General features: G+C 42.2%; 3 protein-coding genes across 3 annotated transcripts in view; 1 reads left to right on the forward strand and 2 right to left on the reverse strand.

The window, feature by feature from the left end:
- Window positions 1-4,033, forward strand: part of serinc4 (serine incorporator 4) — a gene marked incomplete at both ends in the record, with an annotated part of 31,952 nt that extends 27,919 nt beyond the window's left edge. Inside the window, 4 exons of the mRNA XM_079245484.1 lie at window positions 887-1,013; window positions 1,138-1,250; window positions 3,560-3,713; window positions 3,826-4,033. Of these exons, the coding sequence (XP_079101610.1) occupies window positions 887-1,013; window positions 1,138-1,250; window positions 3,560-3,713; window positions 3,826-4,033 (602 nt within the window). The remainder of the gene's footprint in view (window positions 1-886; window positions 1,014-1,137; window positions 1,251-3,559; window positions 3,714-3,825) is intronic.
- Window positions 4,034-11,773: 7,740 nt separating this feature from the next.
- Window positions 11,774-41,824, reverse strand: adamtsl5 (ADAMTS like 5; the record flags this gene model as incomplete). Its single annotated transcript, XM_079264808.1, has 13 exons — window positions 11,774-12,114; window positions 12,194-12,265; window positions 12,561-12,689; window positions 16,252-16,444; window positions 18,699-18,862; window positions 19,289-19,375; window positions 21,502-21,625; window positions 24,714-24,841; window positions 25,378-25,483; window positions 25,841-25,901; window positions 32,320-32,492; window positions 41,533-41,608; window positions 41,706-41,824. The coding sequence occupies 13 exons, from the start codon at window positions 41,822-41,824 to the stop codon at window positions 11,774-11,776; spliced, it is 1,773 nt and encodes a 590-aa protein (XP_079120934.1).
- A 29,629-nt stretch (window positions 41,825-71,453) lies between these two features.
- The window catches only part of crtc3 (CREB regulated transcription coactivator 3), a 52,563-nt gene continuing 51,927 nt past the window's right edge, over window positions 71,454-72,089 (reverse strand). The window contains 1 exon segment of the mRNA XM_079241081.1: window positions 71,454-72,089. This exon segment is cut by the window's right edge and continues 1,898 nt beyond it. The gene's annotated coding sequence lies outside the window, so the exon portion shown is untranslated.

Raw genomic sequence — 72,089 nt, forward strand, 5'->3', positions numbered from 1 at the left:
TATAAAGCCAAACTTTTACATATGAAAGGAACATTTGGGAGATATGTACACTTTCTCTCTTTTTTATTGTCATTTTGTTTTATTGTTTTTTATTGACACCAATGATTCAAATCAGGCTCCTTATTGAGTCTGAACCTCTACCTTGTCTTACATTTACTCTGCAGATCTTTCATTTTATTAGTGCATAATAGAAGATTGATATACTTATTTAGAAAAAGGTTATTTCCTCCGAAACAGTCAATAAAAGGACTCATCTAAACAAAGCAAGGCAAGTTTATTTGTACAGCACCTTTCATCTACAAGACAATTCAAAGTGCTTTACATGAAACATTAAAAGCTTTACAGAAATACAAATAGCAAAATCACAATAAAATCATGAATTATATTCAAATAATTAAAAGCAGAATTAATTAAAAGTTACTGTGCATGAAAAAAGACATGTTTTTAACCTGGATTTAAAAGTTTCTACATTTGGTGAAAGTTTAATCTCCCAACAAGCTTTACTGTTAAAATTCTGCAGGTTTTATTTGATCAGAACAGTTCAGAAAGAAACTGACACCAAAAACAACAGTTTCCTTGTTTTACACGGCAAAAACTCAGCCTTAAAAAACAAGAAAAAATATACAAAAATTAGGTAAATGTTGCTTAAAATAAGATAAATTATCTGCCAACAGGAAGAATATTTAGCTATTCAAGACTTCCCAAAACAAGGAAAATACTCTTAAAACAAGAGTATTTCTCTGGCTTTAAAACTAAGAATTATCTTACCTTTAGAAAAAATAAGCATATGTGTACTCAATTTAAGATTTTTAATCTTATTTAGATTTCAGTTTCCTTGTTTTATTCTGCAGTGTAACTCATCAGGTTGTGTTATTTTGTGTGTCAGTGGTGTACCAGGGCATGAACATGACTGTCTGTTACCCCAACGTGGGACAAGATGGCATCCAGAACGAAGGCAACGCTGTGGCTATAATTGGAGCTGCCATCATGTACTGCTGCGTCCTCTTCGCATGGTGAGCGCACGCTTCAACTCAGAGCAGGAATGACTTCTGCAACACTGCAAAGCAAATTACCTTCAAAGTATTGATGGCGTAACTTCCCTGGACATTAAACTGTTCAAACCTATTTTGTCTGCAGTAACGAAGCTTCCTACCTGGCTGAGGTCTTCGGCCCGTTCTGGATGATCAAAGTTTATCGCTACGAGTTCCAGAAAGCAACCTGCTGCTTCTGCTGCCCCGAGGAGGAAGCAGGTTTGTCCCAACTCACTCAAAATGCTGTGTTTGGCTCAGTATCAGTGCTATCAGTATCACAGTAATCATAAACAGATTATCTTTTAGATAAAAATGGACAGAAAGACGTCAAGGCTTTTGTTCACATCAGAGCTGTCTCTCTTTTACTTTAGTTTGCCAAACTTAACTCTGTTTTATATGAATTGTTTTAACCCTTATGGATCTTTTTGGTTTGCCATGCCTTCCCCTGAGATGTCGACACATGTGTTGCAGCTTGAGACAGTTTAGTAGATCAGATCAAGTCAATCCCTGGTCCAGAAAGTAAAAGTCCTGCCATGTTTGTGGATCTACCTGTACATTTAGAACAGGCGTTTTCACTAACAGGCTTGTTTATCTGGCAAATAAACTCTGCTCATTAAATTCAGCTGGTTTGGTGGTCGGAACAGCTGCTGGACTGGACTTTTACTTTCTGGACCAGAAATCTTTACCTCTGTTGCCAGCTAGTAAACAACAACAAATTTCTCTGTTCTTGCAGAGTATGCAACAGCCTTCAGTGTTATAAAGACATGGACGCTGCCCCACAACAACCTCTGTCAGACTGTGTTGATGAGGTTCTAATAAAATACAAAAAACATCCCAGCTCCAGTAAAATTAGCTTTTGTTTTTGCCGCCTCTAGAAATTTCACAAATTTCTCTGTTTTTGCAGAGTACTGTATTTTCGCGATAAGACGCACTTAAGTCTTTAATTTTCTCCAAAATACAGAGCGTTTTATAATGCGGTGCCCCTTATGTGCTTACCAAGTTCCAAAATCTGTAAATGTTGTTGTGTGACTTTGATGAGTGCTCCGCTTGACTGACTGAGAGCGTTTCCGTATAAACAGGGCGTTCAAAGTGAAGTTGTAAACGCCGTGGGAGCGATAGATGACAGATGGCGAACACAGTTTTACTAAGAATAGGAGGCAGCGCCAGGCGAGTTACGCCACAATTTGTGAATGGATTGCGAATGCTTGGACTAACGTGTCTGCTTGCACTGTTGTTCGAGCTTTTGCAAAAGCCGGCATCATTTATGAGGAGCCACACGGCGACTAGACTGACTCTGACAATGAGGAGTGGGAACCCGGCGTGTTCGATGGAGAACTAGCCCGGCTGTTCATTTCGGATACGGAAGATGAGGACTTTGATGGATTTTTAAATGAAGATTGATTGAATAACAACATGAAAAAAATTGCTAAATTCCTCAATAAAGTACTTAGTTTTTTTAAACTGCCTTTTTTAAAACAAACACAAGCATGTTTTAAGCTAGAGTACCAGTATGGTTTACCATGCCAGCGCCATAAAATCTGGTGCGTCTTATGTGTTGAATACAGAAATAGCACCCGTAACTGAGACTGCGCCTTGTAATACGGTGCGCCTTATAGTCGTGAACATATGTTATGTACAGACCTCAAGAGGCAACCTCTGGCGGTTAAAAGTGAAGCCTAAGTGCATAAAACTACAGTTCCCCCTTCATCCACTAGGGGCTCCAAAACAGAGTAAATCTCCATAGACTCCCATGTTAAAAAGACCAACTTCACAGCAGAAATAAACATGTTTACAGCAGAAATAAACATGTTACAGCCTGGTACAAAAATCCATTTTAGGTTTAATAGGTCGGGTTTACCTTCATGACAACTGTGGGGGGAGTGGATTTTTTTCTAACTCGCCCGTTTAAAAGTAATTTAATCTCGAGGTTCGGCATATTTAGGGGCGTGTCCTTTTGATTGACAGGTACCCGATCTCCCGCTTCAAGTAAGAAGAAGGTAGAAAAACCGCGGTTTTTAGCCAGTTAAAAATGTGACTTAGCTTTTGCCTGATTACCTCCGTTAGCTGGTTAGCTCCTGTTAGCTCCTGTTAGCTCAGAGTTTGCTCGGTTAGCTCTTAGCTACAGAAAGTTCGGACTTCGCTCAATGTCAATCATCCACCATGACGCTCACAGCCCCCCTCTCAGCTCCACCTCTTTGCCCATATTTGTATTTTCCGGGCGAGACAACACGCATGACCCTGCCAAGATGGCGATGGTAGGAACCTCCCACCGAGCTTCAATTCAGCCCTTCAGAAACCTACGGGTGACGTCACGGAGGCTCCGCCCATCGACATACTGCTGTGAAATAACGTTGGTCAAAGTGAGATTTTTAGGCCTTTTTGTCTGTGATGGACTGGCGAGCTGTCCTGCCTCTCGTCCAGTGACTGGGATAGGCTGCAGCTTCCCTGCGTCACGTCATCGGACTAAGCGGTTAAGAAAATGAATGAATTGTGAGCCTTCATTATGAGGCATTTTTACTCTTTTCCAGCTGAAGAGGAGTTTGTCGTCGATGATGATGACAAAGGCTGTCAGAGGGTTATTCACAACGAGACCCAGAGAGTGGCATACAGTTACTTCTTCTTCCATTTTGTCTTCTTTTTGGCCTCGCTCTATGTTATGATGACCCTCACCAACTGGTTCAGGTTAGTCAAAGACATTTTCCCACTTTTATATTTTTAAAAACTATTTTCTTATTTTTATATTCAAATGATCTCTCATCAGAGTCTTTGGTAAAGTTTGCTCTTTACTTTGTAGCTATGAGTCGGCGGTGTTGGAGACCACCTTCACTCACGGCAGCTGGTCTACGTTCTGGGTGAAGATATCCTCCTGTTGGGCCTGTGTGATCCTCTACCTTTGGCTGCTGCTGGGTCCTCTGTGCAGCTGTCAGAACGAGTCCAGACCTCGACGCTCACGCATCAAACGTCGGACAGCATCGTGCCGCCACGTCAGCGTCAGCGTCTGACCGAACCTAAAGCATCCACATGAGGTGATGTGGATAAGGGGTCAGATGGGTCAGAGCCTCTCATTGTGCCCTGCTGGAGGACCTTTTTACGGGTGGAAGTTATTGGAGTCAGGGATCACAGACTCACAGTGGTGTGTGAGAAGAAACGATGAGAGGGCTCGGCACTTGGTGCCCTGTTGATATGTGAAAAACTGGCTTTGATGTCGCACGCTTGACGGCCTGAAATGCAACCACTAACAGGGATGTGACTGTGGTTTGGAAACAGTCACAGAATGAATTGCCAAAGGGATCAGAAGGAGTGGTCTCTCACTCTTTATCATGTCCGACACAAAGGAAGAAGGTACTACAAAGGCTCATTTTAAGATTTTTTTTTACAGTTTCATTTTTATTTTTTGCCGTATTTAGACATCTGTTATAAAAAGGGGAGAAACTTTTAGGCATTTGCTGATGCTACAGAGAACCACATCCCAAGCATTTCTCTTTTTTTCCTGAAAAGTGAAAAATCCTCTTGAAACATAAAATCTTGCCAGTCCTCTGATCTTAGACAAACGTTTGACGGTTCTGAGCATGAACAGATCTTTCAAAAGTGACAAAAGCAACAACATTTAAGTTGTTTGTTTAGAAAGAGCTCGTTCTTACTGATCCACGTTCATTCAAAGAAACCTTCATTAAAAAAGTGTGGATGGCAGTCAGAAATAATGTTAATATTGAGGTAAATCCTCAGCAATTTGTGTGAATTTCAAATTTTTCTGAGCAAGTGCAATATAATTGACTACCTTTTGTTTTACCCAGATATTTTTTACAGTATAATTACATACTCTATGGTCTAAGTCAGGGATCCCCAACCTGGTCCTCAAGGACCAGAGTCCTGCAGGTTTTCCAAGTGTCTCTGCTGCAACACACCTGATTGTATTTAGCAGACATGTGCAGAGCTTTTCTGAGTCTGAGTCAGGTGTGTTCCAGCAGGGACACTTGGAAATCCTGCAGGACATCAGTCCTCCAGGACCTCGGTTGGGGATCCCTGGTCTAATTAACTGGATGCCGACATTTGGTTTGTTGACACCTGTTTCAAGTCTGAAGTTCAGCATTGTAGCAGACTGTCCAGTAAATCAGTCACAGTCTTTTGGTCTACAACTGTTGCTCTATTTAATCTAAATATCAAATTTTATTTTGATTAAATCTGACACAGACTACTTTCCCGTGTGGCACTAAATCGGATAATATCCAATCTTTTCAATGCCACGTCAAGGCTCATTTCATTCTTTCATTCTCCTAACCGCTTGGTCCAATGAAGGGTCGTGAAAGGCAGGGTACACCCTGGACAGCTCACCAGTCCATCGCAGGGCGTCAATGCTCATTTATGTTCCCTTATGTACAAAAATGGAAACATCTGTTTCAAACGTCATACGTTGAAACGTCATACATAAGGTCGACCCGACCATAGCTTAGAAATGCACTTAGAGAGAAACCTTTACCACAGAGAATAAACTAATGCATATGGAATAACATTTCCATAATGAGTAACATATATGTGAATACATATAACATAAAATACCACATTTACTAAGACACTATATGAAATTTCCACCTTACATATTTCATCCACTAGAGGGCAGTGCGGAGTTCAGAGTTCACTTTTTGACACCGGTTGATAGCGGTAATGTACGGCCATAAAATTATTTACAACTTTTCAAAAACACCAGAAGTAGAAGAATAAAACCATTTTTTTTATGTTCTCAAATTCTTCTCTGTCTTTTTTTGGGCTGCTTTTTATTTGGTGGTTTCTCCATAGTTCTCTTCCTGTTTCTCTTCTTCTTTTCTGTTTTTTTCCTTTTGCTGGTTGTATGTCAGCGACACAACTCAACACTGGCCCAGTGGACCTGTAATTATAGGTGGCATTGCTCCGTTTTTCGTGTCAAGTGAAGAGTGATGAAGTCACTCGAAACCAAATTCTGTACGTAACTGTAGGAGATGAGCGAAACTGTCGTCTATGTACCCGCCTTAGCATAAATGGGCCTTTCATCTGAATAGTCAAATCTGACTTTTACGTTGCTTAACATCACTAATCTACACTGGGCAAAGCAGAGCTTGATAAAATGAAATATAAACAATAGATGAAACAATGTTTTGTTTTGTTTTTTGGCAGCATTGAAACTGACACAGACGTGCTAACGAGTGGCATCCATGTTTAACGCCATAAATACAACACACCATGTGTGACGTCACGTCTACGCCACTTCAGAGCCACATAGTGAGAATTTCCATTTAAATTCAGCAAAAATCAGATATGAGCATTAAGACCTGCAGTGTGAATGTAGTCGATGCTGTGTTGAAGTACTCAAACACAACTCATTTAGTTTGTAAAGCAGCTGCAAAATAGTTTTTATAAATGGTTTGAGATTTCAAAATAGGATACACTTTGTCAAGTGAAAATGGTTAGTTAATCCATTTTAATTATTTTTTAATTATTTACATATTAAAAGCATGAGATATAACAAAGCATGGTTTATTAGTGAGTTTTGCATTTGGGACAGTTAGCTTTAGCTGACTTCAAATTACAGTGCAATAGTTAGCGAACAGACAAGATGGCTTTTATTTTCTTAACCAGGTTTCATCAACAAGCAAAACATCAAATTTCAACCCAGAGTAAGAACAACTTTCTGCTTTAAATTAATGTAGAAATTAAAATCTGTATTTGTTACAAAAAATAATCGTATGAAATTGATTATAAAACAGAAAATGCAGTCAGAACAAATCTCATCAAATATTTTAATCAATTTAAACATTTACTATTAATGGAGCAGCTTCTGTTTCTTATCAACAATCCAAAACCAAAGAAAGATGTGTTCATGTGTTCAAAAATAACCTGAAGTGTCCAAGATCACAGGAACAAACATAATTTCTGCATCGCTTCACAGGAGTGTTGTAGATCAACTGAGAGGCAGCTAAACTCAAATACGCAGAAAATGTGGTTAAAACTAATGTTTGCATTACGCTGCTTTACAGTTCATCATTTATTTCTATTCATTATGTCCAGATGGGATTAAATCTTGTTTACAATTGATTTGCTTTGTTACAATTGCAACTCCAAAAACAAGTAAGAATTGAAGTGCTGAAAAAGTATTAACTATTAATGCAATTTCACAGGGGATAGACATTTTCTGTCTCATGCCTTCAGATGACGTAGTCATGTCTATAGGATGCTGAGCTGCAAAATGTGGATCTAAAATAGTACCCTCCGTCCTTCATGTAGATAAATGTGAACCAGATTAGTCCAGCTGGAAAACTGAGCCGAGAGTCTGTGATGACTGTTTAAAAGACATTTTTATGTTAATGAGCAGAAATCTGCCTCAGTTCAAAATATATATGTACATTTCTCTTATGTGCATTTACATGTAGTGTTTTCTTTGTTGTAGATGTAAAGCTTTTTCCTTTTTGTGTGTGTAAATACAATGTTTTCTTACAAGTGTTGCTGCCATCAGGTCTGCTTTGTTAATCATATGGATGTGTTGCCATTGGTTGTGTGAGTAATAACCATTCATACATGATACAAAACAAACAAAAAAAACTTACATTGGCACAGTTTCATGAGGTTTCAGAGTAAATAAGATATTATAAATGTATAAAACAAGGCACACACTTTGTTAAAAAGGTTGCTTCTAAAAATATTGCAGTCAAATTGTACTCGCCAAACAGTAGAGTAAAGCATCAGTCAGCCTTATTATTGAAAAAATAATGCCACAATTAAGAAAAATACAACATGGACGTCATTACACAAGTAACACACAAGTTATTTGTTGTGATTTAAGCTTCATACATAAATAAATTGTGAATTAGTACATTGATAAATAAGAGAACAAACAAAAACCTTGGATCCGGTTGGACGTCGGTTTGTTATGTCAGTTTTGGAAATATTTTCTCCAATTAAAAGTTGTTTTTTTTTTCTTTTTTTTAAAGTCACTAAACAGAATTTTTATGCTCTTATTTTTAATGTGTCTCATACCTTCTTGTCCCTGTAAAATATTATGAGTTATGTCCAACAACATCCTACTGAAATATATGGTCCCAACCTGGAAGCCAGTTCAACATGCCTGAAAAACATTCTTGATCATGATCAGATGTCACGTGCAACATCCCAGCCAGCATGTCCATGTGGGGCCCACATGGGTTTAATTTGGCCTGCAGATAATGGTCCATAGTAGTTTCCAGGTTTGCCTCTCCTGTGGTTGTTCACACTGGTTTGAAGCTTATTCTGACTGGGTTTCCGGTATGAGATCAGTGTTTCTCGGGAACCGATGCCTTGCAAGCTTTAGAGGCAACTCTGACTCCAATCAATAGCTCATTAGCAGACTTGATGAGCAGTTAAACGAATCCAAATCAGGTGTGCTGGAGTTGGAAGGAACTAAACATGCAGGGTAGTTTTGACAGGATTGAGAAACATTGTTTCCCTGTTTCAACAAACCTGATACAAATGAATGGATCAGAGCGCAACCTGACAAAAAGCTGTTGGATCCATCTAATTTGACTCAGATGTGTGCTTGAGCAGCAAAACTTGTAAAAGTTGCAGGACCGTTGCCCTCCAGGACCAGGTTTGCCCTTTGCTAAACTAGACCACAATGGAGTGATACAGCTGGTTCCACACATCTACAAACAGCATGATCTTAATCTGAAACAAACTACTCACAGGTTTCCAAACCTCCATTATTTTTTATCTGCTTGGTTGTGTAGACATAAACTATATCTCTCCAATTAAAAGCTTAAATCAGGAATGTACAAGTCTGGTCCTTGAGAATGGTTATTTAGGCCTGTAAATTTAGGCTACGTTCACACTACAGGCTGAAGTGACTTAAATCCGGTGTTTGAGCCTTTTTGCGACATGTAACCGATCTTTTCTTAACAATCTGAAGGACACAGATCTGATAATTTCGAATGCAACCCAGGCCGCTTGGATATGTGGTCATAAACCCGATATGTATCTGATGTTTTGCCATGCGACTTCAGTGTGAACGGTCAGGTCGCATTAATCCGACCGACGCGTCATTGACACGCGACAAACGTCATTAATCTGCGTTTGTTGTTTATGAACTCTTTATCGGTAAATGTGCTCACATCACTCTCCCACCAATCCTGACTGCGACTCCGTACCCAAACATTTCTCTCTACAGTTGTTGCTGCTGCAGCTCCACAAAAGGCCAAAACTTTTACTTTGCTCTTCCGTAAACGTCTCCTTAAAACGAACCCATTCACAACGTTGTGGCTACGGCTGGACAAAACTTTTAACTTTTTTTTTTTTTTTTAACTTTTACAGTTGGACAAAAACTTTTAAAATGGCAAATGCTCTGTTGCCATCCATATTTACACGTCACACGCATGCTCACTGCCCGGCGCCGTGTCTTCTACGCATGCGGGACGCTTCTGGTGCGCATGAGGTTCATACAGGAAATCACATACAAGTCACATTTGATCGGAAATGTGAACGGACTTTGAAAAAATTCGGATTTCACAAAAACATGCGATATGAGCAGCGAGCCCTGCAGTCTGAACGTAGCCATAGATGCATCTTTTCAACACCAGGCCCTGAAGATGCCAGGTAACGAGCCATTTGTTTGATTCAGGTATGTTGGAGGAAAGTTGCAGGATAGTAAATCTCGAGGACCAGATTTTGGCACCCCTGGCTTCAGGCCTTGTCCACATGTAGCCGGTACCTCACAAAAAGAAGATTTTTGTCCGATTTGGCCTGTCGTCCACACAAAAACGCAGATTTCTGCAATCAAATACAACTCTTTTAAAAATACTCCGACCAAAGTGAAGAAGTGTGAATACTCCGTTTGCACGTCTGCGTGTGGACATACATAACAGCAGTTTCAGGTGTTGAAACATCCCCGTCTGCAACAGAAAATACCACCACGTCACATGAGCGACCTTTGTTTCCAACAACATGAACGTCCTCAGAAGTGTGTTGGTGTTATCCGTTGTCCAGACGCTTAGTGTGTGTTTTTACACTCCGCCAGTCCCGTTCCACGTAGACGACGAGGTGAAGGATGAGACCAAGGACAGTTATTTTCCGCCATTTAACCATCATGTTAGAGGCATGTTTTGTGTTTGGTCGAAGTGACGTTGTGAGACAGAAGATTATTCTGATTGGACAGGATTAGAGGAGCTACCGCCACCTAAAGGTTTGATATGCTCATGAATGTGCTTCACAACGCGGTGATGTGGATATGTGTGGATGGACTTGTTTTTGAAAAACAAGGTCCTGTGGTCTCATTTGCCAGAGGGGGAAGGAAGATATTCGACTTTACAAAAACACGGCTATATGTGGACATGGTCTTAGTCTTCCTAGGAGATCAGAGAAGGACCTTTATCATTACATAACTCCACTTTTTTAAGGTCTGTAGTCTCCAACCTCACATCTAAACTATGAAAAAGCTACCACATGTGTAACCACATACAAGCAATAAGCAGCAGTCTCCCAGTTTACCTCTTGGTATGGAACTTCCAGTGACAATCAGTCGACCAGTTAGACCAGTAGGGGGTTAAAATGATGCATTTCAAAGAGTTGCAGCAGCAATGTACAGCATGAATATATTCTGAGATCACATATGCATTGTAACCATTATGCGTTTGGTGCTGCAGGTCAGTCCTGTTTCTTAAAAATTATGTTTTTACCAAGAGAGATTCCAATGCTGTGATAACAACTAGGCTGTTGCTTAGCAACAACACGACTTTGCACATGTAGTTCATATTTATCCTCCATAACACCTCAAATAAATCAATACAGTTTGTCAGTCTTGTTTACAGTTTTCAGAAGTTTTGATTTTTCCTTTTTTTGCACAATTCAAATGCTTTTCAGGTTTGTTAAAAGCCACCGTGCATACAAATCTTATTGTCCAAAACGACATGTGACAGTCTGATTAGCTTAGTCTCTTAGCAGCAAACTAACAATGTGAGCAAGACTGCATAACTGGAAACAACTGGTGGATGCAGTGTGGATCCATTATTTCCATCAGAGCTTCAAACTGGATCATTGAGATCCTGAAAACAACTGGAATATTTCTGTAGCTCTTCGTCTGTCCATGCTCTGGACGTTTAATCAGGTCAATGACTGAGACGACCAAACTTACATGGTGACTATCATTCTCAGATGGACCAATCAGACTCGCTGTGCAAACTCTCTGTGCAGAATTATCTACATCACAACAGACAAAAAATGTACAGATTTATGCAAAGGCCTCTAAGTTAAAGCCATGTCTCCAAACCGATGCTAATCTCATCAATATTTACCACTTGCATTTGTCGATCACACAAAATATTTCCATCTGGACGAACAGTTCTCGATATATAAAGCAGATTTAAGATTAAATAAATCTGGGTTATGCGTTTAGTGGAATTCAATGTAGCTAATTTTTTAAAGTGGATTTTTCTTTTAAGTTCTCACACAATCAAAACAAGACAAGAACAAAATAAAAATACCTGCAATAACAAAACAAAAACAAGCTCAGTCAAAGTTCTTCTCTTTGGTATTGTTTAAGGTGGGCACAAGCATCCACCTAAAGTGCTCTATCTGGTACAAAAAGTCGGTCAGGCTTTTAAATAAACGTGGATTTCTTTTGGTTTCTTTATGTGACGAGTTTCAAATATTGCCAAACTGAAAATCTTCCTCCAGCGATGCAACAGGGTACGTCAGCCAGGCTGTTGGAAGATCCACAAAGTGCCTCCTTCTCCTAAAAATCAGTCAAACTAGACTCTCCCTCTCTGCTCTGCTGGTGCTTTGGGTCCTCTGTTGCTGCAGAGCCTTTCAAGCGGCCGCAGCAGTTCGTCCTCTCTGGGTCTAAACGGCACCACATAGCTGTCCTCCTCCAGCAGGATGCGGTTCAGGGTGTGCTCGTAGTTGATGTGGCGACGCACCATCAGGATGTACTGTTGCCCCACCTCCAGGTGAGGACAGTCACACACATTCGGGACCCAGAGGAACTCCCGGTGCTCCAGGCGGAAACGGTTCCGGTAGGTGTGGATGATCTGAACGTCATACCGAGTCTCCTGACCTCTGTAAAGCTTCCCGATCACTCTGGCCCGAAACACTAGCAGAAAATATCGGGAAAAATGTTAGCATGGCGTCAAAGTTACCAACAAACAACAAAGCTTTGAAATAAATATTACCAAAGTCCTTTTGGCAATACTGTCTCTGGCGTTCCTTTCGACCTTTAATCCTCAGACATTTCCCACAATGCCCTGAGGGACAGACCAGGCAGAGCTGAGCTCACATGTACAGACATGATATATACAGAAAGCACATTTAATGGGAATTAACCGACTGACATCAACTAGCCTTGCTGCAAAAACTTTAACCTGTCTGATGTCGTCCTGAACAACACACCTCTAAGGGGTATTAACAGGGAAGTTATGTTACTATGGCAACAAAATAGCAGCAAACTTGACACACATTGGTGAGATTCGCTCCTTTATCACTCTGAGCGACTCAGGTTATGCTGAGCTGTTTGTCAGGGAGTAAAAGTAGAGAACATACTTCCAGGTGAAGGCTGAGGAAGGCGGTTCCTGTGGCTCTCCTCGCGCTCCTGGCGAGCTATGGGCTGGTGAGGGCGCTGGTGGCGGCTGTGCTGAAAAGGCTGGCGTGCTGGTTTCAAATGCTTTAAAACTACAGGACAAAAAAAAAAAGTGTTTCAATTATCAGCTGGCGTCTCCCTGCAGCCCAATTTCACAAAACAATTCTCATCACAAAACTGGATTTCATATTATGTACATACATAAAAATACAGAAAATACAGCGACATCTTTGCTGATGTGGGATCCCTGATGCCCTTACAGTCAAATAACATGCAAATAAGAAGAAAATAGAGACGATTTGCCTTCTATGTTCAGAAATAAAACTTTAACTCAGACTAAATAACCAAAAAAAAGAACATTTCTTACAATATAATTATTAAGACTTTACCACTATTTTTTGGGGGGGTTTATTGCTGATGTATATGGTGCCAAATCGAGAGTTAACACATGGGAACATTTTGGAAAAGTGTCAATTATCAGTAATTGTTTATGATGACTATGGAACCTAAATGAGGCAGGTTTTTCACACGTGTGTAAATGTTGGAGTGTTTCCAAATAAAGACGTGGCGCCTCACCAGCATCAGCAGCGTTCTGATAGAAAACAGGCAGCAGAGTTCTCTGCTTTTAGATTAAGGTGATCATAACCTCGTTATCTCCTGTTCCAACCAGATAAATCATGACCTTGACGTTCTCTTTGTTGCCCAACACTCAACATGGGATCAGTTCTGTTTGGCAGAAATCCACCAGCTGGAAAATATTATCATAGAGGCTGCTTAGATTTACTGCAATATTGGATGGAGTCTGACTGAAAGCACGAGTCCCTGGGCAGTGCGCAGATTTCCATGTGCCAGTGGGTATGTAAGGAGCTACGGAGAGATTCAGCATGTGCATTACAGGCTTATCGGGAGAGACAAACCAGCTCCTCGGCAGCAATAAGGAGGTCAGCATGCAGATAAACAACTTCAAATCAAATGTGACCTAAAAGTGGAGCGTCTCTCACCCGCCTCTCAAACAGCAGATGTTTTCACTCACTGGCTGATTTCATCTGCCTTCATTTGGGCTAGCTGCTTGGAGGCACCTAATTTGACAACTCCATGAATTTATTAGCTTATTAAGAGGACAGAAATCCAAACCCAGCAGTTGAAACTCTTCTGGAAGGTCAAACAACATATTAAGAGATCTGTATCCCACATTAAAGGACATACTCTCAGTGGCTGCTTTTATTCAGTTCGCCTGTTTAAAGCTGGGGTAGGTAATAGCGGTGTGACGATATGCTTTTGTCCAATTCCAAATTTTCTTGGGTGCCGATTCGATTTAAATTGTGATTCTCACAATACTCCGATATTGCTGATTTTTGTAGATTAAAAACAAACAAAAAATTTTTTTCTAAAACTTTGTTTTGTTCGTCATTTTCCTTCATTTGAATGAGGAAAAAACAACCCAGTAGCCAGATCATCATTCTGCTGCTGTAACGCCCAAGAAGAAGTTAAAAAGAGCAACAAAAAAAAACAATAAAAATGACCAAATTTTATAGTGCATTCATTTTATTTATTTGCAAAAAAAAAATAAAATCCCGATTTCCGATTTTTTGATTGGATTTTCAACCCCCAGTTAGGGAGGGAAATGTTGGGGAGCTAGCAAGATGTGAAAGTGGCGCCCTGTCTTTGCTCCTCCCCTTCTGGTTTTGCTCTTGGCGTGATCCAAGGCTTTTTTCTTACCTCCGCCAAGGAGGTGATGTTTTTACCGGCATTTAAAAAGGAAGTTGTGAAAAGGAAGAACAGATTTAATTTTGTTGATGATCCGGATCACCGTTTGGATCCAGGAACTTTTTAAAGGCCTTGGCTGAGGTTAGCGTTCTCCGAGTGCTTTTCTAGTTCGCAGCTTTTTCCACCAACGATTTTCTCTTTCTCGGCTGTTTAGCGGGAGGAGACAAATAAACAGAGTCGGGTCGGGAAATCCTTCCTGCATTTTCTCAGTTGTGAAGAAGCTTACGAAATATAAGAACTGAACAACTCCATTTTGATCCGAACGTTTGGATTGGTCAGTTTTTACAGATTTATAGTAAACTGAGGGGTCTAACTATAGTTCTTATTGTTCATGATTACAGAATGTATAGACTACTATCAGGATGAGGAACCACTTCACCCAGAGTAAAAAAAAAAAAAAAAAAAGTCTCTGAGCAACATTACCTACCCCAGCTTTTATTGCTGATTAATCATCTAATCAGCCAATCACACGGCAGCAACTCAATACCACACTATATCTCTATGATCACATCCAGTCTGGAAGCAGATGGTCTCCAGCAGCAGAAGACCACAGCGGGTTCCTCCTGTCTGTAAGAACAGGAAACTGAGGCTACAATTCACACAGACTCACCAGAACTGGACAATAGAAGATGGAGAAACGTTGCTGGTCTGATGAGTCTCCAGTTCAGCTCCACATTCACATGGCAAGGTCAAAAGGAGGTATAAACAGCATAAAAACATGCGTTCATCCTGCCTCGTATCAACGGTTCAGGTTGCTGGTGGTACACATTGGTGCACATGTTCTCGCCACACGTTGGGCCCTTTAGTTCCTACGGAGGATGATTTAACTACAACAGTATTGCTGCTGACCATGTCCATCCCTTTCTGAGCACAGTGTAGCATCTTCTGATGGAAACTTCCAGCAGGATGATGCACCATGTCACAAAGCTCACATCATCTCCACCATGACGATGAGTTCACTGTCCTCCAACGGACTCCACAGTCACCAGATCTCAAACCACAGTGGACTATCGCTGAGTCATCACTACATTAAAGCTGGTTGCTTAGACAAACTAAAGGATCATGGGAGAAGTGCTTTGGTCAACAAGGTAACCAGTAAACCGATGGTCACCTTAAATCAATCAATTTCAGACTTGAATTCCATAAAAATACATAAAAAAAGACAAAACAGTAAGTAAGCAGTTATAGTCCATATAAGCACTCCCTCCAGTGCCTCCAGAGCACAGAGGTGAACCTTACACTGCTCAGGTCTTACAAGAGCACAAATAATCTCATTTTGTGAGTCCATGAGTCTCATTAAAAACATGTATACAAAATTTCTTATGACAGCATTTAATGTAGTCACATTGTTCTGCACAAACAGCAGACTAGCACTTGTCCAACGAGGGACCTTCAGCAGGAGCCGGAGAGCATCAATGTATGCAACTTGCAGCTTCCTGAATTTGGACTTTGTGTTACGGCTCTACAGGGGGGCAGTAGAAAGTGGGGTGCAGTAGGCTTTAAACAAAGCTATTTTAGCTAGCTTAAATAGGCCCAATCAGACCTTAGAGCGGTGTGACCAGACTGAAGTACAACTCTTAAAGAGCATGTTTGCCAGAAGTTTCTTTACCAAGAAGAAGGAAAATATCTGTTGACCAGATAGCATGCATGACAAAAACTGGGCGTTATTTTAATAATAATATCCCAACTTTCAAGCACGGTAGTGGAAGTGTCATGCTGTGGGGTGTTTTGGTTGCAGAAAGTTGGACATTTATCAAGATAGATGTAAAAGACTGAAGCAAAATAATTCTGCACAAAACAACTTTAGATGATTAACACGGATTCTGGGAAAGCTTTGTTTTCTTTTTTCTGAACTCATGCTCAACTGAAGCTCAGAGCGGGACTTACACCAGTGGGGTCGGGTGGTGACTGGGGGAGGCCGGGTGGTGGTGGTTGTAATGGCTGGTTGATTCCAGGGGAAATAGTTGCCAGTGTGGTGGGGCTGTCGCAGTGGACTCCTCCTCCCATGATGGAGGGCATACTGGTCTGGTGGCAGCCAGTACTCGTACTCGATCCCTGAGTTTCTGTCTGTGGACAGAACCTGCGCAGAGGAAGAGACTGAAATATGTAAGCCACAATTATCAGATTTTCAAGAAATACATGTTTGAAATGTTTCACTCTATGTGAGATGACTCTATAAAATATCTGGCCTTCACGTTCTGAAACGAGTGACGAAAACTTTTTCATAATAATCTAATTTCCTGAGATGTAGCTGTACTCTGCCATCAGAGAGCAGTTTTAGCCTGAAGAAAGTACAGATTTGTCCTCAGTAACGTCCCTTCTCAGTGATCCTGTGTTATTAGCAGCCTGCCATACCTATGACATCACACTTCCTCTGCGAGACAAGACTTTGGAAAATAATCTTTACAAGTTTGGTCTCATCAGGCCTTTTTGTTCTCAATATTATGGATGGCTTTCACTTCTCAGTATTCACCTCTGACAATGACGCACCTGCCTGTTTGGGAGTGATCTTCAGTTGGATAAAATGTTGTGTAATTGAGCTCACCAATCCATTATTTCTTTAAAATGTACCTTGTCTGCTCCTTAAGTTTCTGTCATTTGTCTCATATATGACATGTTTTGTCTTGTTTTGTGTGTTTTCCATTGACTGTGTCCTTCACTTGCACTGAGAGCTCTGCAGACTGCAGACAGAAGGTTCCCATGAACCACAAGCTCTGCACACGTCTGCTAAATACACATTGATTTGAATCAGGTGTGTTGCAGATGGGACACTTGGAAAACCTGCAGGACACCGGTCCTCGAGGACCCTGAGGGGACATTCACATCAGCCTTTTATATGTGAATCCGAGTCTGTTTGCTCGGAAAGTCGCTTCGTTTGGGGAAATGTGAATACGCAAAACAAATTCTGATTCAGATTAAAGAAGCAGACTTGATCTGACACAAATGGTCTCGGTCCGTTTCAAGCAGAACAAATACGGTAAGTGGACAACAAAACAAAGTGCATTGTGGGTTCAGTGCACAGTCTGTCCCCACACCGCATCGAAACACAGCCAAAACTTAGACGTGTGGGAAAACAGACGGTTCTGGACGGGAGAAATAACCCACGGAGAAGACGTGACAACCTGCTACACCTGCACAGAAACACAACAGGTTGCATCCCGGCTTCAGTTTCATTTGGTTCCACTAGTTAGATCTGTCACTCTCATTCCCGTTCAGGGTCCGAGGGAAGCTGGTGAGAGGCAGGACACACCCTGGACAGGCCACCAGTCCATCGCAGGGACAAAAACCAGACAAAAACCACTCATGCTCGGTTCTCTGAAGTACTTAGAGCGACATCAACATGCATACTAACAGAGCATGGACGTCTTTGGACTCTGGGAGGACGCCAGAGGGAACTGAGACTGAGGTCTAACGGCGCAACTAAACCAGATGAAGGTTAACTTCAAGGCAAAGTAAATCAGTTTCTGCAAGCTCTTCTTCCACACTTCCAGATGTTTGTGGCTCTACACTGCAAAAACTGAAATCTAAGTAAGATTAAAAATCTTAAACTGAATACACATATGCTCATTATTTTAAAGATTATTCTTATTTTTTATGCCAGAGAATTCCTCTTGTTTGAAGAGTATTTTTACTTGTTTTGTGAATTACTGACAAGCCAAATTTTCTTGCTCTGTTGGCAGATAATTTATCTGATTTTAAGCAACATTTACCTCATTTTTGTTTTTTTTCTCTTGTTTTTTTTAAAGGCTGAGTTTTTGCAGTGTAGGGTTTGTGATGGTTGTCAGGAAAAAGGTTAGGGAGTAGTTGCTTGGTTTAAACATTAAGCTATCAGCACAAGCAGCATCTCTCCTTTAAGACAAAAGTGTAATCAAAGAGTTGTCATGTAATTCAGTAAAATATTTGAGCTCGCGTCATGTTGCAGTAAAATAATGTTATTGTAGTATTTTAGTTAGTACCAGGTGTTTAGTAGCTGAATTTTTGTTTCTGTAACTTTTTTTATGAATGTTTTTTTTGCAAACACTTAGAAATAAAACTGCAAATAGTTTGAATATCATTGGTGAAAAATTACTGCTCATCATAATTGTTTAAATTTAAATTGAAAATTTATTGAGAGGATAGCCCCTTGAGATGATATATCTCATTTTCAGGGGGGTCCTCAACACAGACAGATACAGATAACAATACAATCCTTATTTAGACAGCATTCACACGAGACAAAAACTCTCTAATTGTACTTTATTAATCGGGTTTTGTAATATTTACAGTGTAAAAATGAGCTCAAGTGAAGGTGACTGAATGACAAAGGCTGTTGTGTTGTTGCAGCATCTTCTTACCATTAAATGCAGGTCTTCCTGGGTGGGTCCTGGCACCTCGAAGCTTTCCCAGGTGTCTGCTGAGCGCCGGTACAGCAGCTTGGTCCCAGCTACGCTGTACTCGCCTGGGACGTTGATCTTCCAGTTGCCATTGATCAGAAACTGGGAGCGGCCATTCTGCAGCGCTGTAGAAGAGAGAAAAGTGAAAGGAAAGAAGGAATTCTTGTGGAAATTCTTGTTTTTCTGGCATTTCATAACTTTTCGTATGAGTTGAGGCAACGTGTGAATGTCAGGCAGCAAACATGCCAACATGCTAAAAACAGCAGCCGTTCCTGAGTGAAGTGGGGGGGGGGGGCATTTTCCATGACATGAGATGGAAACGAGCACCTTCACCTGCTTTGCCCCGGTGGTTCCATGTAAACACCCCTTTCCAAACCACAGTATGTGCCATTTCTGGGCCGGTTTTATTTAGATCCCATAAACAAGTATCAGAATAGATGTCCTTGGTGATGGTGTTGCTCGGAAAACAAACAGTGGGTCAAGAAAGCAGACGGGCCCTCCTGTCAGGAATGTGTGTGTGTGTGTGTGTGTGTGTGTGTGTTGAATCTCACCAAGATAATTCCTGCTGTTATCGGTGACTCGGATGTGTGTGGCTCCAGCTGGTATCATCGTCACCTCGTTGTATCCGAAGGGCCCTCCTAGCAAACACAGATGCTCCCTTCTTAGTTTTTACATCTGTTTAATTACTTTACTTATTTGGTTTTGGAGTGTTTTCCTGAATAAAAAGCAAAAAAATGAAATGTCTCTTTTCCAAACCCTTCCCTTCACTCCAGGTTTTCTGTCGTGTGACTGGGAGTTAGGTTCCCAGCTTCTCTCCCAGCTTTTCTAAGAGCTCAGCTCTAAACAGCTCAGCTTATTCTGCACCTTAATACATTTCATTTGTTTTATTTTAGTTATATGTATATGAATGACTTGTCTTTGATTTTAAATGCATGTGCCATAGTTGTAAAAGCGACGATACGCCTGTTTTCACCTGTTTTCTCCATTCTTTTGATGTCAAGGACATAGAAGTGAAGCATGAAGAATCCTTCATTAAGCTGAATTCAATCCAGATAAAATTCATCTAACAAAAATAATATTTATTTTATCATTCATATCATGAAATATGTGTGCTCATTAATCCTCATGCCGCTCTTGTTTCTCTTCTCCGTCCTGCCTGTAGATGTTGGTACTGTGCTCTCAGCTTTCGCTGCCATATCAATCAGGGAAAATAACAGTACACATTTTTTAGACGCTTCTGCTCCCCTGCAGCATCATCCCAGATTAGAAAACTTTTCTTTCCAGTCTGTTACGTCTGTGAGGTTTCCCTCAGCAACAAACAGCTCTGCAGCCGAGGATGTTATCAAGGTAAACATGCTGACTAAAGCTTTGCTGTGTTTTCTGCCCTGTTTTGCAGGTTCCTTGTCTCAGGTTTTGAGTGTTTCATGAGATGTTGCTCTGCCGGCTTAGATCTAACCAAGATTTTGTGACGATATTTGTGCAGAAATATCATTCTGCTGTATTTTAAGCTGCGATCTGCAGCATGTTTACAGTTTAGTCACTTTAAACCTAAATCTCTTCTTGTCTTTCTACTGTCATTTCTGCCTCATCCCATCCGCCTACGACTACGCAGGTGAATAAGACTGGGTGAGAGGTTTGAGGATGTAGTTTGTGGAGACAACAATGATACGAAAGAGAATCTCTGGTCTAAACGTTCCGTAGTAAAAGTTTCTCTGACCAAACTGTGATCCTCATTTTAGTAAAGTCAGCAGAACAGCAGACATTCATGTCTCAATTTGTGACTAATTTTCTTCCGATATTGTCACATACTTGTGTAGAACATAACTGAACATAAAATGCTCACATTGGCTTCCTGTAGTTTACACTGCTGCTGGCACTGGTGAAAAACATCCAATCATTCATCAGCGTTCTTTACAACCTGTTTTTCTCCCTTTACTGCATATGGACAAATCAAATAACACTGAAGACTAATCAAAGCTGCAGGTACCCATGAGGACAGAAAGGGTTTTGGTGGCGTTCTTGGAGAACCCCGTGTTCCTCTTCTTCCTTCCCGACATCTTAACCTGTAATTTTGTTGGCTAGATTTCTTCCTTGAGGGCAGGTAACTGCTTGTGTTTGCCAAAACTTTTACCATCCTTAACTCTCACTCAGTCAGCGAATGTCTTAACAACACCAGGGTTTTTCTAGCAGCCTTTTCCACTGTCATTTAAAGGCGGTGGCAGCGTGGACCGTCTGAGTTTTGTACGCACTTCCAAACAGAAAAAAAAGGGAAAAGATTTAGAAAATTACAAATATTTTTTTAAACTAAAAAATAGAATAAAGGTTGATCATTATAGATGTGTTCCAGTTAAAAACCAAGAAAATGCCTGAAAGTGGTAAAAAAAAATCATTTCATCCCGTCTCACACCACCTGACACAAAAAAACCCACTAAACCCATAAACTACCTGTCTTCCCTCACCGTTCTCACACTCATCAAAAAGCTGATAAGAGACTTTAACTAAAAATCTATCTGTGTAAAATAACCTAATTTACTAAAATATTACACAAAAAATCATTTAACTTCCATAACAGCCATTTCTCATAAAAAGAAAACAAAAACACATAAATAGCCTCTACGGTATTATTCTGTGTTGATGTGATGTGATGTGATGTATGTGTGTGTGTGTGTGTGTGTGTGTGTGTGTGTGTGTGTGTGTGTGTGTGTGTGTGTGTGTGTGTGTGTGTGTGTGTGTGTGTGTGTGTGTGTGTGTGTGTGCATCCTACCAGCCTCCAGGCCGTTGCTGTGGTACACGCTCTTGTGGTGCAGGCAGGTGGTGTTTTGTCCTCCACACACCATGCAGGCGTCCTCCTGCTGCTTTGAACCCAGGATGGAGTCGCAGCCAGGCTTCTGTATGACATGCAGAATACACACAGCTTTGGTTTCGGTTTACACACATTCTGCTGAGAGTGTGTGTCACCGTGCTGAAGTTATTCCTAACACTGCCAGGCTTTGATTCATTTCCCCCTTCTTGTATTCGCCTCCCTCCGTCAGTCCCTTCCTCTCTCTTACAAACAATAACTGAGAGAACAGCAGCGCCGAGGGGCCTCGTGGGGAGCGAAGGGGTTGGAGAGTTGCCTCTGTAAACATTAAACTGTCCGAGCAAAGAGGATGAGCCAGGTGGTTTATGGTGTGGACAATCTTGTGGCTGGATAGATTACAGTGGCCGTTTTTCACCTCATCTCCCAGTCTGTGGAGCAACTTAATGAAGAGGAGAGTCCCACGCAACGCAGCAACAACTTGTAAATCTATCATCAAACCTCCTAAACCTGTTTGAAGACACGAAAGACTCTAAACATCTGAGTAAACACAGCAGGAAATGAAACGAGGTGCAGGAAGGCCCGATTCAGGGAGCGACCAGCATGACGTGAGATCATGTCCATTTGAACCTTTTTTTCATGACATTTTGATTCAGGATGGTCAGTTTTGCACCTGAGCTCTTTTTTTATGTGTTTTAATGATGATAAAGATCTTTTCTAAAATAAATTAGTCTGTTAACTTTCTGAAACTACTGATATTACATTGAATCAATACAAAAAATGTTTGTAATTTAACGTCAGAGATGGTGAACATTTCCTCACCTTCACTTCCAAAACACACGTAAGACTTCCTTTTATACCCTGTTGTAGCAACGTCCACAGAGAGGCAGTTTTGGCCTATTTGTGTAACACGCCGTCAGCTTCTTGAACAACACACACACACTTGATGCATTACTTTATTTAAACACATTAACATAATTGCAGGATGCAGCGCTAAACTTACTGAACATAACTAGACAGTAGGAGAGTACAAAAATCCCAGTCCTCCTCTCACCAGTCACACCCATATGACCTACGCTCCACATCGCCATAACAACCAAATAAAACAAACCATCAACCCAGTGATCCCTGCACTAAAACATACCTGGCTCCTCCACCAGTCCTGTTGAGATGTTCTCTCAGGTGCCAACGTAAAGTTGTCGTGTTGAGTAAAGCAGCAGATAACCATCATTCTCAGTGTGAATAAAAAAAGAGAAGATATGCTGTGAAGAAGCGTCTCCACATGCAGCACACGCTTGCAGCCGGACCTCCTTGCATGACCTGCAGTCCCCCACAACAGCTGCAGGCCTCATCTGCTTCCCGTTTCAAGCCCTGCGCTGCTCTGACCTCAACCAGCCTGAATGTTTGGCCTGTAAATCCCACATCTGCATGTACACACACACACACACACTCATATCTGTATCTACAGTTGTGCTCATATTTATTCATCCCCTTTCATTAAAGAAGGAAAAAAACAGCTGCCAGTAAAATAAGCTGAAATTGACTAAAGTAATAATAAATAAAAAGTTTATGAAAATCATGACATTATTTTCTAATTCTGGTTCAATAGAATTTAAAAACAAACAAAAAAAAAGCAAACCAATAAGATAATTTATTACATATTACATCAGTCACAAACTAATATTTAGTTGAACAATCCTTTAATGTTTCCGCTCCAGTCAGGTGTTTTCTGTTCCTCTCAGTCAGACTTCTGCACCTGTTGACAGGTATTTTGTCCCACTGTTCAACAGAAAACTGCTCTGATTTGTCCAGGACACATTTGTTTGTTTGTTTGTTTTTCTTATTTCAACTCAATTAAATGAAAAAACTGTCTTATATTACTAAATTATATTTTTGCACATTTTTAGTTATTATTCGTTTTTTAAGTCTCCAGTTATTTGAGTGACTGTTGTAAATTCAGCCTTTTCTTTAATGAAAGGGGACGAAGACATATGAGCACAAATGTACCTGATAAAAAAAAGGCTTTGACTGTTCGTGTCCTGTTGGCAGCAGATGTGTGTACAGAGTGTCATGTGTGTGTCATTACACCGCATAGTCAGACAGAAGGGACACATGTTCATTTCCGATCAGCCCATCTGTGTGAGGGGATGGAGGTGATCGGGGACTGGCTGGGAGAGGAACTCCTATGTTCAGGAGTTAGGCGTCATGCTAGCTGAAGGCTGCAGTGCAAACTGGTCACGCTCTGCAGGTTAGAACAGTCTTCCTCTCCAGAGAGCGCTCCACAGACGGATCAACACCAGAACACAGAGAAATAAGAATATTACACTCAACCCAGCTTTACTCTGAAGTCTCTGTTCCAACCTGGACAGGTCACCAACTCTACAACACAACATGCTTTCACTCCTTTGTCTGATGCAGAATCACTAATTCACTGCCCATTTGTGCATTTGGAATCATTCCCTGTTCCTGTCGTTGTCTGCTTCACGCCTGCTGTATGTTCTACCACACCACTGCTTTGCTCCAGCATGCCCACCTGTCTGCAGTCTGCTTCTGGACTCATTTTGCAGGCCGTCTTCGTGCCCAAATGCAAAGCTTTCCAGCTGTTTCACTGGCTTTTGTTATTGTTGTGTTTGAGAGGTTGGATTGTTTGTTGGACGGCTCTATTGCCAGCTCCCTGATTGATCACCTGCACTTTAGGGCTAATAAGGGGTAATAATGTCTTACAAAGCTGCATAAATGGATCGTTTTATTAAAAAAAAAAAAAAAGAGGCTCAGCTGTCTCACCTGAAATGCTTTTTTTTTTTTTTTTTTTTCTTTTTTTTTTTTTAATTCTGTCATTGAACCATTTCTGGAGGCAGCAGATAATCAATGCTATGAATAAAAGCAGGATAAAAGCCGGATAAAAAGTAACGGAACAAAGAAGCTGACAAGGAGCTTCTGAGGAGCAGCAAGAGAACAAATACCAGCTATTAATTCAATTATTGCGTCTTAATCAGATAATCAGATGTAAATATATATATTTTGTACAACATAAAATAAGCTTAATAAAGGAGTAACCTATTAAAATGACTCTGCATAATTTCCACCACAATTTTAATATCTCATTTTGAAAACAGAATGAATGAGAAGTGTACAACTAGAAAACACCGACACACACTCTCTATGCAGCGGCCACTCACCAGGCAGCGTCCGTTGACACACACTGCTCCCGTCTCCTTCCCACACCTTGTGCCATCAAGCACATGACCAAAGTTGTAGTAGAAGTTGTGTCCCAAGGCCAGGCAGCTGAGCTCACAGGGGTTGGAGCCTGACAGAGAGATCAGTCAGTCAGTCATTTTATTTCAAGTGAGACAAACAGGCGTGAAGATGAAGAAGAGATAGAAGCTGCTGGGGGACAAAAACTGTCAAACATCACAGAGACGATTCTGAATAACACTTAGTGAAGTACAGGAGGCATGAAGGAGTAAAAAGAACAGAGCCTGCAGTCAGAGATGATGGGATGGGAAATGTGTGCGAATGAATTTGTGGTTTTCAGTCACACCGAGGTCTCACTTAAGAGTCAAGACATTTTGTGCAGTTTTAATGGTAAAATGCTTTACAACCTGATGGTTTGTCTGGGTTTTGTGGATATTTTAAAATCTAATTTTGTCATAATTTGTAGTTTTTGTGAAACCAGTTTGTCAGTTTGAAGAGCAAGCTTTTTTTTTTTTTAAAATAGTATAAGGCTTGTATGTTTTTAAACCAGTCACACCAGTACCAACAAGCAGGAGGCGTGTCGACAGCCATCTACTGTAGGAGAGCGGCTGTTCCTGTAAGTAGAGAGAAGTGATTGGTTTTGCAGACCTCCATGAAAGGTGGTCCACTTGAAGGAGTTCCCTGCCATCAGCGGCCGGTCGTTGAAGGCAGCACACTGCATCTCTCTGAAATCCTCTGAGCCAGGAGGACACTCCTGTACACACACATCAGCTGCTACATTAACATCATCTAACAAACCTAAAATCAGAGGCTTGATTTAACGGGAAGCTTGTTTAAATTTTAAGGTATTTAAGTGCAACAAACCATCATGCAATGTCATAAGTTGTGTAAATACACACAAAGACACAACATCATAAACTGCAGTAAAAAGAACAATGTTCATTTGTTCCCAGGAAGATCTGAGATTTTAAATGAATAAATGCTGACATGAACACACATTCAAACTTGGACACAGCTATGAGACCAATTTGTAAAACAAACATCCGTCTTTGTTTTAAACATTTTTGCAAGTCATGTTTTTATAGAGGGAAAATCTTGGTGCTGAATTGACCTTGGTGTTGCAGATCTTGTACTGTCGAGGATCTCCTGCACATGGTCCACCAACTGGGTTCCTGGAAGGTAGGAAAATAAGAGTTTGGTGGGATAAGGTACGCTGCGTAGTAAGCAGGGTGTCCTGGCATGTTGGATGGACTGACCATAAAAGTTTTGAACATAATTTTGATGCAGTTTCATCCGTACTGGATTCAGGATAAAAAGACTGAGTCTAGCTACACTTAGTGGTCACTTTATCAGGTCCACTTTGCGAGGTAGGACGCTTTTTTTGTTTAACAAGATGTTGGAGAGAGACACTTTGCTCTACATCAACATGAAGCATCAAAGAGTTGAGAATTCCACCACGTTCCACCACATCATAATTAGAATCTCCCGTTCCACCTCATCATGATGAGAATCTCCCGTTCCACCTCATCATAATGAGAATCTCCCGTTCCACCTCATCATGATGAGAATCTCCCGTTCCACCTCATCACCATGAGAATCTCCCGTTCCACCACATCATGATGAGAATCTCCCGTTCCACCTCATCATGATGAGAATCTCCCGTTCCACCTCATCCCCATGAGAATCTCCCGTTCCACCACATCACCATGAGAATCTCCAGTTCCACCTCATCACCATGAGCATCTCCCGTTCCACCTCATCATGATGAGAATCTCCCGTTCCACGACATCAGGGTGAGAATCTCCCGCTCCACCTCATCATGATGAGAATCTCCCATTCCACCTCATCATGATGAGAATCTCCCGTTCCACCTCATCACCATGAGAATCTCCCGTTCCACCTCATCACCATGAGAATCTCCCGTTCCACCTCATCATGATGAGAATCTCCCGTTCCACGACATCATGATGAGAATCTCCCGTTCCACCTCATCATGATGAGAAGCTCCCGTTCCACCACATCATGATGAGAATCTCCCGTTCCATCTCATCCCCATGAGAATCTCCCGTTCCACCTCATCACCATGAGAATCTCCCATTCCACCTCATCAGGGTGAGAATCTCCTGTTCCACCTCATCACCATGAGAATCTCCCGTTCCACCTCATCATAATGAGAATCTCCGGTTCCACCTCATCGCCATGAGAATCTCCTGTTCCACCTCATCATGATAAGAATCTCCTGTTTCACCTCATCACCATGAGAATCTCCCGTTCCACCTCATCATAATGAGAATCTCCCGTTCCACCTCATCACCATGAGAATCTCCCGTTCCACCTCATCATAATGAGAATCTCCCGTTCCACCTCATCACCATGAGAATCTCCTGTTCCACCTCATCATGATAAGAATCTCCCGTTCCACCTCATCCCCATCAGAATCTCCCGTTCCACCTCATCACCATGAGAATCTCCCATTCCACCTCATCATGATGAGAATCTCCCGTTCCACCACATCACCATGGGAATCTCCCGTTCCACCTCATTATGAGAATCTCCCGTTCCACCACATCATGATGAGAATCTCCCGTTCCACCTCATCCCCATGAGAATCTCCCGTTCCACCTCATCACCATGAGAATCTCCCATTCCACCTCATTGTGATGAGAATCTCCCGTTCCACGACATCAGGGTGAGAATCTCCCGTTCCACCTCATCATGATGAGAATCTCCCATTCCACCTCATCATGATGAGAATCTCCCATTCCACCACATCACCATGAGAATCTCCCGTTCCACCTCATCATGATGAGAATCTCCCGTTCCACCTCATCATGATGAGAATCTCCCGTTCCACGACATCAGGGTGAGAATCTCCCGTTCCACCTCATCACCATGAGAATCTCCCGTTCCACCTCATCATGATAAGAATCTCCTGTTCCACCTCATCCCCATGAGAATCTCCCATTCCACCTCATCATGATGAGAATCTCCCGTTCCACCACATCACCATGAGAATCTCCCGTTCCACCTCATCATGATGAGAATCTCCCGTTCCACCACATCATGATGAGAATCTCCCGTTCCACCTCATCCCCATGAGAATCTCCCGTTCCACCTCATCACCATGAGAATCTCCCATTCCACCTCATCATGATGAGAATCTCCCATTCCACGACATCAGGGTGAGAATCTCCTGCTCCACCTCATCATGATGAGAATCTCCTGTTCCACCTCATCCCCATGAGAATCTCCCGTTCCACCTCATCACCATGAGAATCTCCCATTCCACCTCATCATGATGAGAATCTCCCGTTCCACCACATCACCATGAGAATCTCCCGTTCCACCTCATCATGATGAGAATCTCCCGTTCCACCTCATCCCCACGAGAATCTCCCGTTCCACCACATCACCATGAGAATCTCCCGTTCCACCTCATCATGATGAGAATCTCCCGTTCCACCTCATCCCCATGAGAATCTCCCGTTCCACCACATCACCATGAGAATCTCCAGTTCCACCACATCATGATGAGAATCTCCCGTTCCACCACATCATGATGAGAATCTCCCGTTCCACCTCATCCCCATGAGAATCTCCCGTTCCACCTCATCACCATGAGAATCTCCCATTCCACCTCATCATGATGAGAATCTCCCGTTCCACGACATCAGGGTGAGAATCTCCCGCTCCACCTCATCATGATGAGAATCTCCCATTCCACCTCATCATGATGAGAATCTCCCATTCCACCACATCACCATGAGAATCTCCCGTTCCACCTCATCATGATGAGAATCTCCCGTTCCACGACATCAGGGTGAGAATCTCCCGTTCCACCTCATCACCATGAGAATCTCCCGTTCCACCTCATCATGATGAGAATCTCCCGTTCCACCTCATCATGATGAGAATCTCCCGTTCCACGACATCAGGGTGAGAATCTCCCGTTCCACCTCATCACCATGAGAATCTCCCATTCCACCTCATCATGATGAGAATCTCCCGTTCACCTCATCCCCATGAGAATCTCCCGTTCCACCTCATCACCATGAGAATCTCCCATTCCACCTCATCATGATGAGAATCTCCCATTCCACGACATCAGGGTGAGAATCTCCCGCTCCACCTCATCATGATGAGAATCTCCTGTTCCACCTCATCCCCATGAGAATCTCCCGTTCCACCTCATCACCATGAGAATCTCCCATTCCACCTCATCACCATGAGAATCTCCCATTCCACCTCATCATGATGAGAATCTCCCGTTCCATGACATCATGATGAGAATCTCCCGTTCCACCACATCACCATGAGAATCTCCCGTTCCACCTCATCATGATGAGAATCTCCCGTTCCACCACATCATGATGAGAATCTCCCGTTCCACCTCATCCCCATGAGAATCTCCCGTTCCACCACATCACCATGAGAATCTCCCATTCCACCTCATCATGATGAGAATCTCCCGTTCCACGACATCAGGGTGAGAATCTCCCGCTCCACCTCATCATGATGAGAATCTCCCATTCCACCTCATCATGATGAGAATCTCCCGTTCCACCTCATCACCATGAGAATCTCCCGTTCCACCTCATCATGATGAGATTCTCCCGTTCCACCTCATCACCATGAGAATCTCCCGTTCCACCTCATCATAATGAGAATCTCCTGTTCCACCTCATCACCATGAGAATCTCCTGTTCCACCTCATCATGATGAGAATCTCCTGTTCCACCTCATCACCATGAGAATCTCCCGTTCCACCTCATCATAATGAGAATCTCCCATTCCACCTCATCACCATGAGAATCTCCCGTTCCACCTCATCATAATGAGAATCTCCCGTTCCACCTCATCACCATGAGAATCTCCTGTTCCACCTCATCATGATAAGAATCTCCCGTTCCACCTCATCACCATCAGAATCTCCCGTTCCACCTCATCACCATGAGAATCTCCTATTCCACCTCATCATGATGAGAATCTCCCGTTCCACCACATCACCATGAGAATCTCCCGTTCCACCTCATTATGATGAGAATCTCCCGTTCCACCACATCATGATGAGAATCTCCCGTTCCACCTCATCCCCATGAGAATCTCCCGTTCCACCTCATCACCATGAGAATCTCCCATTCCACCTCATCATGATGAGAATCTCCCGTTCCACGACATCAGGGTGAGAATCTCCCGCTCCACCTCATCATGATGAGAATCTCCCATTCCACCTCATCATGATGAGAATCTCCCATTCCACCACATCACCATGAGAATCTCCCGTTCCACCTCATCATGATGAGAATCTCCCGTTCCACGACATCAGGGTGAGAATCTCCCGTTCCACCTCATCACCATGAGAATCTCCCGTTCCACCTCATCATGATGAGAATCTCCCGTTCCACCTCATCCCCATGAGAATCTCCCATTCCACCTCATCATGATGAGAATCTCCCGTTCCACCTCATCCCCATGAGAATCTCCCGTTCCACCTCATCACCATGAGAATCTCCCATTCCACCTCATCATGATGAGAATCTCCCATTCCACGACATCAGGGTGAGAATCTCCCGCTCCACCTCATCACCATGAGAATCTCCCGTTCCACCTCATCATGATGAGAATCTCCCATTCCACGACATCAGGGTGAGAATCTCCCGCTCCACCTCATCATGATGAGAATCTCCTGTTCCACCTCATCCCCATGAGAATCTCCCGTTCCACCTCATCACCATGAGAATCTCCCATTCCACCTCATCACCATGAGAATCTCCCATTCCACCTCATCATGATGAGAATCTCCCGTTCCATGACATCATGATGAGAATCTCCCGTTCCACCACATCACCATGAGAATCTCCCGTTCCACCTCATCATGATGAGAATCTCCCGTTCCACGACATCATGATGAGAATCTCCCGTTCCACCACATCACCATGAGAATCTCCCGTTCCACCTCATCATGATGAGAATCTCCCGTTCCACCTCATCATGATGAGAATCTCCTGTTCCACCTCATCACCATGAGAATCTCCCGTTCCACCTCATCACCATCAGAATCTCCCGTTCCACCTCATCACCATGAGAATCTCCCATTCCACCTCATCATGATGAGAATCTCCCGTTCCACCACATCACCATGAGAATCTCCCGTTCCACCTCATTATGATGAGAATCTCCCGTTCCACCACATCATGATGAGAATCTCCCATTCCACGACATCAGGGTGAGAATCTCCCGCTCCACCTCATCATGATGAGAATCTCCTGTTCCACCTCATCCCCATGAGAATCTCCCGTTCCACCTCATCACCATGAGAATCTCCCATTCCACCTCATCACCATGAGAATCTCCCATTCCACCTCATCATGATGAGAATCTCCCGTTCCACGACATCATGATGAGAATCTCCCGTTCCACCACATCACCATGAGAATCTCCCGTTCCACCTCATCATGATGAGAATCTCCCGTTCCACCACATCATGATGAGAATCTCCCGTCCACCTCATCCCCATGAGAATCTCCCGTTCCACCACATCACCATGAGAATCTCCCATTCCACCTCATCATGATGAGAATCTCCCGTTCCACGACATCAGGGTGAGAATCTCCTGCTCCACCTCATCATGATGAGAATCTCCCATTCCACCTCATCATGATGAGAATCTCCCGTTCCACCTCATCATGATGAGAATCTCCCGTTCCACCTCATCACCATGAGAATCTCCCGTTCCACCTCATCATGATGAGAATCTCCCGTTCCACCTCATCATGATGAGAATCTCCCGTTCCACCTCATCACCATGAGAATCTCCCGTTCCACCTCATCATGATGAGAATCTCCCGTTCCACCACATCATGATGAGAATCTCCCGTTCCACCTCATCCCCATGAGAATCTCCTGTTCCACCTCATCACCATGAGAATCTCCCATTCCACCTCATCATGATGAGAATCTCCCGTTCCACGACATCAGGGTGAGAATCTCCCGCTCCACCTCATCATGATGAGAATCTCCCATTCCACCTCATCATGATGAGAATCTCCTGTTCCACCTCATCCCCATGAGAATCTCCCGTTCCACCTCATCACCATGAGAATCTCCCATTCCACCTCATCATGATGAGAATCTCCCGTTCCACGACATCAGGGTGAGAATCTCCCGCTCCACCTCATCATGATGAGAATCTCCCGTTCCACCTCATCATGATGAGAATCTCCCGTTCCACCACATCACCATGAGAATCTCATGTTCCACCTCATCACCATGAGAATCTCCCGTTCCACCTCATCATGATGAGAATCTCCCGTTCCACCTCATCACCATGAGAATCTCCCGTTCCACCTCATCATAACGAGAATCTCCCAGTGCTTATCATAAAAGACTAATATTCACTTAAAAGATGTAACAGAGTTTCTTTTAAAATAATCATAGAAAATCTCTCAATTTAAAGCACTTGTGATCACAGAGTTTTTTAAGGTGAGTTTCACTTGCTCAAAAATGTTTCACTTCTCTATTTAAAATCTATTTCATTATCTTTTTCTTAAAAAAAAAAAACATCCGAGACACCGAAGGTTTTGGTCTCACCTGGTGATGCAGGTGCGTGTTCGCACAGAGGCTCCGCCCCCACAGCTGCGGGAGCAGACAGACCAGCTGCCCCACGTGGCCCACTCGTTTCTGAAGTGCAGCTGACGTCGTGCACGTGGCAGACGCCCTGGTGAACTCTCACTGGTAGGACCCCACATAGAAGTCCAAGAGGTCTGAAACAGACAGAAAACCATGAATACAAGTCTGTCAAGTCACAGTACAGGCAAAGCAGGTTTACTCATACAGCACATTTTCTGTGTTTTACATAAAATATTAAAAGCATTACAGCAGATAAAACTCAGATTCAGTCCCCCAACAAGAGGACATTGGGCACTGACAGCCAAACTGTGCCAAAATGGCCCTGTGTGTGATTAATCTGACTAGTTTTATTCTGTTTATCAGAGCTGAACTTTGCAGAAATTATGTCCACATACTGTACAAGGATTTACTAAAGGTTTAGAGCTACTGCTGTTCAAATGGTTAAGGCAGTTCTAAAGTCAGGAAGGGAGCCCAACCCAGTACCAACAAGGTAAACCTAACAAAGGGACGGGAAATAAACAAACAGCAGATTCCACAGTATCTTTACTCCACATTGCTTTTACATTTGTTTAATCTGGGTAAATTAATGTAATGTCTGTGGGTTCAAAAACTTTCATATTAGTGGTTTGTTCCATCTTGTTCTGTTGGGTTTTACTTTCACTGCTCAGTACTTGTCAGTAGCAGCTACGGAAGTGCTGATTCACTGTTTCATCCATTCATCTCAATTCAACACAATGTCGGTAAATGTATAAAAACTAAACATTTTTAATGATAAATATATGACAAGAACACAGCTGTAAAGTGTGTCAGAAAGCTAAAAGTTGAGCTACCGCCCGGACGCTTTAGGGCAGCGATTCTCAACATTTTTGCAACACAGTTCCCCTTGTAAAATGATTTTTCAGCCAAGTACCCCCTAACCAGTGCAAAGTACTTTTGGTTCAGAAAAAACACGAAATACAACATTTTATCATTTTTGTTTGGCCTTTTAAACTTTGTGTTTTCTACATCTTTACTATACGCTTCAACCAGGACTCCATCGCTTGCATTGTCAAGGCAACAGTGGGGTTCAATTCACGTCAAAATGTGGGATTTTGGGAGGAATGAAATGGTGTAAATCTAAATGTAAATTCAGTTTATGAATGTACACTTACGTTTATTGGAATATATTAAATATTTATATGATATTACATTTATATTATTTTATTTAAGGATGTTTTATTTAAGGACCTGCAAACAGTAAACAACAGAGCTAGCAGGAAGCTAGCAGCTAGCCTTGCAGCTACTGTTACCATGCGAGAGATTTACGGGAGATCAGATTTGAAGGCAGCGTTTGGAAACATTTTGGTTTTTATGGATGTGAAAACAGACGAGACCTGGACAAGAGTTGCTCCATATGGAAGCTATTTGGAGTCTAAATAAAGTATTACAGTAATACTAGCACCCTGTGATAGCAGCTCCGTTCCAGCCCAGGTCAGAGGAGCCTGTTGGTACTAAGTATGTTTGATATTTGTTGGATTTATTTACGGTTTCACATAAATAAAAGATTGTGAAGATAAATTTATTTGGCAACTGGAATTAGTGGAAACTGAATGGAGAATATAGCGGTATGAAAGTGCCCATGGAGTGAGAAAAAAACCTCAATGTGGAAAAAGCATACATGAAAATCCTGATAAACATTTAATATTTGAGTAGTAGCACCCTAAATAGAAATTTAATCAAGTATCTAAGATTACACAGATCTAGTAGTAATCTGCAGCATCAGTACACAGTTACCATCAGTGGGCAAATGGGAACCTCTGAAAGTCGATTATGGAAGAGAAACGGAGCACAAACATGCTGTGGGAAGATGTGGGATTCCAAACAAAACCTGCTTTATTTATAACCAGGAATCTAACAGGTAGATAAATGTTTTTCTTTTCTTTGGTGCAGACAACCCTGTGAGCCTGATGGATCAGGATCAACGCAGCCAAACAATAAAAGTGATTAGAGAAATGTCAGTGCTGCTCCTCAAACACATTCCAGAGTTTGTTCCCTGGAGGAGGACAGAAACTGGCAGCCGTCCCACCGACTTCTCATGCAGGAGTTACAGAACACACAAACATTTAACTCTTTACACACACTTTCAGCAGCTCTTTTTACTATTAGACAAGCGTTGAAGCCGAGGGTATCTGGATAATCTACAAAATGACAACAATGGTTCAGGCAAAATGCAGCATGTATTAAAATAAATGAGTGAATCTAACTGGAGACACAAGATCTTTAAAATAATTCCAGCTGATAGTCAGTCAGCACGACTGGCTTTGAATCCAGAAATAAATCAGTCAGTATTTAATTCAGGATTCAGTGATTGATATGAGATGGCATCACATGTTGATTTTATGGATCATTTCTGTTCATATGAAGTCATAAAAAGCAAACAAGATATGAAAATATTCAATAATTCTTTTTTTTATATAATAATAATTTTTTTTTTCTTAAAAGCCTTGTATTTAAAACAAAACCAAATATGTTTCTAAGTGAGTTAAAATAACCAGGCAGTACAGTCCGGTTTAATCATAATTACATAGCATCTTTGTATTGGTGATTAAAAAAACAATCCCAACATGTTAGTTGTTATTAATGGAAATAAATCCTCTATCAGATTTAATGGAGAAGCGTGTCCAAACTTTTGACTGGTAGTGTATATTTGATTGATATTTTTTCTATTAGTATTGATACTACTGGATCAATACATTGATGTATTGTTACACTCCTGGTTACCATTGAGTATAATTAACTCAGTGGTTCCAACCTTTCGCTGCAGGACCCCCTCTTCCTCACCTATGTCAAGTCTACGCCCCTCCCCCACCCCGATCCAGCGATCACCTGCACCTTGACGCTTACAAAGAAATATGTCATGGAAGCTACAACTAAGTTTACTGAAAGTAGAAGCCTTTCAGATGCTGAAAGTCTCCTAGTGGGAGGGATTATTGCTTTTACCTGACAGTTACCTGGTCAGGCCGAGAGACATACAGTTGTGCTCATATTTATTCATCCCCTTTCATTAAAGAAAGAAAAAAAACAGCTGCCTGTAAAATAAGCTGAAATTGACTAAAGTAATAATAAATAAAAAGTTTATAAAAATCATGACATTATTTTCTAATTCTGGTTCAATAGAATTTTTTTTTTTTTTTTAAAGCAAACAAATAAGATAATTTATTACATATTACATCAGTCATAAAGTAATATTTAGTTGAACAATCCTTTAATGTTTCCGCTCCAGTCAGGTGTTTTCTGTTCCTCTCAGTCAGACTTCTGCACCTGTTGACAGGTATTTTGTCCCACTGTTCAACAGAAAAAGTCTCTAATTTGTCCAGGACACATTTGTTTGTTTGATTTTTTTACTTTCTTCAACTCAATTAAATGAAAAAACGGTGTCTTGTATTACTAAATTATATTTCTGCAAATTTTTATTTATTGTTCCTTTTTTTTTTTTAAGTCTCCAGTTATTTGAGTGACTGTTGTAAATTCAGCCTTTTCTTTAATGAAAGGTTATGAATACATATGAGCAGAACTGTATGTCCCCCAACCGTTACCTGGTCATATTCTCCAGCAGTGTGCCTTAATTTGCACACACACACACACACACACACACACACACACACACACACACACACACACACACACACACACACACACACACACAGCAGAGACCTGTGGTCCATCGCCACCATGCCTCGGCAGGGTCACCTGAGGTTGCTCCTCATTAGTTATGCCCACGGGTCAAAATTAGCGTTGATAACAGTTGGAGATGGGCTGAGCTGGTTTTCTAGATTAATGAAAGCTAACTTTGAACTCCTTTAACACTCCCTCCTTCCCTCTCTCCCCCTCTCTCTCCCTCCCTCTCCCTCCCTTCCTCACATAAAAAGATCTTCAGTTCTAAATGAAAAAGCTGTAAGAAAAGGGATAAAAGTTAAAGTTTGTGTCGCTGAGCGCTCTGCTCCAAACATGCAGGTTGGCAGATTTATGAAACTTCTGCATTCATCCATTAAAATTCTCTCAGTAAAAACACACAAGATCGGGTTTATTTTAATATTTGCTTTAATTCAGCTAAAGCTGCCATACTTTCGCCGACAATCACTCCAATTTATAGTCAAATCCATCTCATCCATTCTTATGTTTCTTGTTAACCCTTTATGAGGCAAGTGACTATGACTGTTTTCTTTCATATTCAGCATGAAACCTTTTTTTTTGTTAATGTAACAACATAATGGAGGTCTTGATTCATACCAGAAGGACAATTTTAGGTTAAAATTTCTAATTTCAAGGTATTTTATTGAGTGCCCTATAAATGGTAGAAGGCCCGGCGAAGGACTGGTGACCTGTGTACTTTGCCTTTCACCCAATGACTGCTGGGATAGACTCCAGCCTCTAAGCAGTTCAGAAAATGACGTATTGTCATGTTAAACAGTTTTAGCTTGATTGAAACTGTTCTAACCTTCAGTAAGTCTCATTTCTTTCAGTCTGTGTGATCGTTACCTCTGAAATGTGTCATCAGTCATCATACTTTATTTCTGCAGCAGCAGGCTTGCACACATAAAGAGTTAAGTCCTGCAGAATGTGTTAACACAGTGCAGGATAACTATCAGCATGCTTGTGTTTTGTGTTTTCTGTCTCTGGCAACATTCCTGCTCTGGTGTCCAACCAGCAATGATCAACTGGTGTCTTACATCTGAACTAGGAAGTCAGAATTTCCTCATTTCCAATCAGAACGTTGGTGAAACTTCACCATCTCTGAAGTCTGAATCCAACATTATTAAACTGTTTAGTTACAGATGTTTCTGCAACCTTCACTCTTTAATGCATTTTAATCTGCAAGGTAATGTGATGTTACTTTGTGGATTTCTGACTTGCAACTGTGTGGTCAGGAATGACATCATTCCCAGCTCAGAGTTGCTATTTCTGAGTGCTTCATAATGAAAATGTGTGTTGGGAGTGTGTGTCAGCATGAAACAGCTGAGCGTTGGGTTGTTCTGAGAAGGCAAACATGGATTATCCCACCACTGCTTTGGCTTCTGCTCGCAGCGTCACAAGGCCTGCAGAAGAACAGTGGTGCTCCTTTCCACCTTCAGGAATCTCATTTCTTCCAATAACATCTTTTCTGTTAACTCTACCTGAACCTTACAGCTCTTTACCCGTCCTACCTGCACTATTTCTGAAAGACCCTTCTGAATATTCCAGTAAAAGTGAGGAAGGAGCCAAACCAAACTCATCTGCAGTAGGGCTGCTCGATTATGACAAAAATTATAATTATTATTTGGACTGAAACTGAGATCTGGATTATTTAACACAATTATCCAGTATTTTTAAACAACGCTGCACGTCGTGGTGTTCTAGACTCCGTGTCGTACATTATAACCGTCTAATGGACGGTTCCGAGTTGTTTAATCTGCTTTTACTGCTTATATAGGAACTATTTTACGTTGGCCTGGATGTACGTTTTATACCAAACAACCGCTGTCAGGCTGCAGCGCGTTTCTCTCATTCACCTGTTAAAAGACGGCTGATCTGAACCAGCTGGTTAACGCGTTGCTATGGTAACGCCCCGTAACGGAGGGATATTACAGTGTTTAACTGGCCGAACTATGTATAGGAAAATAATGCAGCCAGTTTTCACTGACAATGGTATAAACTATGTTTAGGTGAACTTCCACAACCTACTGCAGTTATTCTACATTGACCTGCAGCCGGAGCCGACTGAGACTGGCCGCCTGGGAGGGCTTTAGGACGGGAGAGGCTCCCGCTGCTCCTTCCTTACAGTAACTGCAGAACAATATGTGCCTTCAAGTCAGTCGCCAAAACACCAGAAAAGTCTCTAATAACTCCAGTAAAAGCTGCTAGATTTGTCGCTTTTAACAAAAAAAGTCTCCAGATTTAGCGAGAAAGTCTCCAAGTTGGCAACAGTGTCTGAATGAAAGCAAAGCGGCTGTGGGAGGAGTTTACAGCACAGCGCTGCAATGCCAGAGACGCTCGATTAGCAGCTGAAGACAGCAGGAGAGGAAACTGCAGAGAGGAAAATAATCACACACTTTTATTTGTATCATCGTTGAAAACCCAGATTGTAGTTGAGATTAAAATATGATTAATCGCCCAGACCTAATCTGCAGGTTTATAAAACAAAAGAGCTAAAAGTGCTGCAAGGAAGGAAATCCAAGAACAATCCAAATGGAAATGACAAGGAAAGTACGGGAGGAGAATCCTGCCAGTGAGAAACCTTGAAAGTCTGTCATTGAAAATGGAAAACCTGAAAATAAGTTTTGAAACCTTGAAAAGTATTTTAAAAGTGTGAAAAAAAAGGTCTGAATCTCTGCCAGCATCTTTTTGTACTTTAATTATTCCTCTGTGTCTGTGCATTTATATGTAAAAAAACAACTGATCCAGTTATTTCATAATTATCAAGATAAATCATCTGCAGCAAGGCGGCATGTGCATGTGACTCTGTGACTTTAAATGCCACATGAGTTGTAAACATTTTCATACTTTCTCACCACCTCGATCAGCTGTTTTATTAAAACCATTTAGGTTTTCAGTGAGTTTCAGATATTTGTAATTACTGTCGCTGCCAGCAGGGGGAGACAGAATTCTGCCCCAGAGCTTTAACAAACAAACAAGTTATGTTCTTTAAAGCTTTTTTGGAAAATTAGCAAATGATTTGTGGCCAGTGAAACTTGCCCGACACGCAGATCGTTTGATCGTCAGTACCGCTGACATTTCTGTCTGCGTCACCATTTACAGTCCACTCCTTATATACCAAGCAGAGTACTTCGTTCGCAGACTGCAGGCCTACTTGTGGTTCCTAGAGTCTCAAAGAGCCGAGCAGGAGGCAGAGCCTTTGGTTATCAGGCCCCTCTCTTATGGAATAAGCTCCCAGTTAGTGTTAGGGAAGCAGACACCCTCCCCACCTTTAAGACTAGGCTGAAGACTTATCTTTTTGATAAGTCCTATAGCTAGGGATGGTTAGCATCCCTTAGTTATGCTGCTATAGGTTTAGACTGCTGAGGGACATTTCCTGATACACTGAGCTTCTTTCTTTTTCTCTATATCTCTCTCTCTCTTACCCCCCCCAATAACAGTGTCATGCCTGCCTGTCCTTGAGCCGGGTTCTGCCGGAGGTTTCCTTCCTGTTAAAGGGAGTTTTTTCCTTCCCACTGTTGCCAGTGTGCTTGCTCAGGATGGGAGATTGAGTTGGACTCAACTCAATCTGTTGGTTTCCTTATATAGGCTGTTATGAATTGGCTTTCATTATGTTTTCTTCTCTGTCTGTAAAGCGTCTAGAGATGGCATTGCCATGATTTGACACTAAATAAAGTTGAATTGAATTGAAGCATCATTATAAGCTCCAGATGCTTTTCGTACAAAGTCATCTCAGGTTCGAGTCCTGCTCCCCTACGCTGCAGCCCTGAAGGGGACACAAGTGTTTTCTCTGAGGGCGGGTCCCAGGTTGGAGCCTGGCTATCCTGGTTTTTATTACACATAACACATAAAAGAAGATCCTAACGGCTACACAAGCAAATGGTCGCGTCAGGATGGGCATCCGCCGTAAAACTAGTGCCAAAGTACAACTATATAACTGGAGCTTCCGTACGAAGAGCCAACGACTCGCTGTGGCGACCTCTTCAGAGGAAAAGCCAACAATTAGTTGCAATCATATTTATCAGTTTTATTTTGTTCTGTTTTGACACATTGGTAGCAATTTAAACTTTTTGTTATACTTTAGAAACTTCACCACTTGAAACAATCCTCAATTTTAATCATTTAGCTCGTCTCAGAGGTAAACAATCTGTGGATACACATAAAAAAAAGTGCTTTATAACAAATATCAGAATAAATATTTTTGACAGTAATGAATAAACCGTGATGTGCCGCTACCGCCAGCTTTACAGCAAGACAGTCCTGTAGATGCTCCTCTGAGGCAGAGAGGACAAATCCATCCAAGTAATTTGAATGTTATGATACTTTTGGTGTGTTTATGTGTTTCCTGTCGTTAAATGGACAAATGTTAGGAGGACATGCTGCCAGAGCAGCTGGAACAAGAAGTAAATGCAAAAAATGTTGCGTCACACTCAAAAATTCAACATAACGTTTGAGTGTGATTTCCTTTCTGCTGAGGTTGGGAGGAAAACAGAAACCTAGGACTGCTTGTTCAGTCCTCGCTGCACGGCTGTCAGCTTGCCTCGTTTTGTCTGAATGACAGCTCAACATTTTTCCTAACAATAGAAGGTGAAATATGAGGGCGAGTCAGATATTCCAGTCAGGCCTGGGGGGGTGTCTGCCAGACAACGAGACTAACGGCGATGAAAGACGATGGAGCGGCGACTGCAATGCGGGGAGAAACCAAGACGACGGCAGCTGATCAGGGCGCAACAGTTTCAGGGTGAAATCCGAAGTCAAACATGCGGAAAAAGCCGCCCAGTGGCGTCCTGCTCAGACCTCGGCGACCATCCACAGCCTGCCGTTGCTTCATTATCTAAATTAGCTGAATTTTCCTCTGAGAGCGGGGATTTTCTTCCACACAAATGACCTTAATCGTTACAATTAACTCGGCCAGTTGTAAGAAAGCTGAAGTCCAGAAAGCAGGAGAAAGCGGGGGCTTTGTGGCAAATGGCCCGGAGGCTTGGCAGGTTAAGACTACAAGTCCCCGTGTGTAAATACAGACTGGTGCCACTTGTTGAAACACCGTCATCCAACTTTAAGCTTTGAATATTTGCACAACTTTACACGCAGGTTGTCTGTTAACAATGCAACTCTTTAACTTCTGCACTTCCCACGCCTACAGTCCTCCAGGATGTTGTTATTAGCTCTGTCATCATCAGGTTTCTATCAGTCAGGAATACCTAAAATATATGTGTGCAGCTCAGTGAAAGGTTGTAGCTTGTGTTGGTGGAATATTTTGTTTATATTTATTGTATAAATCTGTGTAAAGTTGCAGACAGAAGAAAACAACCCTCAGGAATTTTAAAGGTTACACTTCCTCTTCTTGAAAAGCATTTTGGTTTGACGATAACAAGCCCAGCTGTGATTAGTTCATTAAAACGCCTCCCACACGTGTCATTGAAAAGGAGATGAAGCTGTTCCGGGTCAGAGCGGGAGGAGGCCGTGCCATGATTTGTGCTGATGTGGGTCGGTCTGACTTACATTCTGCGGGGAGGAGAGGCAGCCGGGAGCGACCAGCAGCAGAACAAAGGTCACGACCTGGCACAGAGTCGGCTTCCTGGGGACACAGAGATGCAAACACCGTCAGCAACTTGGTGACATCGTTGTTATTTCACACTTCAAGTTCACATAAACTACAGGAGTGAAGTTGTTACAGAAGGAGCTTCAGTCGGATGACGAGCTGGCTCATTGATGAAATCCATAAATGATCTGTGATGCCGCTGTGAGTCGGAGCTGAGCTCAGGAATGCCGCCCCCCGTCCAGCAAGTATCATTAATACCCCCATCCCAGTCCCCCACAGTGTTTTACAAACTCCTGCAGGGACCACCTGCATGACTGACTCCACATCCCACCTCTTTCCTATCTTTTGACCCCTTCACATTAAAGAGAAGCTAGAAAACAAAGATCTCTGCTGCATTTCCATGATGCTCCATCTGCATGCATGATCCCACGCTCCAGTTGGAGCACTTCTCTGTCTGCAGACAACTCAACCAACCTGATTTATGGCTGAAAATATTGCTTCATTTTTTCTCAATTTATTGGTTATTCATGCAGGAAAAGTTGGTTTTCCCAGATGCTTGGTCAAATGGAACATCAAATCCTTACACTTAAAGGCCAGAAACAGAACGTCTATGGAGAGAAATTTGTGTCTTTGTTATCCAATCAAGACGCACTTATTAACTAGATGTGGAAATGTATTAGTCTGGAGAACTGCTGACTTTTTTTTTTTTTTTTTTTAGGACGCGTCCCTCAAAAAGGTTTCGCCCTGGGCCCTGTGTAACTTATTGCAGCCAAAACCCGGTTGTTCAGTGTTTACTAAAAGGAAATTTACCATGCGATGAAGTGAAAAGTGTTGCATCAATCATGCAAAAGTCCAGATTTCATTGTGATTAAAACACTGGTGGGACTGTAAGAGAGCAGGACGTCCAACGTCGCAAACTTAGATGAAATTAATCAACTGTGACAAGAAAAGAGCTAAAATTCCTCCACATCCATGTGAGAGACTGATAACATTCATTCATTCATTTATTTTCCCAACCGCTTAGTCTGATGAAGGGTAGCGGGGAAGCTGGAGCCTATCCCAGCAGTCTTTGGGGGGAAAGGCGTGGTACCAGTCCATCGCAGGGCGAGACACCGTACAGAAAACAGTTACTTCCAGTTATCGCTGATTCATGTACTTCTACAAGCTGCTGAGTCATGCTTTCACAGAATACTTTGATTTATGGCTGTTTACGTGGCGTGTGAAGCTGCTAATCTGAGTTTATTATTTTTTAAACTGGTAATAATTGACGACTGATTTGATCAGTAGTGATAATATTTCAAAAACATCATCGACCTTGTTTGTGTAAAAACTTTCAGGCTCTGATTGAGCTTGTTTGACAGAGTTATCAAGTCTTTACATCAACACCGACTTGAAAGCAATCCCTGTTTTACCACCACAGTGAGTCACTTGCTTGCAGATAAGATCTTCGTGTTGCGTTCATGTTTGCTCCACAAACCTTTTCCTGCAGGCAAACACAGAAGCAACCGACTCATCCTCCATCTGACTCATCAGAGAAGAAGTGTTTCTGCTGAGAAGATGCAGCGGTGGTTCCTGGAAAAGCCCCTCTCTGACTGCTTCCTGGCGCTGCCGCGGTGCGTCATGCATGTACGGCTCTGCTTTGTGATGGTGCATGTGACTTCATTAGCTCTTCTGTAGGGAAAGCGGGACGGATTGCTTTCGCTTCCTCATCTCCCTTCGTTTTGTTGTGCCCTCCTCTCCCCTGCCGTGTTTCATCCAGCGTCCAGCCCGTCTGTCATCCCTCTCCCTCCCCGCCTCTTTTGTGTCTTTTATCTCTCCTCAGAGCCATAAACTCGGAGCTGATCCAAAGCTTTCGGAGGGGCTTTTGGCTCATTCCCAGGTCAGTAAGTTGCCCCTGTCCAATTAAACGATACACATCTCCTTCTCACTTGGCTGAGCAGCCCTTCCCTTCAGAGCCCTCAGCTCCCATCCTGGCCTTACATGGGGGAGTTTCCACCAAAGGAACAAAGAGGGTTGAATTGACCGAAAGAAGCAGAGAACATAAATCAGGCCTGAATGAAGAGGCTTTCTCACAGCTCCAGCGTCTGCGTGGAAAATCTGTTTGCAGGTTTCTTCTGCTTAAAAAGAACCTGAGAAAATCCAAGAGGATCTCAAACGTGTTTTCTAGAAGCTGCTTTGAGTCTTAAAGTCAGTTCTGAAACACACAGGTAACCGCTGCAGTGAAGCTAAATCAGGGCTACATGTTCTCTGGAATAAGTCGTGTTTTGAAAGGCTTCAACGTGCACAGCTAATCAGTCAGGCCTCAAGTAATAAATACATGAATCATAATTTCCAAGTTGAAGACGAGGAGGACGGGATGTTGGAGATTCTTCTAAACTGAATAAGCATTTTGACACAATGATTGAATTAAGTGTGTTATGAAAACTGCCAGTAATATGTATGCAGCTGGAGGGGGGGGGCAAGCTGGGGAGAAATGTAATGACATGAAATGTCTGCTGCAACGATTCATCTGATTAATGTGTTGAAGCAAAGTCTGTGATCTGAACTTTATTTAAATCACTTTGTTGGAGTTAAAGTCAGTCGATGTGATACAATACAAATGAATGAATCTGTGATTTATTAGTGGCGGGAAACGATCACAGCTCCCAGAAACTGAATCAGATCTGATGCTTTATGAGGGTTGAAGACAGAAATCTCATCGCTCTAAAGCCAGACTGCAGATTCTTCAAACTAAAACTTATCCGTTCATTCATCATTCTAACCGCTGAATCCGATGAAGGGTCGCGGGGAAGCTGGAGCCTATCCCAGCAGTCTGTAGGCGAGAGGCAGGGTACACCCTGGACAGCTCGCCAGTCCATCGCAGGGCCACACAGAGAAACAACCACTCACACTCACTCCTCTGGGAAATTTAGAGAAACCCAACATGCATGTCTTTGTAACTAAAATCCATCAAACTGGTGAAAAAACGTTTTATCAAAAGTTTATTTTCACGAGTCTTTCCTAAAGCACAAAGATTTTTACCTCCGTCTGTCCCTTCGATCCCAACCATCTATCTCCATCCTGGGATCCACTTCAGCTGAGGATGAAACCGATGAGGTAAAACACACCTTGCTGCTCTCGCAGGAGCTTACATCACACCATGAAAAAGTAAACAGGCATCGTTTATTTTAGCTAAAAGCGACATGTGCGTGTTAATGCTGCTGTAAATTAAATAAATGTGATTAAAAAAAAAACACAGAAATTCAACCACAACTAAAGTTTCCACACAAGAAAGGTTTAAATTTGACCAAAGCAAAGTTATGAGCAAGCAGCTGAAGAGTACAAATCCACTGATCAGGTTCTGCTTGACAACATTAAAAAGTCAGCAGCCGTTGTCAGTGACTGGCTGGCCCCCTCACCGCAGGGGCCCTTGCAGAGGTCAGCAGGGGTCAGCCCGCCTCCTCCTGCTCTCATTAAGACTATAGTAGCACATTAGTGAGCAGCTCCAGGGCAGGGAGCGGGAAGCAGCTTTAATCAACACCAGACTGTTTATTCTGACCGACATCAGTCGCTCACGTGAGGAAAAAACTAAAAAACAAAATGAATCTTTTCAGAGTGTGGACGGATTTACAACTCGCTAAAGTAAAGACGAGACCTGAGCTGAAAATTATTTAAACATTTTAAGAGAAGCCCTTAAAGAAAGTTGGAAAAGAAAAAGATTTCATTGTCATTCAGACACAAATGTCAAACGTGCACATAAACGTCAACGATGTCGTGTTCCCAGCACCGTGTCATGACTCTGCCAAACACCGCATGTACTCACAGACTTTTCACAGTTTGTCTTCTACATTTAGAGACCATAGAAAATAATCCCACACAACACAAAACTGTGAGAACAAGACGCAGAACTCTGCAGACTATTCTGGACCAGATCTGAGCAGAAAGTCTGCTTTCCTTTAAAAAGTCCTGAATGGGTTCTGCGATGGACTGGAGCTGTCCAGGGTGTACCCCGTCTCTCACCCACAGACTGCTGGGATGGACTCCAGCTCCGCCGCAGGAAAATGAATGAATGAATGAACGCCAGAACACACTTTTAACACTTCACTTCGCTTCTCTTCTCTTTGAGGTAAAATGAGGATAAAAAAAAGTCCCTGAAGCTGCTTTACAAACGGTACAGATTCATGTTTTTCTGTTTGTTTGCTTAATCTCTCAGTCAACTTCATACCTGACCAAAAATACTAAATATTCATTTCTTTAAATTATTTAAACCCTTTAAATGTTATTATATCACATGGTGTCACACTGTTTTTAGAAAAAGTGCATAAAAATAGTTACTTTCCTGAGGATACATGTTTTTTCCCCATTAGGTTTAATTACAGAAAAAAGGAATGTAAAAACATTTATTAAGCTCTTTCAATAAAATCCACATCCACCCCAACATCTTTTAAATAAAAAAAAAAAAAACTAACTTCATATGTATTTTAATTCATAAAAACATGCCATCATGTGAATAAATTGGCACACAAAGGGTTAAAATAATTTGAACAATTATACTTTTGGTGTTTTTGATCACATTCATCTTCAGAAGTAAGAAAGTTTGTTCATCCTTTTTCTTGATTTCAGTGAGGAACAAACAACCCAGTAGCCAGACCATCATTCTGCTGCTATAATGCCGAAGAAGACAAGTAAAAAGATCAATAAAAACAATAAAAATGACAAAAAATTTATAATGGATTATTTTTATTTATTTGAAAAAAATACGATTTTACAATAGATTTTAAAATTGTGAAGCAAAAAAATCCTGATTTTCGATTTTTTTATTCAAGTTTCACACTGCGAATAATTAATATACTGTAACACAGTTTATCAAACACAGTTTATAAAACAGTTTATCAAAAGTTTTGTTAGTGTGCAGCCTTCCAAGTTTACGCAACAGTTTACAGGAGAGAGGGTTTCTATTTGTATTCAGCCTGTTATCAGCAACTATAAGAACTTGACAAACGGCATTAAACACATATTTGTCATAATGGGTGGTTGCATTAGTGCACGTGACGTGACATGTACCAAACGTCTGTCAGTACACGACGTCAATGCTTTGTATGAGAAGGCATTGCTTATTCAGCCAATACACATCATATTGAGAATATTTTTACAACAGCATGGCTCATAGTAAGGTCCAGCCACTAAACTAACCTGGCTGCAAGACACGGAAAATATTTCCAGCACTTTTAATAACCAAAAAAAGGACCCGGAGACTCAGCATCTCATTCCCACCCATACAGTGATTTTCGCCCTAAGCTATAGGCTCTCATTCAGTTTATACACCATTACCTCGCTAGATACGTTGATAATGAGTCTACAGTGTCTTGGTTCTATTGCGGTGTTTGTTGCAAGTTTATATCTTCATTTGCGATGATGAAAAATTTAAATTCCGAAGATTCTCTGATTTTTCCTGTTCTGGATGGTAGTGTCCAGAACGTCCTACTCGTTCTGGATGGTAGTATCCAGAATGTCGTTCTCGTTCTGGATGGTAGTATCCGAGACGTCGATCCCGTTCTGGATGGTAGTGTCCAGAACGTCCTACTCGTTCTGGATGGTAGTATCCAGAATGTCGTTCTCGTTCTGGATGGTAGTATCCGAGACGTCGATCCCGTTCTGGATGGTAGTGTCCAGAACGTCCTACTCGTTCTGGATGGTAGTATCCAGAATGTCGTTCTCGTTCTGGATGGTAGTATCCAGAATGTCGTTCTCGTTCTGGATGGTAGTATCCAGAATGTCGTTCTCGTTCTGGATGGTAGTATCCGAGACGTCGATCCCGTTCTGGATGGTAGTGTCCAGAACGTCCTACTCGTTCTGGATGGTAGTATCCAGAACGTCGTTCTCGTTCTGGATGGTAGTATCCAGAATGTCGTTCTCGTTCTGGATGGTAGTATCCAGAATGTCGTTCTCGTTCTGGATGGTAGTATCCAGAATGTCGTTCTCGTTCTGGATGGTAGTATCCAGAATGTCGTTCTCGTTCTGGATGGTAGTATCCGAGACGTCGATCCCGTTCTGGATGGTAGTGTCCAGAACGTCCTACTCGTTCTGGATGGTAGTATCCGGGACGTCGTTCCCGTTCTGGATGGTAGTATCCGGGACGTCGTTCCCGTTCTGGATGGTAGTATCCGGGACGTCGTTCCCGTTCTGGATGGTAGTATCCGGGACGACGTTCCCGTTCTGGATGGTAGTATCCGGGACATCGTTCCCGTTCTGGATGGTAGTATCCGGGACATCGTTCCCGTTCTGGATGGTAGTATCCGGGAAGCCGGGATCCACATCTATCTAGTAAAACCTGTTGGGAACCTATCCTGGAGTTTCTCACCATTTATTGTGGAGTTCTATGCAGATACAGTGAAAATGCTCCTATCTTACAATGAGGAAGAATCCTTCACAACATTCCTGGATGCTGATCAGGATCACTCCTGATATTTAAAGGAATCCAAATGGGAGCTAGACCTGTTCTTAGAAACACATCAAAAAGATCCATCCATCCAGTAGGCTCAACTCCCATAAAAAAATCTTACATTTTGCAAAGAGTCCACAAACAGTCCAACTGCTTTTAGCTTCTCCTGTTGCAGCATTCCCACCCTCATTTTTAATTCCTCTACAATGTGACTGAAATCACACACCTGTCCTGAAAAACACCCAAACACATTCCCACTCTGCACAAATAAACAAATCCTCCTCGCCGTTATCACGCAATTACATGGAAACTATTCCTCTCCTCTGGCTCGATTGCATCGCAGGTGAGAATGTGTCCTTTGACCTCGGGGAAGGTGTGCGTCACCGCTGGAGACACACCTGACTGCTCGTTTCATGTGTTTGTGAGCGATCCTGGTCTAAGTGCTTCTATATGGTGACCTCACAAGCGTCCCTTTCTACTAAAGTCTGCACACCCACTGCGTTTGGAAAAGCAACAGATCACCCGACCGAGGGCCGGCCTTGACCTCCGACCCTCTCAGACTTAGCGGTGACCCACCCGGTGTTTGGGAATTCCTGGTGGAGGGTCTGGTGGTTATATGGAGCGCGCTGCTGAATGAGCGGACTCAACCACGAACAGATGTTCAGTGTGCAGGCTCTGTGGTCAGCGCTGACCCCTGCATCTGTACCAAGGCAGCAACAATCAGGAGCTCGCTGCCCTCACATCAGTAAAGCAAGCTACTTAAGTGGAGGCTTTGTGCTCCGGCGGCTGCTTCACTTACAGACGCAGTAAACATTTTAGAGAAAAGAAATGCTTGTGGACGGTGGTAAACGACCAAATGACAGACGGACATCGGCATCTGTGCGATGCTGTTGGTGTTAAAATGTCCAGACTTTGCTTCTTCCTGAGCTAAAGTTCTCCTCTTCCTCTCTTTTGCTTCACTGCTTCCACGACAGGCAGCAGAATCTTGGTACACCATCATACCTCAGGGATTATGAGATTATCTTTTCACAGCCACTTTGACTGAAGGAGAGCCTCTAAGGTTATCTACAGTCATGTAGAAATGAGGATGTGCGCGGAAGAGATGGTATGATAACAATAAAAGCTGATCAAACCTGAGCAAAAAAAAAAAAAAAAACAAATAAAACATTTTCTACGATAAAAGCTGATAACTCTTCAACTTTGCTTCACCAGGCACAAGTCCAAAGTGAAACTTTATCTCAGAGGGATAATCACAGCTAGAAAACACCGATAGTTCCAGATTTGGATAAACACCAAAGCCATTTAAAGTGTTCCTCGGCACGAAGCCAACGTGCACGTCGGAGTTCAGGGAAATTCTTTTGCAGAGATTTGAATGTCTTGATGCACTGAACGGATAAGATTACAACTTAATCCTTCATCGTAGAAGGTCTTGCAAGCAGCGAAACCCAACCTCTTCATGCAGGTGGACGCGTACACAGAGCAGTAAAGTCTTATCTGACTTGACCCTTGTTCATTAGCGCCGTCACCGACTGATGTCATCATTTTCTCTGACAGAAAACATGGTGCAAGCAAACCTCTTTTCTGATCAAAGAGAAGATCTGACTGGTTTTCTCTCCATGTGTTACTCTGACAGCAGCAGGAATACAGCGAATCCGTTTGTTCCTTTTAATATTTGTCAGGATAACTGACTTGGATCTTTTCCAGGACGTAGCAAAGCTTTAGCTGCTAAGAACAAAAGCTTGTTACTGAGGCAAAATCGGTATTTCAGCCTTTTGCTTTCAACTTCAATAAATGTGCCTCAATCACCTTGTACCAGTCACTGTAAGCAACCATAGAGCCGACAAAGGGAACCATAAGTACACCTCTTTTTCCTCTCAGCACACCTTCCCCGCCTGAACTTGTAGCTTTTACTGTTCATTTAGTCACAAACTGAAATGGCTTCATAAGTTTTAAAAATGAAGAGTAGAAGAAATGATTTTGTGCAGAAAACCTTGCATGAAGAAGAAAATGTTGCAGCAGGACATCAGTTTGCCTCTAGTTTCAGATTGGTTGGTGTTTGTTCAGAGATACCGGTCCAGTCGGTGGGGAAGATTTTAAAGAGAAGCTCAGGTGAATACGAAGGAAAACCTAAAATATTCGATACGTCTCATTCATTTTCCAGAAGCCTTTTTGGCGCCAATCACAAACCAAAAGACATGAAACTTAAACATAGACATCTGCTTCAAAGTCTCCTTCAGGACTTAATGGAGTTTCCTCAGAACGATCCGTATGAGCATCTGAAGGAGCCTTTTGACAGAAAACTTTCAATTCAAAGCCCAAAGTTCAGATTCTCAGTCAGTCGGCGTCAGGTGCCGCCTCACCTGCCAGATACACAATACCTAAACCATGTCGGCTAACGAAAGCAAGATAACTGTGTCGGCCAACGAAAGCGAGATAACTACACCATGTTGGCTAACGAAAGCAAGATAACTCAACCGTGTCGGCTAACGAAAGCAAGATAACTACACCATGTTGGCTAATGAAAGCAAGATAACTCAACCGTGTCAGCTAACGAAAGCGAGATAACTAAACCATGTCGGCTAACGAAAGCGAGATAACTAAACCGTGTCGGCTAACGAAAGCGAGATAACTAAACCGTGTCGGCTAACGAAAGCAAGATAACTCAACCATGTCAGCTAACGAAAGCGAGATAACTACACCATGTTGGCTAATGAAAGCAAGATAACTCAACCGTGTCAGCTAACGAAAGCGAGATACCTCAACCGTGTCGGCTAATGAAAGCGAGATAACTAAACCATGTCAGCTAATGACAGCGAGATAACTCAACCGTATCGGCTAACGAAAGCGAGATACCTCAACCGTGTCGGCTAATGAAAGCGAGATACCTCAACCGTGTCGGCTAATGAAAACGAGATACCTCAACCGTGTCGGCTAATGAAAACGAGATACCTCAACCGTGTCAGCTAACGAAAGCGAGATAACTAAACCATGTCGGCTAACGAAAGCGAGATAACTAAACCATGTCGGCTAATGAAAGCGAGATAATTAACCGTGTCAGCTAACGAAAGCGAGATAACTAAACCATGTCGGCTAACGAAAGCGAGATAACTAAACCGTGTCGGCTAATGAAAGCGAGATAATTAACCGTGTCAGCTAACGAAAGCGAGATAATTAACCGTGTCAGCTAACGAAAGCGAGACAACTAAACCGTGTCGGCTAATGAAAGCGAGATAATTAACCGTGTCGGCTAATGAAAGCGAGATAATTAACCGTGTCAGCTAACGAAAGCGAGACAACTAAACCATGTCGGCTAATGAAAGCGAGATAACTAAACCATGTCGGCTAATGAAAGCGAGATAATTAACCGTGTCAGCTAACGAAAGCGAGATAACTAAACCATGTCGGCTAATGAAAGCAAGGCTGGAAGCGTTTGCCTTTTATAAGCAGTGAAAATTAAAGTAAAGCGTGGAAAGGATCAAATAAATGCTGAAGTAGCAAATGTAGGAACTGAAAACTCATCCAAAAAGAGGTGAATCCCTCAATGCTTCCTTTTTAACAACTCTTACAGTCAGGGGTCGTCTAGCCATCCATTACTTACGCATCCATGGGGACGTCACCATCGAGCACTTTCTTTTCATGACTCTGCTCCTTTTCCTCCACATATAAACACATGACAGTATTTCCATTCACATATTTCTGCAAGTCTTCCTGAATAAGTGCTGTTGTACATGTTGTTCTGTCTTTCCTGTCCTCGCCACCCCAACCAGTCGAGGCAGATGGCTGCCCTCCCTGAGCCGGGTTCTGCCGGAGGATTTGTCTTCCTGTTAAAAGGGAGTTTTTTCCTTCCCACTATCGCCTCGTGCAGCTCACGATGGAGGATTGGATTGAAGTCAGATTCAATGCAATCAGTTGGTTTCTATTAGCTTAGCTAGTAGGGCTGTGATGATATGCTTTTGTCTTGATTCGATTCCAATTTTTTTGGGTGCCGATTCGATCTAAATTGCGATTCTACAATTCTTTGATTTTGCTGATTATTGTAGATTAAAAACAAAACAAAAATAAAAAGTATGAAACTTATTTTTGCTCATCATTTTTCTTTATTTCTATTAGGAAAAAAACAATACAGTAGCCAGACCATCATTTTGGTGCTATAATACCCAAGAAGACATGTAAAAAGATCAATAAAAACAATGAAAATGACCAATTTTATTGTAGATTCTTTTATTATTTAAAAAAAAAAAAATAAAAAAAAAATAAAAAAAAAAAAGGGATTTTTTCACAAAAAATCTATTTTAAAATTGTGAAGCAATGTATCATGCATCATTTTGTCCCATAAGTGAGTAACATACATCTCTGATAACGTCAGGAAGTTGAATTTGTGCATGCTGAGGCAAAATGAAAAGCTGCTGTCCGGCTACAGCGAGGATCAGGAGCTGTATAGGGTCCATCGCCTGCATCTGGGGCCCATTATGCCTTACAGGAACATCTGTAGCCAAGCATTCCTCTTCAGGTCTACTCTCTACATTTGAGGCCATGTTTTCTGCATAATCATTAAGACTTTTACTGTTCCTCAACCATCCTGACAAAACAGTCATGTTCAGAAGTCTGAAGTACTGATTTCCATCCCAGGCGATGAGCGTTCACATTAACCAGGAGGAACAGAGACTGAAATTCCTCCCTAAAGGAGAGGATGACATCAGCGCATGTAACACCAAATTAGACTCCTTGTTTTGAAGCTATATGCTCAGTGTTCCATGGTAAGTAGATTAAATCTGTTCGCGAGGCTGCAGGCTCATTCCCAAACAAACATTCCTCCTCAGAGTCACCGGAGAGACAGAAAATGTGCCCTGAGCCAAGTTTTTCTCCTTCATCTGACTGACAACCTGCACATTTCTCTGACACATTACAGGATTCTTCAGCCCAGACGGTAGAAAACCATCCGTTCCCATCATGAGGTGCAGAAAGAAGAAAAACAAACACCTGTTGTTACGAAGCTTTTCTGCTGTTTCACATGAAGAGACAGATTTCAGCTTCCTCTGCTATGTTGGTGCGCTCTGCTGCAGGGATGGGATCAGATCAAATAAGAGCAGGTATTTATAGCTGGTGACATTTAGGAGATAAAGGTAGAGGAGCAGGATGTGAGGAATGTAGAGTCGGGAGTTGTAATATGACAGAAATGGCAGGAGGATGAAGTCTGCAGGGCTCCAAAGCTCTGCGGGTAAGTCATCTGTCGTTCTAAAGACAGCCGAAAAGATGAAAACACTTTTCTGAATGACCCAGTTCTCCCAGTTTGTAATGAAGCAAAGAACCGTCCCTGGAATTTATCACCTCCCAGATTTCACTGTCCTGCAAAAACTCTTCAAGGCTTCACGGCTCCTCAAGCAAAAACACCTCCAGTAAATATTTAAAGCCACCACACATTTCCTCCCAGTAAAGCAAATCAAGCAGAGCTCAAACAGCCTTTCACTGGAATGTGTCACCTCCCATCAAAGCTGGACTTTCTCCACAAGGCTCAGCTTTTCCCTTCATTCCTGAGAACTTCAGACAAGAAGGAATAACAGACAGCATGCTCTCACCTGGTGAGTGGTGCGGACATGGTGGATCCTTACTGGGTTAGCTGGGATGATCAGAGTTACACCAGGTGCGGTTCTGGTCCAGGATCAGGATGAGAAACGTCGCGGTTTGACGCACAGAGCAGCCGAGCTGCGGGTTCGATGCCTTCACACCCAGCTCCACCATCCATGTCTTCCCTTCACCCTGTTCCTCTCTTTACTTGGTGGGGAGGGGAAGAAGAAGGAAAAAAGTTCACTTTAACTCTTGTTTTGTGGCTTTCAGCTGCAGGACTCTTCCCTCCAAACAGCTGCTCTCTTCCCAAAACACATCACAGCAGTTTGGTCTTTCGGGAAAAACTGGAACGCGGAAAAACACGCATCATCTGAGGTGCAACAAGTGTTTTCTCTCCCACGCAGCTCCTTCTGTCCTCCTCCAGCTGGGAGCCGCGTGGAATGACTCCAAACAAGCCCAACTTCCTCCCTGAGGTTCCCCTGTCGCCAGCAGGCTGGGGGGGTGGAGGCTGAAGCCAGCTGGTGGTGCAGCAGGTCGCTCCTCCTGTCCGCCGCAGATCCACAGACCGCGCAGGCAAACGGCGCGAAGTGTGTGTCTGTGTCGGTGTGTGTCTCCTTCCACCTGCATTCCTGCGACCAGCACGCCTCTCTCCTCTAATCACAGCCCAGCAGCTCCTCAGGAGCGATCAGGCTTCACCTTTGTGCTGCTGCGCGCGCAGAGCTGGAACCTGAGAGCCAATAAAAGCCTCTTCTCACATCTAAAGTAACTTCGCTTCCAAATGAGGCATGAAACTTCTTACAGTGTGAAGAGTGAGCTAAATACTCACAGCGGAAAGTAACGTAACACTGGAAAACTTCCATGTTTAGGATCTGGTCTCAGATCAGAGACCAGACTGACATTTCATCATCCTTCAAAGGTGCAAAATGACCAAATCTGAAACAGTCAGACAGAAGAAAACACATTTTTATGTTCATAAAAGTGCTTCAGCTGGACATACACATGAAGGTAGAAACAGACTTTTACCAGGAAAGGACTGGAAAGTGGCTGATGCTGCAGATTTCAGGGAAGATGTGCGGCCCTCTCATCCAAACAGGCAAGAAATGTTTAAACATTAAACTTCATGGTTCAATAATGTTCCTCTTTTTCAATCAAACGCGTGATTCTTAATAGAACAGAAAAGAAATTTTTACTTTATTATTATTCTGAAGTTCGCTGCAAAATACAAATGAAGCTTTTAAAAGCAGAAACATGACGTTCAGTGACAACATAACCAGCTGAGACACAGCGAGTGTCTGAACACACATCTTCATGTAACCAGAAAATGACTTCAACATTCTGATATCATTATGCATCTTTTTCCCCAGCTGAGGCTAAACTGGACCAAAGTGGCCTTTATGAAGACCCCGCTTCACTCCATCCTTTACACAGATAATGTTCACGTTTCATCTGATGTGTGGAGCTCCAGCTGCATCAGTCCAAACAACTTTTATTCATCCTGATTTCTTTTTATTTATCTTAACATTGTGCTCTTTACTTGTGTTTCAGAAAAACCTCATGCAATGCAGCTGTTAAGCAGAGGCGTGAAAATAACCACAAGGCTCCAAATGTTTTAGAAAATACTTATTTTATTCATCTTTATTTATAGTTATTACTGATGATGTCCTGTTATGTCACTGCATTGCAGTCCCTTTCAGATCACGGATCTTTCCACTACAGGGTTTCCTTCATGCCAATTTAGTGTTGAAATTCTCCTGTTTCTTCAAGTATTTAGTTACTTTAATGGCTGTTTTGCCACGTTGCAAAGTCCTGCAGTCATCCTGTGTTCATGCACGGTCATGCACAGCCATGCAAAACCATACACAGCCATACACAGCCATACACGGCCATACACAGCCATACACAACCATACACGGCCATACACGGCCATGCACAGCCATACACAACCATACACAGCCATGCACAGCCATACACAGCCACACACAGCCATACACAACCATACACAGCCACACACAGCCATACACAACCATACACAGCCATGCACGGCCATGCACAGCCATACACAACCATACACGGCCATACACAGCCATACACAACCATACACAACCATACACGGCCATACACGGCCATGCACAGCCATACACAACCATACACGGCCATACACAGCCATACACAACCATACACAACCATACACGGCCATACACAACCATACACGGCCATACACAACCATACACAGCCATACACGGCCATACACAACCATACACAGCCATACACAGCCATACACAACCACACATGGCCATACACAACCATACACAGCCATACACAGCCATACACGGCCATACACAACCATACACGGCCATACACGGCCATACACAGCCATACACGGCCATACACAGCCATACACAGCCATACACAACCATACACAGCCATACACAGCCATACACGGCCATACACGGCCATGCACGGCCATACACGGCCATACACAACCATACACAGCCATACACGGCCATGCACGGCCATGCACGGCCATACACAACCATACACAGCCATACACAGCCATACACGGCCATGCACGGCCATACACAGGATGGGGTCGCTGCAGAGTTTCTGCAGCAAGCTGGAAGCTTCTTGCACTTGTCTAAACTCTTCCCACTGCTACTCCTTTTCACAGCCACATTTCATTTCTTCAATGCAATGAACTGCAGGACTTGTTGCTGACTATTTTAACCCTTTTCAGCCCAGCATGATTGTTACGTCCCATTACTTGTGATGCAAATCTGATGGTGTGATCTCCACTAGACCATTGGTTGACTGCCTTGTTTCCACCCTACGACTGTCTGCATCATGTTCAGCTGGGCCAGCTCGTCAGCCCTATTTAGGCTGGCAATCATTCAGGGCAGCTGAGTGTTGATGGCTCACTTTGTCTTGGTTGTCAGCCTGGAAAGTGGTTTTGTGGTGTAGTCCGGATTTGTACTTTGCATTTGTGAGCCCAGTAGGAGGGTTTTTAACCTGTCTTGAATAACAGTGGTTCTGTTGTGAGTAGTTTGTCACCGTTTATGTTGTTCAGGGTGTGACGTGAAGCCTGGCTGTCACCGGCAACAACATTCATGCCCGCAAATAAACACCTTTTTATTTAAAAAGAACTTATTTGTGGGTTTAATGCTAACAAACCTCTCCAACTTTTCACTGGCAAGCTGGAGGGTTTGTAACAATGATCAAATCTGATACATGGAGGTTATGAAATACTTAATGATAAAAACTTTGCTGAAAATCCTTTTGAATACAGTCTGATAACTAATTGATACAGAAAGCATATTCCATTATAATATGGCATAAATGGTGAATGCCCCCCGTTAAAATGTTCTTTTTGTTGCATTTAGTTAAAAGGCTAAATAAAGGCCTCAAATTAAAAAATAAATCCACTTTTCCCTTCCTTTTTTCATCATTGGGGTCTTAAAGGGTTAAAAGAGTCGAACTGGACATTGTAAACGTGTTGTTCGGCTACATGTGGGCTTCAGGTTTGTGTCCTGCAGAATGACCCTTCACCTGTTTCTAACACACTGACTCCAAAATGACTTCATAATCAGCTAAATTTCATCAGATCTTTTATGCATTCAGTTCCTGACAAGGAACAAAAATTAATATTTAGCCTCATTTTCATCCTTTGCTTTAATCTTTACATTTATTTTTTATCAAATAAATCATTTTAGGGTAGAAAATCAATGTAAAGTCAGGCTAAAGAAGCCCTGCAGCTTCTGTCTCTTCCCTCATTTTCATTTTACTCGTCTTGCATCAACTTTAGGACTCTTTGCTTCACATTGACTTTTGGTTTTTGCTCATTTCTCATCACCATGACGTCACCTTTCTCTCCTGCTCTGCTATCCCTTCATTTCAGCAGGCGCCTGCTTCAGGGAGGCAAACGGGATCTGCACCTACATGTCAGAACACCTCTCTCTCTTAATCGCCCCATACCAGCCCTACTTTTTCACAGGTACATCGTTTTGTTTTCTGTGTGTAACTGTATCCGTCAGGCATCTACTTTGTCTCTCTGGTGTTTAAATAAAACCCCTTTTAGCAGATTTGGTTTCAGCTACAAGGCAGAAACACGCCGCCTATTCCCAGTTTCCGCCGCTGCTTGTCCAGCAGTATGATGGTGCAGTGACCACATGGCCTTTCTGTGAACTTGGAACTCTGTTTCCTCATCTGTCTGAGTCCCTTTATGCTCAGCCAAGATGAAGGCAGCTCTTCTTGAACTGTGCTACAGATTCAAGATGCAACCTTGAGCTGTCATCTGGAGCCAACGCCGGGATCATTCCTCCTCTCGGAGCTGCAGGAGTGTTAAAGCATCTCGGTTTCCGCTGCTGCGAACTTGTTTTGGGCCATGCAGCAGGGAGTAGCTGTATCCTTCAACATAAAACTGATGAAAACAAGATGTGAAGCCAAAGTCATTTGAAGCTACAATAAGTGCAAATACCAAACAAATGACAAACGGTGGAGACTGAAATGTAGACAACATGCGGCTGCAGTCCTCAGCAGCAGCCTCCCAGTCTGAATCCTACAGAACCAAAGCAGAACTTCTCTGCTCTGCTACAACCACAATGTTTGGAAACTGTATAAAATGTAAATAAAACCTAAATGCAGTGATTTGCTAATTTATCAACATATATTCTGTTCAGTGGAACAGAAACATGTCAGGTAATGGAACTGAATGATGGAAAATGAGCTTATTTTGACTCAGATGGCAGCAACACATCAGTAAAAAGTAGTTCCAGGATACCACACCATATTTATTTATAAAGCACTTTAAAAACAACATACAGCTGACCAAAGTGCTGTACAAAAACAGCAAGTGAACAGAAACAGCTTAAGAAAATAAAATAACAATAAAATGGTAAAATAAGAGATACATGAAAAAGAAACAGTTAAAAATAAATTACAAGGAAACAGAAGACAACTCAGTCTCGCTAAAATGCCAAAGAATAATGTTTCATGATGTTTAGCGTCGTGTAGCATCTCATCTTTTAACATCTGTCTGTGAACATCTGGGAAGTGAGGAAGGGAAAGTTGTCCCATTCTGGTCTGATGACCACGGATCTGGACCTGCTGGATTTCTGCCTCCATGATGCTCCGGATGTTTGTACTGGTGGAAGGTCTGGACTGCAGCAGACCAGTTCTCCTGTTCCACCATCAGGATGTGGTCCTGCTGGACCAGTTCTCCTGTTCCACCATCAGGATGTGGTCCTGCTGGACCAGTTCTCCTGTTGCACCATCAGGATGTGGTCCTGCTGGACCAGTTCTCCTGTTCCACCATCAGGATGTGGTCCTGCTGGACCAGTTCTCCTGTTGCACCATCAGGATGTGGTCCAGCTGGACCAGTTCTCCTGTTGCACCATCAGGATGTGGTCCTGCTGGACCAGTTCTCCTGTTCCACCATCAGGATGTGGTCCTGCTGGACCAGTTCTCCTGTTGCACCATCAGGATGTGGTCCTGCTGGACCAGTTCTCCTGTTGCACCATCAGGATGTGGTCCTGCTGGACCAGTTCTCCTGTTCCACCATCAGGATGTGGTCCAGCTGGACCAGTTCTCCTGTTCCACCATCAGGATGTGGTCCTGCTGGACCAGTTCTCCTGTTGCACCATCAGGATGTGGTCCTGCTGGACCAGTTCTCCTGTTCCACCATCAGGATGTGGTCCTGCTGGACCAGTTCTCCTGTTGCACCATCAGGATGTGGTCCTGCTGGACCAGTTCTCCTGTTCCACCATCAGGATGTGGTCCTGCTGGACCAGTTCTCCTGTTGCACCATCAGGATGTGGTCCTGCTGGACCAGTTCTCCTGTTGCACCATCAGGATGTGGTCCAGCTGGACCAGTTCTCCTGTTCCACCATCAGGATGTGGTCCTGCTGGACCAGTTCTCCTGTTGCACCATCAGGATGTGGTTCAGCGTGGTCCCGCTGGACCAGTTCTCCTGTTCCACCATCAGGATGTGGTCCAGCATGATGGAACCTGCCAGGTCTTCCCTGAAAGAGACGTTGTCTGGATGGGAGCAGATGTTTCAGCATTGATGGAGCTTCCCAGATGTGGAAGCTGCCCACGCCATCGGCTCTAATGCAACCCCATCCCATCAGAGATGCAGGCTGATAACAAGCTGGATGCTCCCTCTCCTCTTTAGTCTGCAGGACACGCCGTCCATGCTGTCCACAAACTATTCCACATCTTCATCCAGGTTTCCACTCAGAACCTTTTAAATGAGCTTTGGTCCAGAGAAGACGGCGTGTTTCTGGAACGTGTGGCTTCTTCTTTGCATGACAGAGTTCCTACCCACATTCAGTGTGGGAATCTGGGAAGACTGCAGCAGCACATACCTGGAACTTATTCATGTTTGTGAGGATGTTATGAATTTATCTAATCTAGATTACTGAATCAACTTTTCTTTGTCATCTCAAAAGCAAATTTACAAAGCTTACATGTAAGCACATTGTGCCGTCTCTGGGGTAATTGTTATTGGCTGCTCAGAACATCCGTCCTCTGTGTCCGATAACTGCAGGTCTAACATGAAGTCTGTAAACAGAGCAGAGGTGATGTTTTTCAGGACTGATTCATCTCTTCATTTCAGGGCGAAACGTAACTCCGAGCGACACAGCTGTGCTTTTCCGTGTATACTGTCAGCGCACAATGTCTACATTTAGGGACAAAATATTCCCACTTCTGGTTTTTACATTTCCTATATTTTTACATCTATAATGCAGATAAAAATGTTGAATCTGACATGATGGATCCAAGTTTTCTTCATGTGAACAATCCAGACTTTAGCAGGACGGCACACAGATCAGAGCAGAGACTGTGTCTCCTGTTTGCTCTCCAGGGAGCCTGGAACGTGGCTGCAGACTTGCTGAAACACAAAAAGGAAATGATGATGATGCTATCTTTGATCTCCTGATTACAGACGATCAATTTCTTTTGTGCTGAACTGAATCAGATTTGCTAAATGAAGAGTTTTCAAGAGCATTTTGGCTCTTGAACAAACACAGATAGCAGATTTATGACGTTAAAGACCTCACATGATCATCATTTCAGCTCTTATTCCGATGATCAGTCATAAATTTGACTGAAACGTTTCCATTAGAAGTGAAGAGCTGCTCGGTATCTGTGTGTTGTGTGTAATGGTTAGTTAAGTGCTCTGAGCTTTCTGAGCTTGTCGCTGCTTGTAGAGAGATTTTCTTCCGCCCTCCCGATAGCTCCCCCATCATTACTGAACTCACTTCACTGTTAAGTGCTGCGTGTGTTTACCGAGAGGCGGACAGCCGAGTGTTTACAGTAATCATCACATCCATGCACCTACGCTCTATTTGTGCATCTGTGAGTGTGTGTGAGTGTGTGTGTGTGTGTGTGTGTGTGTGTGTTTGGCAGCCTGCGGTGTTGTGATCTGAAATAAGAGGTTTCTGAGAAAAAGGGCACTTTAACGCTCCTCACAGACATTAGTAAGGGGGGGTTTAAGTGGTACAACTGCATCCAGGCGCCCACTACCTCTTTCAGGTTTTTCCTGAGCTTGGCTGTCTGCCAGTAGAAATGGAGAAACTTGATGAGAGGACTGGATTTCACACAGCAGCTCTGATGAAAGGCTGGCAGTAGTCATGTGAAAAGTCACATACGTGTTACATGAAGCTGGAGCTGAGAGGTTAGACGTGCTTTGGAGGATTTAATGATCCACTGGAAGATTAAGAAGGCAGAACAAAAACTTTTTATTCTTTATTGTTTTGTTTATTCTTTATTCACATATTAAATATACCGGCTAAGTGTGTCCAGTTTTACTGGATGAATATACATGTTCATTTCGTTAACCTGACTCTCTGACAGAAGCTTTAGAGTGAGGATTTCTACCTCTGGTGTCTACGCCTCTTCTTCCATGTATGCTTTGCCACTGAGAGAGCACATCCAGGAGTGTTAGGACGCCAGAGCAAAGATACTTCTTATTGTAGAGTAAATTTTAAAAAATTTGTTTTAAAGTCTCTGAAAAGTCTTGCACCTCTACGTTGTTTCTTATTCCCATCAGTCAGCCGACCAGGTGTTGCTAGTGATTCCTAAATCCTAAATCACAAAGAAAAATGAAATGCGATCGAGCTTTTAAATGTTGTGGCTCTATAAAACTCTGAAACGAGCTTCTTCTGAACATAACACAGCTTCCTCAGATAGTTTCTTTTTAAAACATAATTTTAAATCACTCTTTTATTCTTCGGCTTGTAATCCAGTCTGTGACTAAATAAATAAATATGCTATAATGTCCTATGCTTTGCTATACTTTGGTATGCCATGCTATGCTATGCTATGTTTTGCCATGCTATGCTATGCTGTGCTATACTATGCTATGCTATGATATGATATGCTATGCTATGCTTTCTCATGCTATGATATGCTACGTTTTGTTATGCTACGCTGTGCTATACTATGCTATGCTATACTTTGATATGCTATGCTATGCTTTGCTATACTTTGGTACGCCATGCTATGCTTTGCTATGCTATGATATGCTATGCTGTGCTATACTATGCTATGATATGCTATACTTTGATATGCTATGCTATGCTTTGCTATACTTTGGTACGCCATGCTATGCTTTGCTATGCTATGATATGCTATGCTGTGCTATACTATGCTATGATATGCTATACTTTGCTATGCTATGATATGCTATATTATGCTTTGCTATGCTATGCTTTGGCATGCTATGATGTGCTGTGCTATGCTAAGATATGATGTGCTATACTACGCTATGCTAGGCTTTGCTTTACGCTTCTCTGCTCGTGTCAACATCTCTGACCTTATGACTCTGCTCTTCCATGTTGCTGCTAACCCTTAAGGCCACATATAATTAACTCTACTCATGTGATATCAGATCCACCTCATCAGCTTTGTGCAACAGGAAGACAACCTAGCTCACTGTGGGTCACTAATGCACACTTGATGTTGGAAAATGATTTATGTTTGGTTTTTTTTGTTTGTTTTTTTTTTTATGTTTCACTCGTTCAAATCATGAAACTGACTCTTCATGGTTTTTCATGAAGGTGAGGTAATGAATGAAGGTTGTGCTAGATTTTAAACAAACACTAACTATACACAAACAATTACAGTTTAATAGTATATCTACTTTGTACATAAATTGATATATATCAACACTACATCTTAACACCAACCGGTTTGTACAAAGTCAGGTGATGATGAAGCAGCGTCTCCTACGACTTTAATCTGCCAACGAGTAGGCCATTTTTATCACTTGTTCAGTGATTGTGCCAAACCTTTGATACAGATTCAGGTGCAGAAATGACACATAGACACCTCAACGAATGAAAGATAATCTTTAAATTGTTTCTGGACCTAAACGGGAAACGGTATGAAGCCTCTGGCTGTCAACCATCCCAACTCATATCATGGGTGGTATTTAAAGTAAAGCAGAGGTGTATTTGGATGACATAAGGGGGTCTCATTGTGAAAGCACCAACCTGCTTTCATCTCAAGCTGTCATCCGTCACCTGGGAGACACATTGGCACACACATGGATGCGATGTTATGACATGATCTGGACGTGGCGCTGGCTTAATGGCAGCAGCAGGATTAAGCAGTGAGAAGGCACTCTCAAAGGCTGCACACGTTTGATTTATAGGGTTCATAAAGTTCATAAATGAAGGAGGTGGAACAAAGAGATAACAACTTTGATTTACGGCCGTCAGGAAGTTATGAGAGAAGAACATGGTTTGTAGCACTCAGGTTAGAAATCCTCAGCAAATAAGCTGCTTTCCAGATGCCGTTGTGCGCGTTCATCAGAGCTTACATGTCATAATGAGAACTATTCATTACATTCAACCACGTTTGGTAATTTACCAGCCACTTTCCCACAAGAGAAAAATAAAACACACAAAAAGCCACTTAAAACCTCCAGTAAATACCATCCAGTGAATTTATAGCTCTGTTTGGATTGTGTAAAAACAAGCTTCACATCTGCAGCGAGACAACAGTCACACGCTGCTCTGAATGAATCAGTCAACATCAGAGCGTGTCGCTGGAAACAAACGTTTTCAGAATAAAAAAAGCGTGATGTTCTGTTAGCTCTTCCCACATGCTGCAGATTATTTAATCAGTCTGAAAATGAAAGGTTTTCTCCCTGAAAGAATGCGTTTGAACAGGAAGAATAAAGCTCATTTTGACATCAGGAAAACGTGATGCTGAAATCTTCAGCAGTTGTTGTGGCCTAAAAAGTCTATATGATGAAAGTAGAATCTGTTATAGACGTTCTAACGTGTTTGCAATCCAACCATGTCGACCTCTGCAGCCAATTTAGTCCAGATCTGATGGTGGTAGTACATCCATATACAAACTACTGGTCGTTTCTGTAAACATCTCTGCTACTTTACACTCAGTTAGGTAATATTGACTGTGAGGTCTTCTTGTGCAGATAAAGTGAGATGTGGACCAACTAAAAACATTTATTTTGGGTTAAAAATGGGACATTTTCCTTCATGAAAAGTAATGTAAGATATAAGAAGACAAACACAGAGAGAACGTTCTACAAGAAGGAGATTTACTTGGTATAAAGAAGACATTTATTGTGTTTAAGATGGACATCAAGTTTAACCCTAAAAACTCCTGCCTGGTTTATCTTTCATGTAAAAAGGCACATAGAAGCTCAGCTGTGTGTTGACGTTATCTGGAGATCATGATGTTTCTTTTCTTTTTCTCATTACCTTGATAAAAAATCAGCCTTTCCTCCAGATAAACCAGAAAAACCACTGAAACTGGTTTTTACAAACCAGTGTGCTTTTCTCTCTTAATATCACAATCCAGCTTGAGAATAACTGGTTAGCATCTCATCTGATTAGAACATGGCATCAAGGCATCCAAGTGTTTCCATCAAGCGACAACCTCCAGTGGTTTAAAGTTAAGTCTGGGCAGAGTTGCAGTTCCCCCTTCATCCACTAGGGGCTCCAAAAGGAGCAAATCCCCATAGACTCCCATGTTAAAAAGACCAACTTCACAGCAGAAGTAAACATGTTTACAGCAGAAGTAAACATGTTTACAGCAGAAATAAACATATTTACAGCAGAAGTAAACATGTTTACAGCAGAATTAAACATGTTTACAACAGAAATAAACATGTTTACAGCAGAATTAAACATGTTTACAGCAGAAATTAACATGTTTACAGTAGAAATAAACATGTTTACAGCAGAAGTAAACATGTTTACAGCAGAAATGAACATGTTTATAGCAGAAATAAATATGTTTACAGCAGAAGTAAACATGTTTACAGCAGAAATAAACACGTTTACAGCAGAAATGAACATGTTTACAGCAGAAATAAACATGTTTACAGCAGAAGTAAACATGTTTACAGCAGAAATAAACACGTTTACAGCAGAAATGAACATGTTTACAGCAGAAATAAACATGTTTACAGCAGAAGTAAACATGTTTACAGCAGAAATAAATATGTTTACAGCAGAAGTAAACATGTTTACAGCAGAAGTAAACATGTTTACAGCAGAAATAAACATGTTTACAGCAGAAGTAAACATGTTTACAGCAGAAATAAATATGTTTACAGCAGAAGTAAACATGTTTACAGCAGAAATAAACATGTTTACAGCAGAAATAAACATGTTTACAGCGGAATAAACATGTTTACAGCAGAATTAAACATGTTTACAGTAGAAATAAACATATTTACAGCAGAAATAAACATGTTTACATCAGAAATAAACATGTTTACAGCAGAAATGAACATGTTTACAGCAGAAATAAACATGTTTACAGCAGAAGTAAACATGTTTACAGCAGAAATAAATATGTTTACAGCAGAAGTAAACATGTTTACATCAGAAATAAACATGTTTACAGCAGAAATGAACATGTTTACAGCAGAAATAAACATGTTTACAGCCTGGTACACAAACCCAGTTTAGTTTAAACAAGTCAGTTTTACCTTCATGACGACTGGGAGGAGAAGCTTCTCCGTTGTGTGATCGGTGCAGATTTGCCCACTTTTGTTGGACCTGCTCAGAACTGTACAGGTTTTAGTGTGAAATATATAAATGGTTCTGTGAAATGCATGACTGTGTATTCAGTCCTGACACAGAGATTGCATTGTGTGCATAACCACAGTGCAGAGCACCGTTATGTGTGGAACGGTGAATGCTGTGAGACTTAGTCGTCTTTTTGTCCCGTTAGACTTACAGAGTTTCATGTCATGCACAATGACTGTGAAGCCATTTGTTATGAGGTTTTTCAGCCTGAGGAAGGACACCGTAATGACGCTGACTGCAGTAGTTCATGCTAAAAACCTGGGTTTAAGCACAGCGAGGTGGAAAACAAAGTGACTTTTCCCCATAAATCCACAGCAGTCTGAGTTGGTATAAACAGTGTGTCTCGATGGGAAACATCTGTCCAGGCTGATGTTATGTCAGCGTCTCTCCTCCTGTATGAAGTCCAGTAAACCTCACAACAATGCTGCAAGCACAATCAATCACACACACACACACACACACACACACACAGATAAACACATTTCCCTCGGGCTGAGGTTGTGCAAATGTGAGAGGGGGTGAATGTGTGTATGTCAGCAACACAGTAGTTAAAAACACAAACATCTCCAGACCCTCACAGCTGCAGGAGGGAATCAGGCCTGTGGATGTAAACTAACTTCCCATTTACTGAATAAAAATCCCAAACACAACAAAGCAACGAGTCAGACATCGCCGCTGAGCAGAGATGTGGCTCAAACGGGTCGGATGAGAAGATCCCAAAAGCATGTAAACAAAACCAGATCCGAAGCTTCAGACCGCAGCGGTTCATCTGAGCCGGTTCTGCTCTGATCCTGCTCCTGTTATGTGAGATTAGTCTATTCCAGTCGCTCCCAACAGCAGAGGAGGGGCTGCTGTGTGAGCAGAGTCCAGAAAGCTAAAAATAAACCTCACAAGCATTGTGTCTGGATGCTGTTTATGTGATCCAACTTTTCTCATAAAGTCCTGCTGATTTGGGGGTTTACAGCGGGGGTGTCTGGCTCTGGCCCTCCAGGGCCACAATCCTGCAGGTTTTCCATGAATGCTCCAAAACACCTGACTCAGCTTAATCAGTCAGCGTGCAGAACTTCGTTTTAATGTGAACCAGGTTTGTTGGAGTAGGGATACACTGAAAACCTGCAGAAGCCCATGGAGGACCGGCTTTGGACACCCCTGGTTTACAGTAACGGCTCCTGCTTCTCTAGTTCAGATAGTTCACATCAGTCATCTCAGGGGGGTTTACAGTATTTTCTGTCCGGTTGTCCAGTTTTCTGGCCATGATTTAAAGCTGGAGTATGTAAGATTCTCAATATTTTCAAAATAAATTAACTAAAAAAATAACTACAATCATAATTAGATAGTTTTTTGAACATGTAGGTTCCAGTCTGTCCATATTTGATGCGTTATTAAATTACAAGTTTAATTAATGACAAATGACAAAAAGCAATTTTTTTTTTTACTGGTAGACAAACATTTAAGAAGGGTCTTTGTCATTAATTAAACTTGTAATTTAATAACACATCAAATATGGACAGACTGGAACCTACATGTTTAAAAAAACTATCTAATTATGATTGTAGTTATTTCTTTAGTTAATTTTATTTTGAAAATATTGAAAATCTTACATACTCCACCTTCAAGGTTCAGATTATAAGGATAAAATAAAATAAGAACAGTAATGAAGGCGCTAAATATGTTCATTTCCATATAGTAACCTGAACAAACAAACCAATTTAAATACATTTCATATCTCATAATGGATGTTTTTATCTTTGTGGTCTACAGTTCTCTGCAGTCCACCCTTCTTAGGATCCTGAGAGGTTTATTAATCACAAAAATAATAAAAAATCTCACCAGGATTAGAATAAAAATGAGAAAACCCACTTTGTTCTCACCTCTTATCGCCACTCCAAGCACCTGCAGATTGGAGATGTTTGCAGCCTGCAGTGTTTTCTTCTGGGGAGTCTGGGTGGAATTTGCGAGACATGTGGTAAAAGCTCAGAGGTTGGCCTGTGAAAGTCAAGGATGCTTCTTACTGCTGACAGTAAAAGAACAAGGACAGGAGTTAACAACAGACAGGAACATTTCAATGAAAGTAAAACGAGGAAGAAAGGCATGTGGAATAAAAACACGGCGCTGCAGATCGTCTTTAAGATGTTGAACCAGACGGAGAGGCCAGAGAGTCATTCAGGAGACCCAACCTGCAGAATGAACTGAAACCTACCGCAAAGCCAAAAACATGTTGCCTCACAGATAACGATGGAGGCAGATGAGAGGGGGGAGGGACTGTATGAAGTTTGAAGAGATGACAGGAAGAAATAAACCTTGCATCCTGAAAACCTCGGGACCATGTTGAGGTCAGGGTGCGAGGCTTCAGCATGACGCTAAACTCACGTTTGTCACGACAGAAAGTGGAAAAAAAACCCAAGCAGAACAAAGTGAAAACATCCAAGCAGGAAGAAGCTGGCGAGGAAACAACACAGCAGTTAACAGGTTTTCTTCTTCCTTCTGCAAATGCAGGCGAGATGAACGACTGAGGGAAGCTCTGATGCTGAAAAGCAGACCCCCGTCCTCTGATGAAGCAGCTGACGGCGCTGCGAGGAGCCGCCAAACGGCCCTTTGAATGAAAGAAACCTGCATATTTTTTAGGTTTTTATTGTTTTTAAAACGAGCCGTTCTTCACTTCGACCTGAAAACAAGTCAGACACAAGAAAACTGCTGCACAGTTAGAAAACAAGCCGCTTTGGGAAGGTCATTAATTACTCCCAGGCAGCAGCACAGCTCAGCGCACCTCCAGATTCCCACCAGCTGGATGGCGCACGCACACACACACACACACACACACACACACACACACACACACACACACACACACACACACACACACACACACACACACACACACACACCAACATCATTCTCAGAGGAATTCAGGTTGGCATCCTGACCTGCCTGGACTCACTCTGTGGACCGACTCCAGCTCTCTGACTGAGAACTGTGATTATCTGCTCAGCTCTCAGTGCATGTGTGTGTGTGTGTGTGTGTGTGTGTGTGTGTGTGTGTGTGTGTGTGTGTGTGTGTGTGTGTGTGTGTGTGTGTGTGTGTGTGTTGTTGTTTTGGGAACTGCATCAGATATATGAGGCTTGGCTGACTTCCAGGAGCCCACACTGTCCATCTGCCAAACCATACCATGGCCACACACCCCTATGCTGAAAAGTTCCCTGCTGGGCACCAAATGTCCCATTTATTCAGGCTGAGAACCAGTTTTTCCTGCAGAATCACGGTTTCAGATTAATGCCTGCTGAAAAAAATCATCTAAACAACAAATACAGCTGAAGGTGTGAAACTGCTTTTAGCTGCAAATGACCACAAAAGGACAATTCTTCCTGTGAAACTCGGTGCTAAAAGATCTTCATTCAGTGTGAAATCCTGTCAGGCCAAAGTTAATGTGAGGCTTCAGGACTGGAATTAGAAACACAGAAGGTTCCTTCTTTTCTTATTGTTCCAGACGTCCAACGAAGATGATCTGAGGCTGAATCGACTTCAGGCTGTTTATCTGATGACGCTTCAGCTGATAAATTGAGTTAATCTTATAGGAGGAGACTAAATGAGTCGAACCTCCTGTGGGGGGGAAGAATCCATCGTCAAATTGTTGCCATCTGACTTCAATTTGGGATTTTTCAAATAAACACAGAGTGTCACAGCCATCAATTTCAGCTGAAAGGACACAGCTGCCATGCAACAAACACCCCCTCTAACAAAAGAAAATCAGCAATGAGGTCAGGGACACTTCACCAGGAGAAAAACCAGGAAACTTTCATTAACTCCACCACAGCGTGGAAACAAAGAACCTGGACTGAGACGGTATGATCATTGTTTACAATCATCCCTCACATAAACTTCCTCTGAAAAATCAAGTTTCATTTTGCTTCTGGAAAGAGATTTTTCTAACAATCTGTTTATTTCCCTGAGCCGGGTTCTGCCAGAGGTATTCTTCCTGTTAAAGGGGAGTTTTTTCCTTCCCACTGTCGCCGCGTGCAGCTCAGGATGGAGGATTGGATCCAAGTCATGACTCGATGCAATCAGTTGGTTTCTATTATAGGATATGTATGAATTGGCTTGAACTGATGTGTATGTAAAGTGTCCTGAGACAACATTGTTGTGAAGTGACGCTGTACAAATGAAGATGAATTGAATTTTAAAAAACAAGCGGAATCATCTCATCGAATCAGAGTTTATTTGTACAGCAGCTTTCATACAAGAAGCAGTTCAGTTTTTTTTACACATATTAAAACATCAGTAAAACAAATAGACACATCATTCACACACACACACACACACACACACACACACACACACACACACACACACACACACACACACACACACACACTAATGTTGCCTGATAAAGCTTCCAAAATAGTCTGCTGTTTCTTTAACAGACAAGAATAATAATAATAATAATAATAATAATAATAATAGTAAAAGAATAAACATAAAAAAAGATCTGGCTTGGTAGACTGTGAGGAATCCCCTCAGACCAGGGGCCAGCCCACCCAGAACCATAGGGTACGTCACCACTGGAACGGCCACAACTCAGGGTTGGCCCCGATCCGTACTGCAGGGGCCAACCTGTCAGAAGCCATCCCCATGGCAACGACCCGGCAAACTGAATAGGCCCCCAGCGTGGTGGACCCCCATGAGGAAAACACTGGAGGAACAGAACGTAAGATCAAACAAGACTAAGACCTACAAGGAAGCAGTTAACAACACTAAATAAATACATAATAAAAGTGAGCATAAGAATAAAATATTTAAGAAATAAGAGCAGACTGGTCATGTAGAACTTACATTTATCCAGACATGCTTGTTGGTTGTTCTTCATGGTTTACTTTATATGCATGTAAACAGGGACGTGTCCAGAGCATTTCTGATGGGGTGGCCAGAGTGGGAAAACGCTTACGTACGCATAAATAAGACTTAAAAAAATGTATCTAGATATGTGGAAATGATTAATTATTCCAGCTATCATCTGATGTTTAACGTGAAGTTGTAAAGATAAACAGCAGGTGATATTTATTCACCTACAACTGTTGGGGTGACCCTGCGTAACACGGCATCACAGGTTTTATCAGCGTTTCTTCCGTCGGCCGTCACGTCTGTGGTTTCATGACATCTTCCTAAAACGTGGTTGGATAAATATTACAGGATGAATGCAGCGTTATGAGGAATAACATATGGAAATAGATTTTATGCTGCATTCACTTGCACCTGGGCATCGGAGTTTTATCCAGTTAAAGGTCAGTTTTTGGAGAATTGGATTCTTTGTTCTTAACCCCCCTTCAACGTGAGCCGCTTTACCTTCAGCTAAATTTATACTGTTTTTATTTATTTCTTCCACACGTTGCAGTTTTTTATGTTTTGTAACCTTGTGTCTATGAAAAGCGCGATATAAATAAAGCTTATCTATCTAATCTTTTCATTAAAAAGCATTTAAGAACATTTGTCGTCTTCTTCGCCCAACTCCTACGTCTCATTAGGAACAGGCTTCTGCTGAGTGATGAGTTGCAGAATCCATTCCCAGTTCAGGTTTCCAGTTAATAAACCAGCTGCTTAAAAACATATTTAAACAGAAAAAAACTTATTATGAAGCATGTTTTCTAAACACAAAATGTCCATCCACAACTTTTCCCAGATGTGTTGCTATGAGAGCAACACAGCTCACTACCGCCACCTGCTGGCAACAACCATCACAACATCCAGCATTCAGAGGCAACACGTTTTAGACTTAATACACAGTATAGTTTTTATTGTTTATATTAAATCAGAGAGATAAGCACTATAACATACATTACAAACAAATAAAATTTTATATCTTGAAGGAAAATAAACTCAAATGACATTTTAAAAAAAAAAAAAAAAGTAACACTAGTGGACAGAAACATTTCTTTAAATAACAGAACTGTACATTTTCATAAGTAACTAAAAAAAAAAAAAAAGACCAAAATAAAAACAAAAAAACAAGTTAGACAGCGAGACTAAGTTATAGAAAACAACCATGGGCATATTGAGCTAAAAGCTAGAGGGTAGTGATTATCAGCTGATGCAGGTAACTGCTGGAATATGAAAATACAACAAAGTAAGGCAGCAGAAGGCAGGCGTCCAGACGGCGGGAGACGGGCTGGGACCAACGGGAACCCTAAAAACAGCTAAATTACTCCGCTATATGGCTCCTTCCACGGCAGGGTGGAGGCAAGAGCAAGAATAACAACAACAACATCTGAAACTGTGTTTAAACCCTTATATAAAAAAAAAAAAACCCTCAGACCAATCCCGGCACCCCTCCCAAATCTGACGACGACACAGAAAAGACCCGCAATCTACACAGTAACATCTGGATCGAGCAGGAACACAAAGAGTGCAAAAAGGTTGCACAAGAGCCTTCAATTCATTCATTACGACCAGCTGGACTCTGACACCGAACGGC

The sequence above is a fragment of the Telmatherina bonti genome (assembly GCF_933228915.1).
Source record: "Telmatherina bonti genome assembly, chromosome: 1".
Lineage (NCBI taxonomy): Eukaryota > Metazoa > Chordata > Actinopteri > Atheriniformes > Telmatherinidae > Telmatherina > Telmatherina bonti.